General features: G+C 41.6%; 2 protein-coding genes across 9 annotated transcripts in view; both read right to left on the bottom strand.

Moving 5' to 3' along the window:
- The window catches only part of LOC108278939 (actin-binding LIM protein 3), a 62,408-nt gene extending 32,922 nt beyond the window's left edge, over positions 1–29,486 (bottom strand). The window contains exons 1-3 of one of the 5 annotated variants that reach the window (XM_053687722.1): positions 28,878–29,486; positions 15,839–15,985; positions 1,343–1,526 (exon numbers count right to left, since the gene is read on the bottom strand). In XM_053687722.1, coding sequence (XP_053543697.1) covers positions 1,343–1,526; positions 15,839–15,985; positions 28,878–28,890 — 344 coding nt within the window. In that variant the 5' untranslated portion in view covers positions 28,891–29,486. Of the gene's footprint in view, positions 1–1,342; positions 1,527–2,653; positions 2,793–15,838; positions 15,986–28,877 lie in introns of those variants that run through there. The other 4 variants (XM_053687718.1, XM_053687720.1, XM_053687721.1 and 1 more) reach the window with 4 other exon arrangements.
- A 3,709-nt stretch (positions 29,487–33,195) lies between these two features.
- Positions 33,196–43,929, bottom strand: adrb2b (adrenoceptor beta 2, surface b). Of its 4 annotated transcripts, none has more exons than XR_001815427.3 (4): positions 43,648–43,929; positions 40,370–43,091; positions 34,065–34,124; positions 33,196–33,441 (listed from the first exon to the last, which is right to left on the bottom strand). XR_001815427.3 is itself a non-coding variant. In XM_017492727.3 (2 exons), the coding sequence occupies exon 2, from the start codon at positions 43,086–43,088 to the stop codon at positions 41,910–41,912; it is 1,179 nt and encodes a 392-aa protein (XP_017348216.1). In that variant the 5' UTR covers positions 43,089–43,091; positions 43,648–43,929; the 3' UTR covers positions 39,649–41,909. The 4 variants fall into 4 exon arrangements, 1 of the variants encoding a protein (XP_017348216.1); XR_006984019.2 differs by having other exon boundaries at positions 41,831–43,091; XR_006984018.2 differs by having other exon boundaries at positions 33,196–34,124; positions 41,831–43,091.
- Between the last annotated feature and the right edge of the window lie 28,160 nt (positions 43,930–72,089).

Raw genomic sequence — 72,089 nt, 5'->3', positions numbered from 1 at the left:
TCAAATCGGACACCGTTTTCCTCTCAGTTAGCCTTTTAAAGGTGAAAGCAAATACAAGCCGTGCCTGAGGGAAATTGTACAGGGTGTGAACACGGTGCGAGAATGATGAAAAGGACTAAAGAGGTTCTTTTTCCTAAATTCCACGGAGAGCAGACATGAACGGCTTTATGATTAGTTACAGGAAAAGGACAGGAAGGTTATTGAAGCAAGTTGCAACGGATATTTAGAGATTGAAGATAAAAGATGGACAGGTGTCCGGTCTGTTGGAGACATGATGCCCAGATTTCAACAGGATAATAATACACAGTTCATAAACTGAATAGTTGGATGAGGATGAAAATGATGTAAATCATCCCGTATGATGCGGCCTTAACTGTCACTGGATCTCAAACCGATTGAACACTTTTGGGCTTTGAGGTTTGGACCATGTTCTCCAGCGCCCTCATCAGAACACCAGCTGTGGTACTGGAATATCTTGTAGAAGAATGGTGTTCATCCGTCGATTACAGTTCCAGAGGCTTGTCGAATCTAGGATGATGTGCATTGAAGCGCTTCTAGTAGCTTGTGGTGGTCAAACACTTTCCTAACACACCTATCATCTGCCTGTGTGTAGCTTATACAGTCCCCTTCGAAAGTATTGGAACAGCAAGGCCAGTGATTTTTAATCTTTGCTATACACTGAACACCTTTGGGTTTGAGAGCAAAAGCCGGAGATGAGACGATCGATCAGAATTTCAGCGCTCGTTTCCTGATATTTACATCTAGACGTGTTAAACAACTTAGAACACCTCTCTCTGCCTGTCTAAGATACTCTTTCTACACCCGATCACCTTACTGACCTCTCGCCAATGAACCTAATGAGTTGCAAAATGTTCCTCCAGCTGTTTCTTTTTTACTAACACTTACTTTTCCGGCCTTTTGTTGGCCGGCGTCCCAACATTTTTGAGACCCGTTACGGCCATCGGACTCGAACGTGATTTATTTTTTTTCTTAAAACGTTCCGTTTCCTCAGTTTAAACATTCGATATGTTTCCTACGTTCTATTGCGTATAACACACGGGGTTTATGAGATTCGCATACCGTCGCATTCCGTTTTTATTTACATTTTACACAGCGTGCCAACTGTTTTTTTTTTTTGGGTTTTTTTTGGGAATTGGGGTTGTATAATAAATATCGGGAAATAAAAGCTGAAATTCTAAACTCTCTTCTCATATTCATCTTTTGATCTCAAGCCCGGATGTCTTCAGTCTACTGCAAAAACAATGGAATTCAGAGGGGACTGTAGGTGTTTGATGAAACGTTTTACACATGATGGACAGATATCCTGTAAAGTGTCTCGTACCTGCAGATGGTGCAGACGAAGCACTTTGGGTGGTAAGCCCGGCTCAGAGCTGACACCACCTCCCCGGTAATAAATTCCCCGCAGCTGTCACATTTAGTGCCGTAAAGCCGCTGGTAGTCCTTGGTGCAGATGTACTCACCGGCCTGCTGGAAGAATCCGGAACATGCCAGGTCACAGCCGCACACTGCGGAACAGAAAATCGAGAATATAGTATTAATAGTATTAAGGTAATAAATACATTAATACTAAATTAGTCCATTTAACAGACACCTGAATGGGACACGTGACTTTGATGTCAGCCTCCTGACTTCAGGAACATAGCTGGAGTTTATAGTGATTCTTAAGTCGGTAAATATCACGTTCATGAATCTGTAAAGTGTTCATAAACATAGGTTTTTATGTATACTATCAAACCGGAGACTTTCCAAGCCAACACAAGACGGTTGTGTTTATAGGCAGTTAGGAGGTCTGATGAGCTCCAGCTAAGTCGCTAACGATCATGTCCATAAACTAAATAAACTTTCTAGTTAGCTAAGCTGCCCAATTTAGGTAAATCGCTTTAACAAACCTAAAATCTACATCAAGCGACTAGCTAAATAATAAATCGCTAGGTCACGTTCTTACCGAGGAGTTGCATAACGGTCACGTGTAGCTAGCTGACTTTGTTCGACTTAGTTTTTACGTGATCATGAAGAGACGTGTATGCCTTCCAGTTCTCTCTAGTATAAGCACGCAGGGTTTGTCTATATAGAGATGCGTACATACAGTATGTTCGGTCGATGCTAAGGCTAGTCCACCGCTTAGCATCATTTAGCGTCTGACGCCGAGTCGGAAGGCGTCAGTTTAGCCGAATAGCGCTCGCTGTCTTTCAACGCTAATCCGTAATAATAAGTAGAGAATAAAATCCGTGATAAATTCTTCAGTCAGATTATGACCAAGTAGCATCAGGTTGCTAGAGACATTACCTGTCTGTTTACACACAAGTCTCGAGTAAACACGTAAAATAAATACACACTTTTATGTGAAATGAGAGGATGATATCTTAGCGAATTATTTACATTTAGTATAAAACATTACCATCCTTACCATGATCGTCGAGTTTTAGATTATCATCTTATATTATTTATAAACCAGTGCCGGTATGTCCTGATGCATATCGTGTATCGATCAGGATCGTGATACGATTTTTTTATTTTTTATCATATCGGCCAGCGCTTCGTAAACTTTTCATGGACATCTTCTTACATACTGCGGTTTTAATTATAAAGTGTGAAAATGTCATCAGACAAAGATAAAGAATGATTAGCTAACGTCCAATTCCCATAAGTCCAGTGCGGTGGCAGTCATCACACAGTGCTGTTCCTCTATTCCCACTTCTTCCTTCTGACATCGTTCCCTGAGCCGTCTCTCCCGTCACACTGGCGAGTTGCTGCATGCACACTCCCTCAAGGCACTGTAGAACACGTCAGTGTATGTGTGTGTGTGTGTGTGTGTGTGTGTGTGGAGGTCAAGCTGCTCCCGTTTCCAGCTTTCCCACAGACTGAGCAGCGGAAAAGCATTACTGTGTAACTGACACCCTGCATTTACTGCACACAGACATGTGTACAGTAATGAAACTCTAAAAATATCTATACTGTATATAATATGAAATATCTATACCGTGTATCCGTAAGTAAAACCCTAGCAGAGATTTGGAAATGACATCATCGGTCTAAATGCATTGGGATCTTCATAAAGTCGTTCACAACTCGACTTGGTATTGAGACACCAACAGTGTAAACATATCTGACAGATAGAAGCAGATTCGCTCGCCTTTCTAGCTGTTGTGTGCGCACTGCCCCATTTAACTCCTTAGAGTTAATACTGCATTTTTGCTAGTGGTCAGACGTGGGAACTGCGAGTGGGAAGCGCTAATATTTAGAGGCCAAATTAGGGCAGGAATCACGCTGCCCCGTGCTCACTTTATAAACATTTTCAGTAAAGGAAGAAGCGCGAAAAGGACAGTTAACGACAGGGTTTTGCCAGGATTGTGATTTTTACGCCAAAGTGAGCTAGATTAAAAATACTCAGCGGCCGTCAAGATCTTGTTTTATAGCAAAAAAAAACAACACAGAATTAAATCTAATAAATTTCTTCAAACAAAGGCACAAAATAAGCACAGACACTGACTTCGTTCACACCGACAGCAGTAATCTAATTACTGACCGTATTCTGAATAAGACAGTATTCTGATGAAGGTGTTTACATGAGTCGCTTTTACAATACTCCTTTCATGTTCAGGTTTTACGTGTTATAGAACAGAGATCGATTAACGGCGCACGTCATTACGTCCCCGCGCCACGCCGTCCGACGTCCCTCCGGGATTTCACGTATTGACATAGAGTTGGTCTTCGTTATGGGACCGGTTAATTATTAGTCGTGCTATACGTGCAAATAGACGACAGCTTGAAGCCGTGGGCTGCGTCCCAAACCGCGTACTTACCTACTATATAGTATATAGAAATACATGTATTTTCCCTACTATATAGCAGGTAAGTACGCGGTTTGGGCCGCGGCCGTGCTCTCTCGTTTGCCGTCAGACAGTTGAGCGCTGCCGTGTGTGTACGTGTCCCGTCACAAAATGCGGTGAAAACTCCCACACGACGTTAACAGTGAGATTAAGGTGTGTACGTGTCTATAATGCGACTAAAACAGGAGTACTCCACACGTCTTAATCGGATTCGTGTTTACTTCGAGTATGACTTTAGCTGGATTAAGGTCATCGATAATCACTGTTTACATGCCAGTTTCTTAATCATCGTGTTAACAGGGTTAATATGGGATTTAGTGTTGTCCATGTAAACGTACCGAGTGTGTGTATGACGTACAGAACCATTTCTGTTACAAGGTGTATTATAAAGATTGAAAGAGGGAAAGGGGGAGATAATATCCATACATCAGAAATGCGTGCACACCACAGTGACCTTGTCTCCCTTCTGCGACCCTGGGTAATGATATTAGCTCTTCAGGAACACAGTTAAAACCGAGCAACACGAGCTGCTGGACTGTACGCTGGACGGCTTTATGTTGTCGAGTCTCAACTGCTTATTATGGGGTTACTCTTAAAAAAAATTCACTAGATCGTAGCCTGTAGAATAAATCGAGTGTGATCGCGTCTCGCCCGAGGCTGTGACGGTCGTTCTTAACGTCTACGGTCAGATTTATATAGAAGTAAAATATCTAAAGAGATGTGAGGAACGCTCCTACAAGATATTTTATAATGTAGTTTGTATCAATAATAATGTTTATATATTTAAGATAGTTTATAATGGGATGTACTTGGTGTTCGTTCTGACGCATGTCATTTATTTATATATTAGACGTCTGTGCTCTACATGTTGAACTCTTTCGTTACGCCACTTTTTTCTAAAAACGTCTGTGGGACACACCCTTACTCTCTATTCCAGCTTTCAGTACAGTAGTCACTCACTACACACACACACACACACACACACACACACACACACAGATACACACACACACACACTAAAATACACAAATGGCAGCCTGTGCCAGCCGAGTCACCGCAGAGAAGAGGCTTTCAACTCCCTGCGCAGACATCTGCACGCCCCACAGTTTAGCCTCGCTTTCCGGCGCCATGCATAATTCAACAGCTCGATAAATAAAGTGTGTGTGTGTGTGTGTGTGTGTCCAGGCTCTTCTGTATTGGACTGATCTGAGCCTGGGACTGCATTGGAAGTCGTGTATAAAGCGTGTGTGTGTGTGTGTGTGTGTGTGTGTGTGTGTGTGTGTGTGTGTGTGTATACACTATATGTGAGTGTGTGGAGAGTGTAGAGGTTGATTACGTATTTATCAACAGCCAACAGACACAATTAAAATTCAGCTCAGCAGGATGGACAGGCCAGCCCTCCTCTCCTCCCCGGCTTTTCTTTGTTAATGACATGCAGTACAATTACTTTTATCACTTCAGAGAGAGAGTGTGTGTGTGTGTGTGTGTGTGTGAGTGTGTGTGTGTGGGAGGATGGGTGTGTGTCAGGAGGTTTCAGCAAGGCTGATAGAGAGAAAGATAGTGTGGGTTGCTATGTCTGCCTATGTTTGTAATTGCCACTGTTAAGGCCTGTACACACACACACGCACACACACACACACACACACACACACACACACACACACACACAGTAGGTGTGATTAACATGGATGCAGATTTAATTGACGCCAAACCTCCTGATAAAAACAGGAGCAGATTTCTGTAGCACAATTAAAATGATTATAATTTCGGATCATTTCAGTTCTTAGAATCTGATTGGCCGAGCTGCGTTTGAAAGCACGTGTTGCGCTAATGCCCAAGAACCCCGTTATTATATAACGTGGACGTGAATAAATCACTGTAACACTTACTGCTTTCTGGATTATTGCTTTAAATAAGCTCTTTACCTGTACACGCTTTGCTTTCAGATATAGGACTACTTTTTCAGGCGGAAGAATTTGTGCTTATGATTCGCTAACACAGTAGCATCAAATAAAAACACCTCCATTTTCTTTTCGGTCCTGCACTGAACGTTGGGTAAAAGGATGTACAGTAAGAACATCTTTTATAAACCGTGTACACCGTTGTCTGTCTAATCCTAAAATCTTTATCGTTAAAGTGTTAAATGAGCGTTAAATAGTCACTCGTTTAGCCCGTTGTTGGGGTCTGGGGCAATTTTGGCTATTTTTGCATGGTCTATATATTTACACCGATCAGCCATAACATTAAAACCACCTGCCTAATATTGTGTAGGTCCCCAAAACAGCTCGGACCCGTCGAGACACGGACTCCACAAGATCTCTGAAGGTGTGCCGGGGCTTCTGGCACCGAGACGTCAGCGGGAGATCCTTCAAGTCCTGTAAGTTACGAGGTGGGACCCCCGTGGATCGGACTTGTTTGTCCGGGACATCCCGTAGACGCTCAATCGGATTGAGATCTGGGGAATTCGGACGCCGAGTCAACACCTTGACCGGTTCCTCAAACCGTTCCTGAACGTTTTTTCGCCCCCCTGTGTGAATCAGTGAGCCTTGGGCGCCCGTGACCCTGTCACCGGTTCACCTGTTGTCCTTCCTCGGACCACATTCGGTAGGTACTAACCACTGCATACCGGGAACAATCCTCAAGACCTGTCGTTTTGGAGATGCTCCGACCCAGACGTCTAGCCATCACAATTTAGCCCTTGTCAAAGTATTCTGTTTATCCAAACTGCTAACATTCCTAACCCACGTCTTGAGCTTTTCAATTACATTTGAGTATAATAAATACACGAGGACGTCTGTCAGCAATTCCACGTTGATTGATTTAATTTCAGCTGTTTTCAGGACGTGTTCCTGTAGAAACACAGCGCTGTTGCATCACAACGTCTACACACAAAGACAAATGGATGTCTGTCTCACTCCAGATTGGGTATGATGGACATATCCATTTGAGCGCCCATCTATCAGGTTTCCAATACTATAAAACGGTGTAAGCCTGAGAGAATTAAGTGGATGAGAGCCATTTTTCTTTTGGCTGACCATGCTAAATGCGTTCTGTGGCTTCTTTCCCATTTATAATACTTAGCGTAGTAGTGTGGTTCAGAGCAGACCGATGAAACTCACTCAAATCACTGGCTTTCACATCCTTAAAACCAGTTCAAGGACAGACATACCTCAGTATAGCTCATGTTGCATGTGTATTAGAGTAGGTGTAACACAATGCCACGGTGTATTCGCATCCAGATTTGAACAGGAAGTGGATGTCGGGTTTTTGTTGTTGTTGTTATTGCTGGAAAAGAAGTCATTTCTCATTGACAAAGAAAACAATAGATATCAATTTGCAGAACATGACTTCATTCAACTCCTGAACTTCTAAAATTCCTCAACCTCAGCTACATCACTTGAGTTCACCGTCGTTCTCAACTAGACGCCCCGTGGGACTTTCTGGAAAGCTTTCTATCTCATTTGACATTTTATTTTCCTGGAGATTTTCTTGTAATTGAATGCTAATTTAAGAACGATGAAAAAAAAAACGTGTGCGGTGAAAGGGCAAGTTAATATTTTTTAGGTTCAGCGTATACGGTCTACGTACCGCCGATTTCGCAAATCAAAAAAATGCGTGCGCACCACTGTTAACTTGTTAAGAAATGACACCGGATATTTTGGGATAGTTTTTGAGTTTTTGGGGTGGGAATTTTTGCTAAAAACCTGGCAACCCTGCGCAAGAGTTTTCACAAATCCTACGCGGAAGTATGAACCTGGTGCTCGTGCGACTTGTTTTGTTTCGTCCCCACGCGTAGTCTAAAACTTTCTGCCATGCTTTCTGAAAAAAAAACAATCCAAAACTTTACGATTCCTATTTGCATTCCTATCTGTTCAATCAGACTGTTAATCTCATATTTGGCTACATCCCTATTGTGTATATTTATACAGCTTAGATAATATTAATACCGATTCAGTGAGCGAGTTAGCGAGTAGCACAATTCAACACAGGCTAATTAAACATTCATAACAGAGTCTTTCCCAGCGCTTCAGCCCACCACTTGACATCTATATACTTAGCTCATTCAAATGAATGGTGTGTGGTTTATTTAGTACGTATTCTATACATAGTCGAGACATAAAGTGATTCGGACATGTGAAGTGTCTTGCGATGCCGCGTGCAAACGGCTGAATCGATACCCTGTTTAGAGAGACAATGAGAATACTCAGGCAGAATGCTTAACAAAACTACTACTGTGTGTCAGAGTAATGGATGATCTGCTCAAGGAGGAGAGAAGAAAGCTCTCTGAGTGCGGTCGGAAGTGATAAAAGAGCAACCTTACAGTGATGAGAGGGAGCATTCGCTCACACGCGCTCGCACAACCAAAAGCAAATCTTTGGAGTTTTTTAAAAATGTATTTTTAAATGAAACTTACAATTATAGTATTTATAAAAGGGAGTTTTCTGCATAAGGACCAGCCAAATGTCCCCACAAGGTCATACCTGTCAGATATTTCTATCCTCACGGTGACATTTGGTCCCCACCACGATATAACCCCCCCCCCCAACCCCCTCATCCCCATCACCCACACACCTAATATGCACGTTATTTTGCTTCTGTCGGCAGGAATCAAATACCATGCTGACCTTTCGACAACCAGGCGACGCGAATGCTATTGGGCGCGTGATCCACGAGGCTACAGTGATTCCTCCCCTAGCCAGACCAGTTCTCACAGGAGAGCACGACGTATCCTGTTATTCTGCTCAAAAGCTACAACAGGAACCAAAACGCAGAATCCATTAAAGGTTCTCTAGACCTGGAAAACGTAGAACTTGATAAAAATATATATATATATATGATTAAAAAGGAACAAAAATGGTTTAAGGAAATGGTTTGGAAATGATGACCTGCTTGTTTATGTTTAGACGGGGGTCTTTTTATAGACACGCCCCCAAGACGCTTTCACTCCGCCCCCATATCTGTCTGTTTAGAAAGAAAAAAAAACATGTCTGAAACCGGTAAGAGTGCAGCGCAGCCAGATAACACACTGTGCTTTAAAGAAAAAAAGAAGAAGAAAGAACCACAACAAAACCAGAAGGAATTCAAAGAAATTCAAGTTCTTATGCGATAGAGACGGTTTCTAAGATTGTGACAGGACAGTGATGTCGTGGGCTTACAGAAGACTATGCAAGTTAATTACAGCTTTTGTGTTGAGTGAGTTCGTTTAAGTGAAATGAAGATTTCAGAGATCTCCGAACATCTGTCAAGCTGTTAAGGTGTTTCTCCTACGAGAATCTTTCTCATGCAATTACGCACTTCGAAATCTTGAGGTGCCGCAAACAAAACATTCCCGTTAGTGTTAATCCAACATGCTTGAGCAAGCCTCAAAGCCTTCGGGACTGTGAGATACACGCAGCGCATTCCGAGGAAAATGATGAAAGGAAGAACGATCCTTCGCATTATCATAAGTTTCCTGCAACTACGAAAAGCTGCCATGACGACAACAATAAACAACAATAAACCCAAAATATATAACCCGTTTTAAACCACTTTTATACCACAGCATGGTCGAATTCTCAAATCAGACAGTTTCCTTTCTATATATAAATAACATCTCTATATGACATGAGTGGCAGCTTTAAACGAACGCTCTAATGTTTCTAATACGGTATTGTTTCTACAGCAACAGCTTATCACAGGAGTATATCATTTCAATTCAATAAAGAACAACCTAATATCACTGATAACACAAAGCTTTCTCGGGTGTAACAGTCAGGAAGTTTTCCACCATGTGTCTTCTCTTCAGGACAGATGATTCTGAAGACTTCGATGTTCTGTAGCGAACGTATGCTCTCAGGATAACGTGTAAGCAGAATTAACATGTGCTAGTTAGCTCAAGATAACGTGTAAGCAGAATTAACATGCGCTAGTTAGCTCAAGATAACGTGTAAGCAGAATTAACATGCGCTAGTTAGCTCAAGATAACGTGTAAGCAGAATTAACATGCGCTAGTTAGCTCAAGATAACGTGTAAGCAGAATTAACATGCGCTAGTTAGCTCAAGATAACGTGTAAGCAGAATTAACATGCGCTAGTTAGCTCAAGATAACGTGTAAGCAGAATTAACATGCGCTAGTTAGCTCAAGATAACGTGTAAGCAGAATTAACATGCGCTAGTTAGCTCAAGATAACGTGTAAGCAGAATTAACATGCGCTAGTTAGCTCAAGATAACGTGTAAGCAGAATTAACATGCGCTAGTTAGCTCAAGATAACGTGTAAGCAGAATTAACATGCGCTAGTTAGCTCAACATAACGTGTAAGTAGAACTAACGTGCTAGTTAGCTCAAGATAACGTGTAAGTAGAATTAACATGCGCTAGTTAGCTCAACATAACGTGTAAGTAGAACTAACGTGCTAGTTAGCTCAAGATAACGTGTAAGCAGAATTAACATGCGCTAGTTAGCTCAACATAACGTGTAAGTAGAACTAACGTGCTAGTTAGCTCAAGATAACGTGTAAGCAGAATTAACATGCGCTAGTTAGCTCAAGATAACGTGTAAGTAGAATTAACATGCGCTAGTGAGCTAGTAAAACTTGCAATCTATTGAAACCCCACCAGCATTCGGCTAAGTTAGCTAGCAAACTACCCTTCTTTACCCGTTATGCTGTTGATATTGGAGGTGGTGTTTACTCCAGCATAGCTCACTCGGTTAGTTTACATCACTGTTCTTCAGGTTTAGAACTTTTTCGGATATTAAGCATGAGTAATTTGTAAGCGATGTTTTTCACCAGATGGCTTATTTCCTCTAACTGGAGTCATTCATCTCGATCGCTACTTTCACTTTTACTCCAGTGAATTATTACTGGCAGTTATTTTCAGTAAGTCAGTACGTTTGGTACTCTACTGATTACTGATTGTAGACACGACATCGGACTTTGCACAAGAAGCTGGGTGAAGCCAAGGCTCGGAAACTGAGAGTACGCTTCTTGTCAATACACTTTACAGGCTTTGAGGTTTGGCTGATTTTTGAAAGGCTTTCACTAACTCAAATTGCCAGGCTGCGGATCTCAAGAGAATACAGATGGATGTTATTTGTGCAAGCGCTTTTTACATTTACTTTAATATATAAATCTGTCACGCTGATGTTCCAAACTGTCACATCTGTCATTTATTTTTGTCAAGCGCTACAAGTTCTAACAAGTTGAATATTATGGGAACAGTATGAGATTTGTTGGGTGTAATGTCTGTTAAAACAGACCTGTCAATCAAGCAAACTAGCGGCTCTGATCGGTTGGCGCTGAGTCAGGGGAAATATGCAGGGTGGGGCACACGTTTAATCCTGTCTGTAAAGTTGCATCTACAGTATATAGACGCTTTCACTTAAACAGACGTCAGTGTAGATATAACCTTGTCACATGACCAAACCGCTGCGTCCCAATTCGCCCATTATCCGTATTAAACAGTATCGTAGATTAGAATTAGCGTACCCCAAATTGTTGAAATGAGCATCCCAGAGGTACCCGGATGGTCTAATATTTACGGTAGATTTTCGAAGTGTGGATCCGTGGACACTTTTTCAGCTAATATTACCCAAAAGTCCTTGCGCGAAGGAGGGAGGGAGGGAGGGAGGGATGAGGAGCTTTGTGTCGGTTTGCTTCGCCGAAGCATCTTCAGTGTTTAAGTACAACTTAAATGTTAAGTCCTAACCAAAGTTTGTTTTTATTTTTATTGTCACGGAAACCAAAAAAAAAAACCTGTTTTGATAGAGCAAATAATAATCACCACCTGAACATGTGTCTTAGATTTCCATTTGCAGTTTTGATTTAAAACATAAAACACAAACTGGAACAAAATTAAACACGGCTAATTAAACTTTAGCTCTCAAAATCCAGGCTTTCATTGGTGTACAGGGTTGCCAGATCTCCGCAAAATTCCCACCCCAACTACTTCTGAATCTAACCAAAACAATTCTTGCATTGGAAAGCCTTTGTGCCTTAACCAGCTTAATTCCATGCCAAACCTTGCTTCAAGACTATCCCAATCTGGCGTGAAATCCGTCTGAAATCACGTGGCTTTCCGTAGCTAAACCGTGTTTTTGAATCCTGCGTTCTGCTCTAGGCTAAGTCTGTCATCTGCAGCCATGAGTTTCTTTAACCTGGATTGTAGATGTTTTCTTAAAGCAGAGAAAAAGAACGAAAGTGTGTGAGTGTACGTGTCATCATATCGACAGTGTGTTTAGGAGAAGCATGCTTAAAAAAAAATATATATATATATATATATCGAATGATATGATACGACACGCAGTATCATTACACCCCTATTACATTTCACCATCGCATTAAAACCACCTTAATTCCACTGGGAAGCTAGAACTGAGGCTGCTTTCCAGTCCACAACTTTATCCTTTGAACGCTCTGAAGCTTCTCGTCCAGCTTCGGGAACAAAGAGCAGTCACGCAGACTTTCGCTTGCTTGGAGAGAGAGATGTAATCTGACAGCTTGACTTTCAGTAACAAGCACACACACACACACACACACACATACACTCCCATACTCCGATGGACAGAGATGGCATCGTTAAGCGCTTCCTCTCTCCCTAACTTCCATCCATTACTGGATTTATTACAATACTGATATAAATCTAGTATATTACACTGCCTCTCTTATGCAGCATAAATATATCATGGACACAGAAGCAGAGTGTCCTGCTTAACTTTGTGCTCTACAGTTATCCTGAAAACCCAGAAAGAGAAGGAAAGGAAGAAAGAGAGTGAGAGAGAGAGAGAGAGAGAGAAGGAAAAGGAAACGAGACAAAGTCTAGAGAAGTCAGATCATCATGCAGTATAATAACGTATAAGCATATAAGTTATTAAAGGTGCTAAGTTATTCTAGTTATTAGCCTAGAAGTACATAATGTCAATGAGGATTATATATTTTGTTATATCGATGTTAGTTGGGTTATTTTCAGAAATTAAATCTGTACTCAGGGGGTCTGTGGACTCAATTTTAGCCTCCCTGGCTGTAAAAAGGAGAGAGAGAGCAAGAGAGAGCGCGAGAGAGAGAGGTTCATCACCTTCAACTGTCTGGGAATCAAATTGCACAGCAATGTTTCATAATTGATTTGCATGAAGCTTGACTGTAATGAAAAAATCCCAACAACCCGACAAAATTGCTGCCCCGAACTCGCAGTAGATTTACTTTAGTCATGGAAGAGAACGATGGGCAAGAGAAAAAAAATTCCCAGTCTGAAACACATTTATAAAAGCGTTATGGGATTACTCTCTCAATGGGATTTACTCATCAATTTCTTACTAAAGCTGTGTCTAAACGCACGCGTGTCGTGATGAGCGCTAATCACGTAAAAGCGCAAGCGCGGTCGTGGCACGGCTCATTTGCATTTTGTGACGCCCACAGAACTCCATAAAAGGAAAAACTCGCAGAGAACTGACCGAAAGGTGAAAGAATAGGATTCGCTTATTTTGATTTTACAGCTACGCCTATAAAAAAAAAAAATTACTCGGCAGCGTAACGACACCTGAACCGAGCGAAATCTGGACAAAAAGGAGAAACGGGTGTGAATGAAAATGAGGAGAGAACTGAAAATGGTTTGGCGGGGGAACACCAAACACAGGATGTAGTGAATTTCCGAAACGAAGTGAATCCTCCTCTGAACGTTTTAATGAATTATTTCAATCGTGTCCGACTTGATAAATAAGTCCCATTGTCAGCACCGTGACTCAATAGTACGGGGGGAAAACCCAGGAAGGAGCTGAAGTATTCCCTGATCTATTAAAGACAAAACAATAAGCATTGGGTCAGTGTTTCCTTTTCCCAGCACACGGCATGGTCTACTACCTAACAGTCTGGACAAGTTGAGCCAGGTTTATTGATCTGTCTCAGATGGATGCATTGTATAGGGGAGAGAGAGAGAGAGAGAGAGAGAGAGAGAGAGAGAGAGAGAGAGAGAGAGAGAGAGAGAGAGAACGATCAAATCTGCTCTTCAAGAATGAGACGAGATAAATGAGACGAGACAAGGTTTAATTAGTGATATCGGCCACAAGACAAGACTGGTCAGACCAGCAATCCTCATGGGTGTTTACGATGATGATCAAGTCTCATGACGTCCCCTTTTTTTTTTTTTTTTTTAGTTTTTAGATAATTGTGTGATCGTATCACACTGGATGGATCGTTCTCTTCCTGCTTCAGCTCTTCGGGTCATTCCTGCCAATGCCTCGCCCTGCAGCCTTGACGGAGAGAGAAAAAAACGAGATCCTCCCGGTCCTTTCATGGAAATAAATGCAGTATGTGAATTTATAGCTGGAGATTATGTACAAAGCTCTTAAATGCCACCGTTTGACCGCAGCTCCCAGAACTCGGGCGCGGTCCGAGGACTAAGACTAGGATCGACTTCCTTGTCCGAGCCGACAATAACGTAGCGTCTTTCCGTGACAGCCGTGCTTTTGTGCATTGCGGAGGCGCCAGACGAAGCAGACGATGATGTACGGTATGAACTCTTGACTTGAGCTGATTTAAAGGAAGGTTTCATGCGGAAATTCCAGTGAGGGTAATAAATAACGAAGCCCGGTATCAGCCAGTCAGCGTTATGCAAATGTAGTTCGTCAGTGGTCATTTCTTCGGGCTGGGAAGGTTTTTAAACCCGGAAAGGATTGTTGAACGAGGACAAAAGATCGTGCGGCTGTTAAAACAGCTGGATCGATATCTTTAAGTAATTACTCAGCTCTAATGAAAGCAGCCTGTTTTGCGAGTACAAAGAGCACAGAATAGCACAGGAGCTCGGACGAGCGATTCATCGGTCGGGTTTCCTGGATCCGTCTAATACGGTCTTTTACTATTTCCCACCAGATCGTCCGTTCGAGTCGTCGAGAATTCATTTCTTTCATTTCATTTTGCTCTCAGGGATACGACTAACCGTCCCACGAGCCTTCCTGATGACAGAATCCAATCCGAAATCATTCGTACATTTCACCAACCGACCATGCAATCAAATAAACAGTACCATGTCCGCCAAAGATGGAGCGGTTTTCCGTAAGCGTCCAACACGCTGAACTGAACACGTCACGTAATACACTGTAACGCGGTACAGCTGCCCGAGTCTCATCATTAAGGACGATACCCTCACTGGACGCTTTAATAGGAACACCTGTATATCTGTTCATTCGTGCGCCGTCATGTGTCATCAGCGCGACGCATAAAATCACGCAGATACGGGTTTCAGCTACGGTTTACATCAAACCTCAGAATGCGGGGGATAAAATGAGATCTCGGGGATATTACGGTGGCATTCCTCCTTTATCTAATCACCAAAACGTAAATGCTTGGAGTTCTCTACATGCTACTGAGGCTTTGAGTGGAACCAGGTTCTGCAGTCAGATGAGACAATACCAGAGCTTTTTGGCTGTATGTTTGATTAAAACGAAGAACTTTGATGCAGAAAAGAACTTAAATCTTTTGGAGGACCTGTGGTGCTTTATTTTTCCTCCTGGAAACAGTGATTAGGATATGGTATAAATAGGAATGGGCCGTCATGATCTTGGTGCATTTTGACATCTTGTTGTTGTTATGCTTATGAGCGACACTCAGTCTTCCAGTCCTACACCATGCTATGTGACTCATGGAGGGTTTTTTTTTTTATTTGTTTGGGAAATGAAAATCGATTTCATGCATGCCTTGGTGCAGTGATGGAGCAGTACAGACCTTCGTTATTGACATGTCACAAGCGACGGGTCCTCAGTATAATTGCATTATGGGATTGCATGCCTGGGTACTTCAGTCTTTCAGGGACTCGTGTACCGGATCGACAGCGGTCGGACGTACGCCGATCCGGACTACAGATCCTACGCGCTTTCATCTTGCTCTTCCATCGTACGGATACGAGACTTGTGCGATATAACGATATAATCGTCTCTATACAATCTTCTCTGTACAATTCTCTATCTCGTGACCTCATATTCAGGATAATTTGGTGAAGGAAGAGTAGAGCTCCATACCCTGGCAGGTGAAACACTTGACGTGAAAGTGGACGTTCTGCACGCGCACCACTTCTCCTTTGCACACATCGCCACATCGGAAGCAGGAGATGGAGTCTTGGCTATGTCCTCCACGTCCTCCACCATAGCTGGGGTGCTGGTAGGGGCCTGTGGAAAGAAGAGAAGAAAATATTTGAGAAAAATGTGAAAAATATTGATCTATCTGTTTGTCCTCCTTTGGGTCTGGCGTCTCGGAGTCAAGCACAGCTTGATGATTTCTCTGAAAACACACTTCGGCAGGAACTGAGGATTTGAATCAGGAGTGCAAGAGCAGGGAAATAATCATCTTTCCTCATTAATTCTGTTTTTTTTTTTGGTCTTTATTAAACACTCTAAGCAGAATAACACACTTCCATAAACGTGGATTCTTTTCATATAACAGCATGGTCCGTCATGCGTTATTCGTTGTAGCGTTTGCATGCATTCCGACGTCACAATCTGCAGTGCCAATAAGTAAGTAAGTAAATAAATAAATAAATAAATAAATAAACGAAACTGAGAATAAAAAGCTTAACACATCAGCCCACTCTAGGTCAAATAGCAGATACTTTCCACTAGAAGATAACTGGTTATTGGCACTGGTTTTCACACAAGTAGAACCTTCTTTAAGCTGTACCAGATGTGCTGTACCAGATGTTTGATCTTGCAACATCTGTGAGCACTATAAAGCAGCAGGGTGAGGCTGACTTTGAGAGGATAAGAAGGGAAATTATGCACCGGGGAGCAAAAGCTTAAAAATATTAACATGTTAGTGTATTTACAGCATTTTGTGTTTTCCGGTTTCGATCCTGATTTTCCAATAGTTGTCGCATAAAGTTTATTCTTTTAAGTCTTAATGAAAAATACATGGATCAAAAATATAATAATCAAGCATATTATAAATATCGGTGTACACATTTACACAAAAACATGCAATTATTAGCCACGGTCTTTAAAATGTTCATGTGGTGCGACCCTCCAGATGATACATTTCCTTAATATGCTTACGATCTTGACAGATACAGTAACATCGATAGAAAAACATGAATTATTTACGTGTTTCTATAAATAAAAGTGATGAACATACAGTACATTTATGTCCTATATCTGCACTACCTCCTAGTTCATACAGACGTTTTCTAACCAATAAAACTGATTTTATTTTAATGTACAAGTCTAGTATTCACTTGAACGTACCGTTTCAGTGATTAAACATGGCAGCCACACAACTCAGATGTGTTCTTTTTTAATTTGAATGAAAAGTTATTGAAATGATTGGTTATGCCGCATGACGGGTGGTCGCACCGCATGATGAGAACAAGTATGGTTTAAAAAGAGTTCAATATATAACAAATCAGGTCTGAAGTCTTATAGAAAATTAATCAATACATATTGATTGACAAATATTGTAAAAATCCGAGCGGGTGCGCATGCGGTATGTAAGGTGCTAGATATGTATTATGACTTATTATGCATTTTATTTTATTTTTTAAGGGAAAACAGCTGTTCACAACAAAAATATAATGGAGAAGACAGGATTTCACACACAAAATACAGGAAATGTCTCTTATTTTATTCATATCGTTGTTCCAAGTAAGCTCTCACTGTGGTGTTATGTAATGTCCGGTGATTTAACGTCCAATTTCTGTGATTAAACGCTCTCTCTTCCTTCATCTGCTTTGGCAGGAAGCCGTCCTCAGTGTCAGTTATTCTATTGTTTTCTCTACAATGCTGGCAGACCGGCACGCGCCACTCCATCTTGCCACAATACAGTACACCCGGATTAAGCTCACAACAGAAAGCATTGCACTCCAACTGGTAAACAGGAACAAGTCGAGGATTTACAAGCTCTACAAAACGAACGCAAGATGCACATTAATGAGTAATCAGTTAGAGGAACAGAGATTTTTGAAAATTACTACCAGTAAACAGCGGACTTAACCCACTCGAAGGTCATTCTATTGGAATGGGATGAAATGCGAACCAGGATTCCCATTTTGTATGATCACACACCCACCTTTCCTCATGCTTATTATCTCTGCGGGATTTTAAATCTAAAGTAATTGAGCAATTTTCTTCGACCACTCAAATTACTATGGTATTCTTTTTCAGGATTGTTCCAACAAGACACGTTGCGTGGGTTGGAGGACAAAATGTTTACAGTAAGAGGCTGCATAATCCTAGCTGAAAGGAGAATCACAGTGGCTAACAGCAGTAACGTAGGCTGGTAGGTTTGACGTTTGCTTCAGAATAAGGTGAATGTGAGGAGAAAAATGATGCTTGGCTTGACTTGAAGTCGTCCTCTTCAAGCCAGAAGCCAACAAGGCCAGGAGCAGATCAAAACATGAAGGTGGTTTGAGTATTTCAGAAACTTCGATTCAATTCCGTCTTATTTGTACATCGCTTTTAACAGTGGGCATTGTCTCAAAGCAGCTTTACAGAAACATATAAACACAAGATATGGATTTTAAGAGTGTGAATTTATCCCTACTGAGTGAGCCGGTGGTGACGGTGGTGAGGAAAAACTCCCTGAGATGATACGAGGAAGAAACCTTGAGAGGAACCGGACTCAGAAGGGAACCCGTCCTCATCTGGGTCACGACGGATAGTGTGAGAGTAAAAGAAAGTTCATTATGGTTTAATATGAAGTCTGTTTCGTTGAACTCGTCCACTGTTCACTAAAGGAGACCCGAGTGCAAAACACTCTTTAACAGTGGTGAACAAAAAAGCTTAGAACGGACAGCACGTCAAACCCTGAGGCGGATGGGCTACAACAGCAGAAGAGAACTTCAGAAATGTCTGAAAAGTCTGTTAATAACAAAGGCGGATGGACGGGTCTAGCTGATGAAAGTCTTTCGAAAGATCAAGTGGAACTGCCGACCACTTCATCAGTGAGAGCCTTTTCAGCAGATAAGTGGATGTCCTGATGTGAACCTGGCTCTCTTCTAACTAGCAGTGAAATCAGTAAATGCAGAACGGCATTCACACTCACAACCTAGCAAAAAGTGAGTAAAGGTCAAGCAAGAGTGGGCGGCATCCGAAATATCTTCACCGTCGCCTGCCAACAACCCAACAACAAAAGAACATTGTTCTGAAAATCTCACGTTTCCACACTTTGCACAAGAACACGGAACCTCTAAGAAAATAGTGGCACATAACAGCCAGGATAAAGGATTTTTACCACCATGGATGAAATGATCACCTGGATATGAGCACTAGATTAGTCTTTATTTCAAATCCAAATGGAGGAAGAATCAGGTAGAAGGTCAAACAATACAATACAGGACAAAAAAAATATAACACAAAAACAAGAGTTCCATCCAGAAAAGATGTGTTTCAGGGGGAAATACCAAGCAGAAGTCAGATGAATGTCAGAGTCCCAAAGTTCAGGCTGGAGTCGGATGGGGATGAGGAGTGCTGGCTCTCGGATCAGTGGTGGAACTGCATGTGACGGGATATTATGAAGGATAAATGTGGATTCTGCAAGGAAGTTTTTCCATGATAACAAACCCTAGTGAATGCTCGATGTTCTGGAAAAGTCTTAAAACACAAGTTCAAATCTTGACAACGGAGCAAAACTGTGCTTTCTGGCTGGGAGGGGCATACTCTCTTTCCCCCGACTGTCAATCACAGTGACATAACCCAATCATTGGCATCTGTGAGCTCATGTATGAAGAAGATGGCGGATAGCGCGTTACGTCAGCTCTGACCCGGCTCAGTTGGTAGCTGTCATATAATAGGGGAGGTTCACTGACTGGTGAGAATTGACAAGCGACCAAACTGGAGAGAAAATGGGAAAAAAATAAAGAAGAAGAAGATTTGAGAGAAAGAAATAATCAGAAACACTGGATTGCACTTAAAAGTGGATAAAAAACACAGGTCTTTGAGAAAGGAAAGGAGCTGTTAAGGATTACGGAGATCTGGTGCTCTACCGAGAGCTGCAGACGATGCACTATCGTGTGAGCGAGCGAGCTTCCTGTCAGTGGATTGTACATTAACGTTAAGACAGGCTTCGTGGAAGAGTGGGCAGCTAATTGTGGGTTTAGACCGGAGCTGACGGGTCTAGCCTATACTTTCTGCCCTACCACTTTTCCGTTAGATACCTCTAGTGAATCCACATACACAGCGCTTACTTTGCTGGAAGATGACAGCAATGTGTGCTGATAAATGTGGCGGGTATTTTGTAGTTTCATACCACAGTTCTGCTGAATTCTTTTGTCTGCCCCACATAAAGTAAAACGTCTTTAAAAATTTCTTGCTGTTTAACAAAGGAAAAAAAACAAACAACAAGATGATCTTTTGATATGGTGAAATTTTCTGTTTAGACAGATGTTGTGTAACATTTAAGGAAGGAGTCTCCAGTGTCAGCGCTTCGTAGCTGTCAGTAAGTTTTCCGACATGGGAAAGTTCACGCGTTTATGTTGTCGGTTTCTTAGTCACATGACAAGTTTTTAACGGCAAGAGAGAGAGGCGGGTAAAAAAAGAGGCTTGTGAGGGAACGACTTGTTTAAAGCTGCTGTAACATAAGCGAGAACAGGAACCGACTTGTTTCACAGACGTTCATTAACATTAAATGTAATTATAGACAGCTGTGTTCGTTAATAAAGTCAAACTGCTCTGGTATACAGGGAATAAGACACTTCAGTCTTATGGATTATTTTCTTATAACAGCATGGCCTGTCTTGTGCTATATAATTAACACCATTATTAGGAAATTAAGCTTAGGTAAGCAGCTAACACTTTAAGATTAATTGGATATACTCAGAAAGTTTATAAGAACGCCAGAGCGAACATCGTGGATGTTTAAGAACTTAAAACTTGATTTAAGAAATAAATATCGCTGTATGTTAAAGTGCAAAAAGCCAGACCATGACGCAGTGTGTGATGATGCAGTGGGTCTGTAGGCTCGTACGACATATCCGTAATTAAAACATCAAATACACAAATTCACGATAAGACGTAACGGTTCACAGATACAGTACAGCAGGGTGCAAAAGTGCAGACAAACTAATATGGAACAGTCGAGTGACAAGCAAATGATGGAACGGTGGGCGGGGATAAAAGCACGTGGAGGTCGTCACCATAGGAGCTGTAACGCAGTGGGGGAATCTGTAACAGCGGGTTTGGCTCGAGTATTTACACAGAATAGAAAACGCTAAGTGTAAATACAATGAAATCTGGTTAGTAGAAAAGTCCTACAGCTAAAACACAAGACTAGAAATAAAAAATATATATATAGTGATAGATATAGACAAAATATACGTTATTTCGTGGACATTCGTGGACAGCTAAAAGAGCAAGAGTGCCGTACAAAAAAAGTCGGAATAAAAGCACAAGTCTATCATTAGACAACTAAAAGTTGAAGCTCTGGAAGGAAGTAACTCATCCCACACTAAACACATGGGGATAATTACATGTTTGTCAGATTCTGTCTCGGGGATTTGATCCAAGATGGCGGCCAACTCCGTGGTCTCTCTGGAGCACGACAAAGGTGCTATTTAACAAATCCACATGATCAACCAACTGCTCGGGACTATAATAATCAGAGTATATATTATCATTTCTTCTGTGCAGTAGAGTTTTGGTTTCCTGTAGGGCTTGCTGTTTAGTCTGTGATTCTAGAGGAACTAGGTTTTGCTCTCTCTCTCTCTCTCTCTCTCTCTCTATATATATATATATATATATATATATATACATATATATGTTGCATCTGTTCATGGTGAGAGGAATGACAATTTAAAAAATCCTACTATAATAAAAACTCCTTGTCCTTAAAGTGCCTCTTGCATCCCATAATCCTCTTCACACAAATGCATCCCAGGTGGCTTTTAGTGTGGCTTGGCTGTGTTGCCTCTGCTTCTACCACTCTTCTGCCATCTGGGCACAGAACTAGCGCCAGGCTCCAGGGTGGCACCCTCCGGAAACCGCCTCCCTCCTTCTGTATTTACTTCGACTGCTTCCTGCATCCTGATTGGTGTTGCTAGGTAAGCCACAAACTTCCATAAAACACCATGGCAACGTCATAGACTCCCACCAATGACAAGCCGATAAACCCGACGACACACGCACAAAAACTTCAGGAATGTTGCCAGATCCTGTGAGGAGCGGCTCTGTCTTCCATCCCGCTTCTTCTTCCGATGATATACAGCTTTGCACCAGGCACTCGGAGGCACGAGCAATTTCCTATCTCTTTCCTTAAGCAAGCTATTAATAAAACAACTCCACATAGTAATGGGGCAGTAAGTTAGAGCATTACTCAGCACATGTCCTAAGCCTTGATTTAGAGTGCAGAAAGTGCACTGGTAAACTTCCTGGATGTAATACATCACTCTCCTTAAAAGAACCCACGCAGGGCTGAGAGCGGTATTAATACTGGGTTGATGTCAGTCAGATAATATAACAAATGAAAGCAACATCTGGAAATATTTTGATGCATTACCGAGGCGTGCAGGTTAGAGGTGTGTATCTGGAATTTAAAAAGTCTCAGGAGCAACAGATATAACTCTCGTAGGACAAAAGAAATATTATTAAATAAGGTTTGCTTTGTATTTGTTAGTTATGTAGTGTATTCCCAGCTGTAGTCACCATCTCTTATTCGTTACAGGACCTCAGAGAGATCTTTTCATTGCTAATGTTAAACATTCAGGCTTATTAAGCCTCAGAGAAACCATATTCACTTTTAAAAGTGTTAAAGCATCTCCGAAAACAGCCCAGATCTGAAGAATATTTACATGAACGGTTTTCAGACTTTACCGAGAGCCTCGACGCACGACATCATGACGTGACACGTCCATATTTACAGCTGTAATTACTGCGACGTAAAGTAGGTCCGTAATGACGTCTCGTAAAGCCTGTCCGGATGGTGTTCTTTAAGAGGCTGTTTTTCAGCTGATGCCGCGGATGATCCACGCACGCACAATAAATACGTTTCATTTACATCTGTTCTGTAAATCCTCCACGGCTTCCATGAGCCAATTAAATGGCTAAGACCCGAGCTAAAACCAGAGCTATGATTTTAAAAAGAAGGTTCCAACAGAAAAGCAAGCACGAGTTCTAAACATCTCCACAAATGATACCGATGAGCCTGAAAAGCCATGTGTTCTGTGCCTATACGATCAGACCAGACAGTGTTGACGCTGCGTCTTCTTCGATAAACGGATATATATTGCGATTGGGAAGTCATAGGAGCTACACGTAGACCATAACAACAGGGCTACAGACCGCTACGGTGTGAAAAACGATGGAGGCGTACAGCAGCTTTGAACCGGTGCACATTTTAACACCATCTCGAGTCTCACTCTCCACCAGCCGAGGGTAAAAATCACGTAACGCACTCTATTAGACTTCTGAGACACAGTGGAGAGACGTGTCTGCCATCACAATTTACTCAGCCTGACGTTACGGATGGTGAAATGCCACGGTCACTCAGAGGTAGAAGACGGAGACTACACACGAATGGGAACGGGGATGAGACAGGTGAACTTCTCATCCTTCGAGTTTTCTCACGTGCGTATATAGAGGGCTCGAGGGCTTCAAGTTGTGGCCTGGTGAATGCCATTCACGCCAAAAGCGAAGCTTAAATACAGTATATACAGTTTATAGCTAGTTTATTGGTGCTGTGTACAAATAAACTACCTATATATTGTATATACTGTATTAGAAGCTGCGCATTCGTCCTAAACGAACTAGCTCACTAGCCATGCGTGAAAAATGTAGCTAGCTAGTTATTTCTTTTTCAAAGTGGCAACCGGAATGCTACTATTCATTACCGGATATTCACCGCCTGAACTTCTACCGTTCCTCAGCCTCAGCTACATCACTCGAGTTCGTCATCGCTCTTAACCGGACGCCCTGCGGAACTTTCTGGAAAGATTTCTATCTAACGTTACCGAGTAAGACAAAGTTGCTATCTTTCAAAACAATGCAGTCTTTCTCAAACTTCAGTTCTAGTTAACAACAGTAGAAACCTAATAATATTTGAGCACATTTGTATTAGTTTTTGGGTTTGTTATATTCCAGAAAGATCAGAAAAGTTCGCTGGGCATGTTAGCAGAACGACGAAGCTGAGACACAGTGCTCACAGAGTCAAACTGTGGTCCTTTAAGCACCTTTGTTTTTTTTGGTGTGTTGTTTTGGGTTCATGTCATGTGCTTTAGTTTACATTGCTACGTGCTTCTGTTTCTGTTCTAGCCCTGTCTTTGCCCCGTCCTGTCATTGCTTTGTTACCTGATTGTGTTCACCTGTTTTGTGTCTCGCCCTTAGATTAGTTTATCTATTTACACCCTGCTCTTTCTTAGTCTTGTTTCAAAGTCTTATTGCGCAGTAGTCCCTTCAAGTCCAAGCCTTAGTTCTCCGTGCTCTGTGCTCCTTGCACCCTGTTTCGCATTGTACTTCCTGGTTTTGATATCCTCGCCTCTTTCCCTCGATTGCCCCGTGTTAATCCTGCCGGCCTGTGTTTTCACCCAAGACCCGTACATTGGATCTAAAAAGCAAGTCATAGTATGGAATATCGGTAATGTCTGCTCAGTGGGTTGTAGTAACCTCGATGCTTGGCTGATAATAAAATTCCCAGATTCAGCAGGTTTGTTCCCTCATCTCCTGATCTGAATGCTCTGGCATACAGCCAGCCCTGATGCTGTGTTTAAGCCCCTGCACTGCTTACACACATACACATACACATGCAAATGTGAGTAGCATTACATGCTAGTATACTGTAGGTAAACTGCGTACATACAGTATACTAGCATGTAATGCTACTCATGTTTGCATCAATAATAATATAACATTTAGCTGTTGTATTAATATAGTAAGCATTATTACAGTATACGTACAGTTGCAATCAAAATGATTCAATCCCCAGTGCAAATCAGGTGTATTGTCAAAATGTACAGACTTTCAGATGTTTGCGATGAACAAATCAAACAAAAGCAATTGAAATAGTTCGACACGATGAATGCTTCAAGCGGTTTCCCCAAATTCAACTGAAAATGAAACTTATAATGACTTCTCCGGTTTCAAAACGATTCAACCCCTTCATGGCGAGCATCTTTAGCACTTAGTAAAGCAGGCTTTTGCTGTTATGACCTGCTGTAAACGAGATGCAGAGCTTCTGGCAGTGTTCCTGAGGAATCTTCTCCCGTTCCTCATGAGCGATGGCCTCCAGGTCAGTAATATTCTTGGGTTTGCGTGCTGCGACCGTCTTCTTCAAATCCCACCAGAGATTTTCTATGGGGTTCAATTCAGGTGATTGTGATGACCCTTTAGAATCTTCCAGGACTTCTTCTGCAACCAAGCCTTGGTGGAATTTGAGGTATGCTTGGGATCATTGGAAGGTCCAACGACGCCCAAGCTTCATCTTCCTCACAGACGGCGTGAGGTTTTCTCCTAGGATTTCCTGATACTTCAATGAATCAATCTCGCCTTCCACACGCCGCAGGTCTCCAGTGCCAGAGGATGCAAAGCAGCCGCAGAGCATCGCCGAGCCTCCACCATGCTCGACTGTGGACAGAGTGTTCTATCTTCATTCTTCTTCCTCCAGACGTACCGCTGATCCATCGCGCTGAAAAGTTCCAGAACAAAACTCCAAAACTTCTGTGGATTATTTATATGATTCTGAGCGACTTTTCTTCTGCTTTTGGGTCAGTAGTGGTGAACGTCTCAGAGTTCTGGCATGGAAACCTTCTGCGTTTAGTACGCGCTTTACTGTGCTCACTGAAACCTCAGTGTCTGTTGCCACCAAGCCTTGCTGCAGGACTTTTGCAGTCACTCCTGCCTTTTCACAAGCTGCCTTCTCACAAATCTAGTTGCAGCCGTCGATAGCTTCCTTTTTCTGCCCCGTCCAGGTATTTCATATATTTTCTACCCCTAACCAGTTCAGGTATTTCATGTGTTCCAGCTCAAGCACACCTGCTGCAACTAATGAAGCCCTTGATGCCTGAGACAACACCTGTTTGGCATATTTGTGCTGTTGTGAGGGATTCTATTCAGGGGGGTGAATAATTTTGAGACTGGAGAAGTCATTATAAGTTGCATTTTCAGTTGAATTTGGGGAAACCACTTGCAGCATTCGTTGTGTCGAACTATTCCAATTGCTTTTGTTTGATGTGTTCATCGCAAACAGCTGTAAATTTTGACAATAAACCTGATTTGCAATGGGGGTTGAATTTAATTCTGATTGCAACTGTATATCCTAGTATACACATTTATATGCACACCCCCTGCAAGGTTCCAGTTGTCAGCAGGTTCTGCAGCTTAATGAAAGAATGCCAGGCATTACAGGTATTATACTCTCTCCATTGACGTTCACGGAGCTGCAGCATGTGCCTGTATTTCTCTGTGACCTCAGCACTTAACTGAAATCACGACTATAATCCCATTCGTGGCTTAAAGCACAAGAGCATTCCAGGTTATTAGTTTCAGGTTCTCAACGATATTTAGAGAGGATAAAAATTCCAGACATATGTCTGTTAGGTAATGTTGAAAATCCCAGAATATCAGCAGTTTCTAAAATACTCAAACCAGCCCGCCTGCTGCAAACAACCACGCCACCGTCAAGTCATTCTGATGGTTGATGTGAATGTTACCTGAAAGCACTGATTTTATGGATTGTGCGGCTGCCACATGATTGGTTCAGATGATGTTCACACCAAACAACAGAATCTTACCTAGATTAGTTATTCCAAACTGTATTTCAAATAGACTGTTTATTGTGATAGCCACTAATCTGACCAGTATGTTTGAAGATCATTAAAAGAAAATGCTCACGGAAGAGTATGCCTTCCAGCTGTGCCTGCAGAACATCTGTTTTTAGGACTTCTGAGAAATTCTGTGCAGTCTGAACAGGAAAGGAACAAGACGGAGAACGTCTTCAAATTTGTCTTCAGAACTAACCGCGACAGATGTGTTCGATCCTGAAGCAGCGTGCCGATCGACCTCGACATCCTGTCTACTGAACAAGCAGAGAGGGAAACTCTGGACTGAACTAGTAACTAGTACTGATCTGACATGGTGTGGTCACGAGTTAGCAGGCTTGTATGACGGTGAGTTTTCCCCTACTCACGATTGACCATTTTTAAAATAATGCGATAAAGGATTGAATCATCCAGAACTGAGCGTGAGCGTTCCGACCATTTCCCACTATGCTTAAAGAGACTAGGAGAGGCGTAATAATATTACCAGCTGTGAAATAGTTACCTACTGGTCCACTAGTAACTAGTTAATCACATAATTAGAGGTTAACCAGATTGAGATAGCGCTCTACACAAACTACGAACACGCTCAGCCTACAAACTGCTGCCTGGAATATCAGTATCCCACTCACGTCTGGTACACATGAGGAATTTTTAGACCCAAGAGTTTTGAACATACTGGAACCTTATCTGATGCAACAACAGATAAGTGTTGTTAGAATGGATTATATGCACCATAGCATCTTAGATGCTTCTTAACAGAGCCCCAGTTCCATCATGTTTGTCTATTGAAGGCATCTATTAACTAAATGAGGTGTTTGATTAACACTAGAACAGAGCTCTGCAGAAAGTTAGGAACGCAAAGTTCTATAAGGTACCGGCGTGGTCTTCAATCGCTAACTAAGCTACGACCGAACACTGGAAGTGATCTTAACTTCTTTGGTTCTTACGCATCTTTCATACATAACATCTTATCTGCCATATTATAAACTTACTGCTCTTTAATAAGAACAGCTGTGCGCCTGCCCATTCGAATGCAGTCATCCGATCAGCCAATCACGTGGCAGCGACACAACGCATACAATCATTGCGGATACAGGTCAGAAATTTCAGTTCGTGTTCGCGTCAAATATTAGAATGGGGGAAAATGTGATCTCGGCGACTTTTCCTGTCGCTCGTGGTGTGGATATTTCAGAAAATCCCTTGGGATTTTTCCTACACAACAGCCTCGACACGGAATGGTGCGAACAACAAAAAACATCCAGTTCTCTGGGCAGAAACGCCTTGCTGATGAGAGAGATCCGAGCAGAATGAGCACTCTTTACAACCGTGGCGAGCAGAAAAGCATTTCAGAATTCATAACACGCCGGATTTTGAGATGGATGGACTACACCGGGTTCCACTCCTGAGGCTACAGTTGGCACCAAAACTATTAAAAATAACCACTTCGACCTGATCCGCGTCGCTGTGGATCTGAAGTCGATAATAATCCCGGACGCAAGGTAGGAAGACGAGGCAGTTTTCTCTTTATAGTCCGCACACGCGAGCTTTTTTTGCAATCATCACACTGACCTAGCACATGTGACTGAGCACCTATAAAGTTTTTCTACAGTAATTAAACGACACTCGCAGAACAGAACTGACACACTTAATACCAATCTCAGAGCTGTAAACACGGTTCGGATACATAATCTGTCTCGGGTCAATCGACGTCATGTTCACGGCACAAAATATATCAAAAGGATCTAAACAAATAACACGGGCAAGGCAAAATCAGCCACAGTGCTCAGTCCAGGGTTAAATGAATAACTACCCCGCTGGCTAAACACCTCCAGTGGTCAAATAACAACTAGACCGTCATCTGCGTTATTAAATAAACACCTTCAGCACTGAATGAGCTGATCTTATCCCGTACACACCAGGAACAGTACACGGCTACTAAAACGACAGAAATGAACGCAGTGAATATCGACGGACTGATCATCAGCGAACGAAAGTCATGTCTTTAAACTGAAGCGCAAACAGTTTAATAATGTGGCCTCATCTTCCGTGAATGAAGCACGATCCGTAGAATTAACCTGAAGAAAGTTGTGCAAATCGAATGGAAATGTTTCGTTTCGTATCGTCAGATATCGAATGGGAATCGTATCGATCACACCCCGATTAAATAGTCAGGACTGAACACCGAGTAACACTGTAAATGAAAACTGAACATGTCAGTTATACACTAATTAGCATTTTTGATTGTGAAGATGAAGCTGTCAGAATAGTGCACTACCTATTATTATTATTATTATTATTATTATTATTATTATTATTATTATTATTCCTACCGTTCGTGCTCATGGTGAAAAGTGTTCCTTCATCCAGCACTAGTCCAGCATGGTGTATTATTTAATGAAGAGAAAGCGAAGAGAGGAAACTACACCTCACTACACCTCACTACACCTCACTACACGCGGGTTCCTCTGATGCTCCTCTCAGTCCCGGGAGCAGCCGGTAGTTCACGTGCACGGACAGACTCGGACAGACTCGGACCGACTCGGACTCCTGAGCAGGATGCGGATGGGTGTTTCCGGTTCCCTTCGCGCACAAACCGATTTAGCAGGAGATTAGATTGGAGCACAGCCAGCTCGGTGGTGTTGTGCAGCGGTTCTCCGTCAGAGTCAGACTCAGAGCTCGCAGCATCTCTCCTACACGGAGTTCCGAGATCCTCTACTTCTTTACTGCCGTCCACACCGTCCCGCGGTGGTGATGATGATGATGATGATGATGAAGAGGAGGAGGAGGAGGATGGTGGTGGTGAAGATGGTTATGATAGTGACACACTCCTGAGCTCCTACATTTACACTGCAGAGCTTTAAGCAGCTACACTTCCCTGTGTTTAGACGTGTGTGAAGATGAACAAAGAATGTTCTGAGCTTCACCTGCCCTACAGAACACCAAGCCTCAGCATCACTAGTTAACAACTTCCACCCTCTGGACCTTTCCGGTATTACACGTTCATTCACACCACTAACCTTAAATATAAATGTGTGTGTATATATATATATATATATATATATATATATATATATATATATATATATATATATATATATATATATATTATGTGTTAGAAGTTAGGATGTTTCATTATATATATATATATATATATATATATATATATATATATATATATATATATATATATATATATATATAAAGTAAAACATCCTAACTTCTAACACATAATGTATTCAATATTGAATTCAGCTGATAGTGAACTGGTTAACACTGTACGCGTTAAGAGATACAATAAATTCACAAACACGCAACGGCCACTTTATTAGGAACACGTGCACACCTGTTTATTCATGCAATTATCCAATCAGACAGACAATCATCCCTGCTGGAACGAAACAAACAAAACAAAAACAAAACGAACAAGACAACTGAAACCTTCATAGAATTTGTAATGGTTATAATGGTATTGGTTTTAATGGAAACTCTAATGGTCCCTGTGGGTCTCTACTGGTAATTTGTTGACTTATATTGGTGACATGTTATGTCAGGTGTAGTGGTCGCTCAGTGGTTAAGATGTTGGACTGATTGTAAGGTCGTGAGTTCAAATACCAGTACTGCCAAGCTGCCACTGTTGGGCCCTTGAGCGAGGCCCTTAACCTTCAACTGCTCAGTCGTATAAATGAGATAAATGTAAGTCGCTCTGGATAAGGGCGTATGCTGTAAAGGTAAATGTAGTGGATACCATTAGGACGTGATGGTATTTGTAGTGGAAACCAGTAGTATTTCTGTAATGGTTTCTATTGGGATTTTTTTTTGCAAAATCATGCAGATACAGGTTTCAGGTAACGTTCATATCAAACAGAAGAAGCTTTGAGCATGGTGTGGTTGTTGGTGCCAGATGGTGTGGTTTGAATATTTCAGAAATGGCTGATCTCCTGGAATTTTCACACACAGTCTTTAGATTTTGCAGTCTGAGGCCACGGTGGACACAAGTTCACCAAAACCGGACAGGACTTGAAGAAGACCAGGTGATGTTTTTCTAGTCTTCACCAGTCCAGTTTCACGTTCTCGGCTGACAGAAGAGGAGCCTGAGCTGATCTTCTGCTGCAGTAGTCCATCCACCTCATGGTTGAAGGTGTTGTGTGATGTTCTGAGATGCTTTTCTGCTCAACACCGTTGCATAGAGTGCTTATTTGAGTCACCGTAGCCTTCCTGTCAGCTCGAACCTGCTCTAATCAACAAGGCGTCTCCCGCGGAGCTGCTTCTCGGTGGATGTTTTGAATTCAACCCTGTAGGTTCTGATTTAGTGTCTAAAGTATTGAATTAGCAAAAACAAGCTTCAATTTACACAAAGTCTTAAATCAACATCTACAGCATAGAATCAACACGTGGTAAATGACATGTACTGCTGAATTAACACATACGACGTTAATTTAGCTGGCATCAAATATCGAATTAAGATTGAGTTTACAGTATACAGTATTTATACGTATACAGTAAGTTTCATATATATGCGATTATTTTAGCCTAGTTCATTTTTTTTTCCGATAATTTTGTGTTCTGGTATCCGTAACGTGTTTACTTGAGTCAAACTTAGACATGTTATGCATGATGATTTAAAAGAGAATTTGGAGAAATGGCTTTGATAAACAAAATGATATATAAATATTTGAGAATTTCTGTCCTAAATCTAGATCATGTCTCTGTATTACACACACGTTTCTTCTTTATTCTTTATATACAGCAGGGTGTGGATTTTACTGGTACTAAAGCTGACATCTTGTGGTGATTTTGTCGACATGCGAATGCAGTCTGCATTTTCCACTTCAGGAAGGAAGCATTAACACCTGAACAGTACTGGATAAACACTTCGACTGGGAAATACAATACGATACAACACACGTACAGTGCTCTGCACAAATACAGGGTTTTGAATTCACGCCTAATGCTTATAAAGTGCGGCTGAAACCTAACGAGCCATGAAGGAATAAAGCGAACACTTTAGGTGTTAATTCTACGACGCTGTGTAGATGTCCAGGAATGTAGGAACGGCGTTTGAATGTGTAACACTTCCGATGTGCTGTTCTGAACAAAACTGCTCCTGTGTTACACGCTGAATAGTGTAGGTAATAGTAAGAGAAATTTTGTTTTCATGTGGGAACATGTCCATAGGGGCACATAAATATCAGCCATTTAACAATCTTCATAAAGTCCTTATTTACTGCGCTACACATTTCGTATTCTGATAAATTACTAATTACCACATTTGAGTGACCAACAATTTTTTTTTTAATTTTTTTTTTTTGACAGATGTAAGCTGATGTTCCATCAATTTTTCTTGCCATTCTTGATGCAGCGTGCTAACTGCCCCGTTTAGCTCCATAGAGTTATTATTGCACCTGGTGGTCAAGAATAGGAACTGCAACAAGTGATGATAAATAGAGACCCATTGGGGCACGAATCACGCTGCTCCATACTCACTTAATGGACATTTTCAGTGGAGGAGGAGCAGCAGACAGGACAGTTAATGGCGGGGTTGCCGATGTTATAGTTTTTATGCCAAATAAGGCTCATTTAAAAAAATATTCCGGCTGTACATTTAAGACGAATAAAGGTAAAGAAACACGCCTGTGCACCACGGAGACCTTGTTTCTGACACAAATGCTGATAAGCCTTTTCCACTGCCTGAATTTTTAAAGCTAGTTTCAGGTCTTTTGTGTGGATTTTAAGATTGTAGTTAGACTGGAAATTGTGCCGAAACCTGGCAACCCTGGTTAATGATATTAGCTCTTCAGGAAACACACCTGATCAGTCCCTCTAGAATTTTTTTTATTTATTTTTTTTAATTCACTAGATAGTAGCTTACAAAATAAGTCAAGTGTGATAACATCTCGACTACACTGTGTTTGTTTGTGACTGAATCTTGAATCTTCAATCCAGTGGATTTCTAAAGTGTCTCTTCCATGAAATATCCACATGATGTCAGTGTTGTTCCAAAAATCGAGTCACTGCTTCGATCTTTAATTTGAATTTGGCAGGTCTAAAAAGATTTAATTAGGGTTACAAATCAGGATTTTGGAGCTCTAAGCAAAACAAATTTAAACATTACACTTTAAATACACTTTTAAAAAATCGACTGTAGACACTTTAATTTCCCTCAGATGTGATCAAACAGCAAAGCCAGTTTCATTATTAGCTTTACACTGAGGCTACTAGGCTACTAGGCTAAGTCATGTAAGCTAATGACCACCAGTTAGCATCATTCATCAGTGTTTTGAGCGCTGAAGTAGTCTACGTCAAACAGACTTGCTTTTGTGCATGGTATTTAAAAACAAAACCCCACAGTATAGGTGTTTTAACCTGGAAACATTTTTTTTATGGAGAAATCACAAAAGGTAGCCCAGAGCTAATATTTCACAGATGTATATGATTATGACATGCAGGTTTTATGATGCTAATTGGTGTCATAGACATCTACTGAATGTTAGCAAAGCAAAAGTGCAAAACTAAGTCAAATTTGTACACCAAGCAGTTTATTGGATAATTTAATACATTTAAAGGGAAAATCTGTTCATTCATTTGTTGATGATGAGGTGAAAGTAGAGTAAATGGATATTTTAATTGAAATTAAATTAGCTCTCCTGCTAGTGTTGGATGTTTTTTATTTATTATTATTATTATTATTATTCTTTTGTTAAACATTTTTAAAAAAAATAATTACAGGTTTGTACAAAAGGCGATTTTCCCCTTCGCTTCATTCTTCTATTCATCAGAGTTTCCCATCGATTCGCTAAAAGCATCCTGCCATCTTACAGGCAATTGTCCAATCTGTCACGATGTTGTTTTTGTCCTGATCAGCTCCATTCAGCCTAACATCGCCGCTGTCTTTTCCTTTCATACATGTAAAAGGAAAGAATATGAAAAGCATTTATTATGCAGCTCATACCACTCTCAAAGCAGAGATCACCAACACCATGTGTAGCTTAGCGCTAGTTTACGATGGTATTTATTAGCTTCATTAGCTAAACGTTTACGCTAATCACTAAATCACAATCCAGTTAGGAAGCCAGTGCCACCAAAACCAAGCTAGCTTTAGCTAAGGTATGACTTTGATTTCTTTTAACTGCTTGCTTGAACAATTTAAGGGGTATAGGCTATGTGAGGGGGAAAAAAGTTCCCTTTTTTTGGACTCATTTCTCTAGCCACTCATCAATCAGAATATGGATTACACATCGCTTTAACACCACAGGCAGGCAATGTTTTATTTGAATTTTGTTTTAAAAAACCCCTAATAATAGTAATAAAAATCAATACCTCTGAGCAATTTGTCACTAATCACAGTGCACTTTGGCATCGATGCCAGTTTTTCAATGCATGATAAAGGACAGAAGAAGAAAGGGATGAATGAATGCACCGTGAATCGCTGGATATTTATCGAATAGATGGTTGAGTAGGAGAAACGTATTACAGCAGTAATGATGTATTATAGCTGAAACGTTGAACGTATGGATTACCTGTCTATTGAAAGATCTCGGCACGTCAGCCTTGGTACGTCAATACATCTCGCAGATGACCTGCCAAAAACGATGAGCGTTACTGATATGGGAACATTCCTGGGTTTTTTTCCCTCATAATAACCCATTTCAGTCTTAACAGCCACGTTCTGAAGAACAGGCTCTAATGGACGAAACGAAAAGTGCTATCATTTTCAATAAGTGCTCCAAGTGGACTGGAAGTACACGGGGACAGGTACTGAAGTGTCCGAGTTGTCCGCTAAATCATTTAAGCTGCTCGTCGTTTTCTTCACAGTTCATCGAAAACCTTTTGGACGCACTTCCGTGATTTACTCAGGAATAAAAGTATAACAGGAAGCCCTGCAGCAAGGTGACATCTAACAGTCTGGACCTTGGATTTTCCCATAATGCATTCCTGAAACATATAACCCAGTTGGCAAATATATATGTGTCGACCATTTTCAGGGATTTAGATCCTAGCTGAAGCTTCTCTATCGTGCAGCAATGTCAGCAATGTCATCATCATGTATAATTTGTACGAGCTGTAATGAGCTGTATGGATGTTTGGAGATGAAAGAAGTTCTTTATGGTTCTTCAGAGCAGTGTACTGGTTCTTCGAGGTATCGTGAACCCTGTAAGGTTCTTTGTGGGACTGGAAAATGTTATCCTGGTATCATTCTTAAGAACCTTACTCTGGTTCCTTAAAGCACTAACTGAGAGTTTTTAGAGAACTTATGATAACATGGTTCCTTAGGACATCGCACTGCTGTGACGAACCGTTTCCGGGTTCGTTAAAGCAGCAGTAAACAGATGATTCTCTAAAGAACATCAGAGTAAAAGTTTTATTTGTGCAACTTAAAAGGGTTCTCCTATGGCATCAGGCTGAAAACCCGTTTGTGGTTCTGACTGGAACGTTTTGTTCTCAAGACTGTAGAACCGTTGGTAAAATTCAGCGTGAGCCGAGTCGCGTTCTTCCTTCCCGATTTAAAACCAACAGACGAACGTACGGAAAATGAACAGAGTGACAAGTCTGACACGGGAAAGAGAAATGCTGGCTCTTACCGTGAGCTTCGTGAGGGAGGAGTCACAAGTTAAAACAAAAGGTCAAGAGGTCAAGCATGAGCGAATATTTGAATAATAGTTTAACAGCAACCAACATAACAAAAATGAGTAACAGGCCAGACGGTAGGTACCTGGTTCTTGTTCACTTTAGACAGGTAACTATGTAAGCAGTGCACACACACACACACACACACACACACACACACACACGGGCTAGGGAGTCTCGGAAGCTTCCTGCTGAGTTATTTTGATCTGTTTGGATTCTGGACGCTGTAAACTCTACCATGTCTGTTATTATTTTCTATAAGATTCGGTCTGAGGGGAAATATGCGCGCATCGTTTACTGGAAATTGTGTTTTATACGCAGATAAACCTTCAACTTTTACGCTTCCATCCTGATAAGATAAGAATTTATAAACTGTATAAAATCATCCTCCTTTTTGTTTGAATCATTACTCACACTGTAGTAAGGAGTACAGCACATGCTTGTGTTCATCCCATGCTGCAGCGTCGGATGCCTAGACTTTGGCAGTCGGTGCTTTGCGTACCAGAAGTTGTTCAGACACACGCAAGAGTTTGTTTAAAGAAGCGTGACGCCGTACACAGGACGGAGGACGGAGCAGAGCTCTGACGTGTTCATTCACGTACGCTGCAGTTTTGCCAGAATAATAATAATTGAAAAAAACAATCCAGCATTCCAGTATTGTAAACAAACCCGGTCCAGAAAGCCGCAGCGAGACTGTTACTGGGGTTACGGAAGCGGGGACGCTTTAATTTCTCTTCACTGGCTTCCAATCGGCTATAGAATTTATTTTAAGAACCTTCTATCTGTTTTTAAATCTCCAAATGGATTGGACAAGCCTATTTATCGAGTTTTGTTGACCGTTCCTTGGCCAAGACTAAAATAAAGAGGCGATTGTGCTTGTAAAGTTGCCCTGAAATTGCCTGTTCGCATCAGAAATGCTTCAACATTGCATGATTTTAAATCTACATTATAAACGCAGCTGGTCTCTCTTTTTAAAAAATTTTTTTAGAGCGTACATCCCGAATTTTAGTTGTATATTTTGACCTGGGGGAAAAAAAGGACAAGTGGACGACACTTTCCTAAGTAAAGTGCAGAGTCCAGGTCGATAGATGAGGTAAAACAGAATTATATCGAGAAGTTTACCTCATTACCTGCCGTGTCTAGCACACTGGCGATCACTTGGACTTTCTTTCTCAAGTCTGGTCTGGGCAAAAAAATAAAAACAACCTGTGGACGCCTACAGTCTGACATTTCTCTACACCGAACTGGAGCCAGATTAGCAGCGATATCAGTGTACGTCGCCCCGTGTCCGATAAATCGATTCGGAACGGAATGCCACACTATTTATTAAAAACAAAGGTTCCAGTTAGAACCAGAAAGGGTTTTTCAGCCTGATGCCATAGGAGAACCTTTCTAAGTTGAAGAAAGAACCTTTTACTCTCAAGTTCTTTAGATCCCCATCTATTTCTTGGTGCTTTAAAGAACCCAGAAATGGTTCTTCATAGCAGTGCCACCAGGAACCAAAAACAACAACCCTTAATCAGTGCTCTTAGGAAGCAAAGTAAGGTTTTTAAGAATGATGCCAGGAGAACCTTTTCCAGTCCCACAAAGAACCTCACTCTAGGGTTCACTTTAACCTGTTAAGAGATGATCCCTTGAAGAATGAACGAACCTATAACGAACCAATAAGAGCTTCTTTAATCTCCAAAGAACCATATTGCTCAACTCAGGAACCCTGTACGTTGAAAATGGTTCTTGACAAGAAGAAGGTTCTTTGCAGAACCTATGGTAAAGTACGATTAAAGAACCTACAGCACCTACAGTATGCGTCTCACGCGACACCATCTTTCACGATGACTTTTAACTAATTTCCCCTAGTCTCGCATGTTCGAATCCTCAGATCTCCACCTCCGCGTGTTTGTTTTGGAACGTGGGAAATGGAAAATGAGAAGAAGCTGAGCTTTCAGGATTTTTAATTCTCGTTTCTTTAAAAAATATCTATGTTTTAAAGCTCCGCCTCTTTCGTAGTGGAACGTCTAGCAGTACAATACCAGTTACAGAGTTCTTAAGAGAACTGGAATCATTTTCCTAAAGGAGAGCACGAACAGACGATCTAACGTTGCGTAAACGTTTGCGTAAAGTTCTTGTTAACAATTTTACACCGATACCTCAAACTAATTCTTGACGTCCTGTATGTGACAAACTTCACATGATGAACGTTCAAGTGTTTGATTATCTCCTACTATTACAGCAAATAATACCTTATTGTAATTACACACTCATCTGAATGGGCATTGATGCAGGTTACGAGCGCAGCGTGTTAAGCCATGGTCAAATGAATTTATAAAATGGGTGACGTTTGAGGAATAACCTGTTCTTGTGTCTCTGTGACATTTCCCTGTACAGAGAACAGGGCAGAGTGTTCTGTTACTAGAAACTCACCTGTACAGGAAATCTAAGGGTTGCTGTGAATAAATATTTTATGCAAAGCATTTTGATGTTTTTTTTTTCATCTTACCGCAGCCATGGTTCACTACTGAGCTCTCTGGCTGTGAATATGTTTTTCATGTTCTTCCTGGTTCTCTGGTTTTCTTCCTCTTTCCAAAATAATACCAGTCTAGACAACCATGGCTAGATTAAATCTTCCCCAGATTTGAATGTGTATGTGCATGGTGCCCTGTCATGGACTAACATCTCATCTAGGGTAGATTCCCACTCTTCTCATGCCCGGTGTTCCTGGGATTGGGATCTGCTGTGAGCCTGACCACGATAAAGTGCGTACTGAAGACTAATGAATGAATGTATATTCGTTCAGTCTTTCCGTAGTCGAAGTAATTAGTAAGTAAATGTTTCAGAGAGGGCAGTGACCGTGTATAGATATCACAAAACCTTGAAGCTGGGGTTCCCAAACTAGCGTTCACAACCTCATGTACGGGTCACTCGACTAGTGAGAGGAACTCACAATATATTCTTTTATTTTTATTCATAATAATATATTTTACAGATTAATGTTAGAAATATATATCGTATATATATGACCTATGTAGACGGATTTCGTGTGCTACTACTTTTTGGAGCAAACAATATTTTTTGATATCCTGACGTGCTGCGCTAGCTTAGCTTAGCATTTTTTATTTTATTTTTTTTACATCTGTCTATCCTCGCTAGATCTTCGACAGCCTTGAGAAACAGAATGGATGTACACTATATGGCCAACTCGAGCGTCCAGCACAGAGCCCTGACCTCAACCCTTTTAGGATGAACTGGAACTGGAGTCTCCTCACATCAACATCAGCTCCTGACCTCAACCTCACTAACGCTCTTTTAGTCGAACGAGCACGAATCCCCACGGCCACGCCCCAAAATCTAGTGGAACACCTTCCCAGAAGAGTGGAGCGCATTATAACAGCAAAACACACGAGGAATAAATCTGTTATGGGATGTTCAACAAGGACATACAGTATGAATGTGATGATCAGGTGTCCACATACTTCTGGCCAGAGTGTCCCAAAAGTCTCCATCCTTGGAGGAAATTGTCACTTTTTAGCAAAATGGCTTCCAAGTGGACGTCCGCGAAAACCCACTGACGAAGGCATGACCGACGTGGTGCTGGTGTGCATACACTCTTAAAAATAAAGTTTCCCATTAGAACTAATTCGCACAAAGAACTGTTTACTCTCGAGTTCTTTAGAAAACCGTCTATTTGCTGTTTCTTTAAAAACCCAGAACCCACAGCTTCTTCACAGCAGTGTCATGTGCCAAGGAACCATGTTATCATAAGTTCTCAAAAAAAAAAAAAAAACCTTTTAAGTTAATGCTTTCAGAAACCAAAGTAGAAATGTAACCAAAGAATGATACCAGGAGAACCTTCTCCAGCCCCACAAAGAACCTTATATGGTTCACTTTAACCTGTTAAGCAATGATACCTCGAGGAACCAATACGCTGCAGTGAAGAACCAATAACGAACTTCTTTAAACTCCGACGAACCATACAGAACCCTTTAAAATGAACAATGCTTCTTGACAAGAAGGAGGTGCTTTGCAGAACCTACGGTGCTGTGAAGAACCATTAAAGAACCTATATTTTAAATCCGGAATAAGAAACTGCCGGGTGGTCACGGCTTGGTGTCGCAAAACATTTATCACGTCCGTTTGACGTCGTTCGCCCAAGATGTTTGGGAACTCCTCCGTTAGGGAAGTCAGCAGATCAGATTTAATCTGAGAACCTCTGTGAACTTCTGCGCTGTATCCTGCCTGTCTTATAAGAAATATAATATACTGTATATAGGGAAAGGAAAGGTTTAGGCTCGGCGTTAAGGTTTGTTCTGCCTGCATTATCAGACTTCAAAATCCTCCAACTGCATCGAATATATCCAAACAGATCCAGGAATTTTATAACCTATATTTACTTCGTAGCCAACTGGAAGATTATTCTGACCGTCCACAGTACATATGTTCATTCTGCTGGTCTTTATTATAATTTTTAATTTTTTAAAAAAAAAATCTCCTCAGACTCCATTGATAAACCTACGGTTTTCCCAAATTACCACATTTCTCCCATTTGGGAAATCTCCACATGGCGTCCATCGAAAATAGGATATATTTCGGCAAAAATGGACTTATAGTGGAAATTGTATTTTTTAGCATCTGGATGTCCATATACTATTCATATTATATTGATTTCATATCTTACACCTTCATCCTCTAGCCTCTTTTCTTTATATGGCCTCTTGGTATTATAGTGAATCCTAAGTATGAATGCTCCGACATTTGTAAACAATTAAGCAAATCAATAAATCCACCTTAAAACCCTGAATACAATGGATGAGCACGAACACCTACAGTACTTTAAAGAAGTGACCACTAGATGGTGGACAGAGTACTCCATCTACAGCGACTACTCCACAGTCTGATTTACAAACAACCACGTTTTAATTCTTCACATTTTACATTCGGCAAGTGGCTCGACATACAAAAACAAACAAACAAACAAACAAACAACACGGAACACACAATCAGATAGCATTTCGCAGTGCAGTGGAAATAAGTATGATTTTGTCAATTAAGAGCATTTTTAGGTGGAATGATATGTAATATAATGTCTATAACACAAATTCACATACAGTATATACATCTCTTATGTACTCTATATACACTGTGCGAGCCATCTTAATGCTTGAAATGCTTAGGTTATACCAGGGGTTCATAAATACAGTACCTTTTATTGTGCTTTATGCTGTATAACCTCGTCAAGCCGACAAAAGCTGAACGTCGCATCGCGTTCAAACAACTCAACCAGATGACTCATAAATACTTGCACATTCAATCTGACAACCTGCAGCACACACACACACACACACGCGCACACGCGCACACGCACACGCGCGCCTACAGGAAGGAAGCTCTGGTCATGTCAAAAAACAACATCGCTGGTCTTGGACAATCATTGTATAACAATATGTTTGACAGAAGGACCAGCACACCTTCCTGTACAAAAAGAACCAGATTCTATCGGGTTACGCTAAATTCCCCTCACGAATTCTGTAAACACAAAGACCAAAGTGACACTTGGAACCGTATCAGGAGATTATTTTTTTCTTCTTTTTTTTTTTCTGACTGTCCTTTTGGACAGTTTGCTCAAGAATCTCTGTAAACATTGCACACCGACGCACACACACGAACGCAGGCTTTAGTAGAAATGGTACGCTTTGTTGTGCATGGTTTGAAAGGATTAATGCAATACAAGAGCCTTGGGCTGAGCCTTCTCGCGTGAAGTGCACTCGCGCATTCAAACACAAATGATCCGGTTAATTACTACGGAAAATAATCGCTGCACCGTATCGCGTCACCGACATCGTCCTCGTCCGTCCACGTCCATCAATACAAACGTGATCGGTTCGACACGTCACATACTCGGCTGTTGTTTATTGCTGAATGGGATCGAGCTGAAATGCTAACAGGGGAAGGTTGAAGTACACAGACTGGACACTCTTTTTTTCTTTCTTCCTTTTCATAAGCGCAGCTGGTTATAGCACACGGAGCCAGCAACCTCCACCTGTTGCTCCTCGTCAGGAGCTCAGATTTCCTCGGCGTTCAGACAAGGGATTGCAGAGATAAAAAAAAAACAAAAAAAAAACGACAAAAAAAAAAACAAGTCCCTGGTTTTAAAACAAGCACTTTAGCTTTTCAATGGAATGCAATAAGATAATATTTAAAATATATATATACAAATAAAAAAAATAACAGTGCTGGTCTCAGATCAGCTACACTCATTTAACGATGTAGTGCCTATGCCTAGGATCTAAACCAAAACCAGACTTCTAATGTAAGAACATGATACACGATAATCTGATTCCAGAGCTCCTCTCTCTCTCTCTCTCTCTCTCTCTCTCTCTCTCTCTCTCTCTCTCTCTCTCTCTCTCTCTCTCTCTCTCTCTCTGTCGCTCTCTCTCTTTTTTTTTGGAAGTGGTTATGGCGAAGACATGTGCCAGAGTGTCATGAGGTAGCTTACGTATATGTCGGATAATATAACCACATTCCAAATGTCAAGATTTGCCCTATCTTGTACCTAAATATTTTATATCACGGAGATGGTTTGGGTTCTAATATAACTAGAACGAGACATTTAGCGCAAAGGCCGTGTCATGCCGTATGTATAATATTCCATTTGTTCACTCACCAAACGTTTTATATTTAAACGCACGGGAAAATGGAGGCAAAGAACGTTAAGAAGTTGTATTTCTCTATGCAATAAATAGCTAAATCATGGAAGTCAGGGTTCTGTTGCAATTCCCGTTCGTGTTGGAGGAACTGGCAGCCAAAGAGCAAGTACCCAGCTCTACTGTTCCGCAGTCTGTGTAAGACGTCTGCTTCGAGGTGTGGTCGCCGTAGCTATATCCCGTTTTGTTTGTTGAAGGCGGACACTGAGGCCTCCTCTTGCACAAGATCTCTTGGAAGGCGCATCTGAACTCGGGACTCCTGCAGTAGATCAGGGGGTTGAAGGCTGAGTTGGAGTAACCGATCCAGTTCAGTATTTTATACAGCCAGTCGATGGCATCCATGTCCATCTCCACCGTGGCCACGTTGAGGACGAAGAACGGCAGCCAGCAGAGCGTGAAGATGCCCATGATGATCCCCAGCGTCTTCAAGGCTTTGTGGTCTTTGAGGCCGAACCTGGTCCTGCGGTTCCGCACCTCGTTCCCGTCCTGGCCGCACAAGTTTTGGGTCCGAATATGACCTTCCGTGCGATAGATGTTTCGAAGCTGCCGCCGAGCTTCCAGGTAGACTCGGCTGTAGACGAATATCATGATCACGAGCGGGATGTAGAAGGAGATGATGGACGAGGTCCATGCGTAGCTTCTGTTGATGTTGAATTCACAGCAGAAGGGATCATTCAGGCAGCACTGCGCCGCCGGATTGTTCAACACCCACCATTTCATATGCATGGGCAGAAAGGATATCAGGGCGGCCACCGCCCAAACAGCCAGGACCACCCAACAGGCCCGGCGCTTGGTCAGCAGTGATTGGTAACGCAGTGGCCACATGATCGCCAGGTAGCGGTCCAGGGCTATGACGCACAAAGTCTCGATGCTCGCCGTTACGCACAGCACATCCGTCGACAGCCAGAATTCGCAGAAGACGTTCCCAAAGTGCCACTTCTCAAGGAAGATATCACAGGCGCCAAAGGGCACAACAAGAAGCCCCATGATCAGGTCGGCACACGCCAGGGAGCTGATGAAGCAATTAGTGACGGTCTGTAGACGCTGGAAGCGTGCGATTGCGGTAATAACCAGCACGTTTCCGAAGACGATAGCCAGGACCAAGATTCCTATCACGATGCCCAGGATCACCATCCCCGCATCTCTGTATACTTGATCATCCCGAGTAGTGTTCTGAAAATCCGAAGTGTTGCATTGACTAACGTTTAGTGCCTCCATGATCTACAGTATGAAATATACAAAGAGAATCAATGTCAAATAATGCAAAGGCAAGGCGGGTTTATTTACGTAGCACGTTTAAGGCATTTTTATTTTCAATTCAAGCTTAAGATTGAAGATAAATGATCATGAACGAACTGAAAGAAATGGAAGGTGAGGACCAAAGCGCTAAAGGCAGAGTGCTTTTTATTTATTTATTTATTTATTTATTTATTTATTTATTTTGCATTTTATAAAGTAAAGGAAAGCAGAAATGTTTTCAGTCTGCATTTGACTGGGGAAAAAAAAAGTTCGAACATATCTGATATCGACTGCAGCTTTGCTTTATTTCCACAAGAGTATGTCCGATAATCAATATTTCTCTGATCATTATAATTTCTCTGAACAAATATAACCTTAGGAAAATGTCAATAAAAATCCAGATGAATTGGGTGAAATAGTCATGTTTAAGGGAAGCAAAGCTTGCAAACCATCACAGCCAAATATCCGAGCAAACTCATAATAATCTGTTTGCACAAATTCATGAGCGTAAGGACCAGAATCTTACGTCTGTTCTCACCTAAAGAGGTCTTCGCGGTCGTCCAGTCAAACTCCTGTTAATTCTCGAACCCATGAAATAGTTTGTTTGAAATCCTAATAGATATTCCTTTCAGAGAGCGTTTGTTTTGTCCTCAAGACAAACTGTTCAACATTTGGGTGTTTAATGGCTCGTCCGTCCTTCCTCTTTCTACTTTCCTTTTCTGTCGTCCTTCCTCCCCTCTCTCTCTCTCTCTCTCTCTCTCTCTCTTTCAGAGCGCTCACGGCATTTGAGCGCATGAGGTCTCGATGACTGAATGTGCCTCTGACACACAGTGAGAGCCTTCTAGCAGCCGGTGACCTCACACCTCAACCAGCCAACCAGAAGCTGCATCTCTTCTAACGCTCCAGAGAACTGCGTGTGTAAAGAGTTATAGTACTTCTCTTCCTAACTGAAATGAAGGAAGGGATTAATCTAGTGCGCGTTGTCTATATGAGGGGTTCTCGATCTTGTCGCAGCCAGACAATGCGTTAAAGGTTAAAAAAATAGATAAATAAATAAATAAACAACACAGTTTTACTATTTTGTTGTAGTGTAGACAATTAGGCAGTTAGAGCATTGGTTCCCAGTAAAATATCAGAAAAACACAATGCATACTGGGATATTCAATGTTTTAGGCCGGGAGAGACAACGGTAAACATTCTCTTAAAATTATGGTTGGTTTTTGTGCCCTTTTATTTGTTTTTGTGACTATTTTAGGATTTTTTTTTTACCGAACACAGACCCTGTTTGAGGTTAAGGGTACGCTAGTAAACATCTCAGTTCGGTAAAGAAGAGTAAAGGGATTCATTTCTTTTCATATGAGCTAACTCTGCGGTAGAATGCGGGTCAAATCAGCGCGAGATAGCTGAGGGAAGCGGTGACTCAGTGGACTCGGCTGAGCAGCTACAGATCGGGAGGTTCTGAGCGGGAATTACACGATAAGAAAAATATTGTTTACATTTTACTTGTACGCTCTCGCTCCAGCGCTTTCCGCAGCGACGCTTCAGTCAGAACCTGTTCCGAGTGAAATAAAAGAATGGGCGTATGATGGCTTACGACCGTTGTTTAACTAGAAACACAGTGTGGGTGTTAATTAACGTTAGATAAATTAACGTGTGAATTAATTTTTTTTTTTAAACGTTTTTCATAGCATCCTTCTACTCTGTAGTGTGTTTCGTTGCTTGCGGATTTCATCTTCGAGAACCCGGCTGTCTAACGTCATGTCTTCCTGTAGACAGGTGTGGTTTAGTGTATGTGATGAATTCTGGACAGGAAGTTAGGCCTGTCGGGAAAATGTTTATGTTGGAACAGAAAATGTTATTGTTATTGTTATTAACTGGTTAATCCGCCCATCCATCCCTTTTCCATTCCTTTTCCGCGTGGGGAGCCTGTTCCAGGGAACTCGGGGAACGACTGCACACACGCTCGTGCCAATCAGCCTACAGCACATGTCTCTGGACTGGAGAGGAAACCAGAGTACTCGGAGGAAACCCCAGAGGCACGGTTAGAACATGCAAACTCCACACACAGGGCAGAGGCAGGATTTGACCCCCTACGACCTTGGAGGTGTGAGGCAAACCACTAAGCCACCGTGTCCCCATTAACTTGTTAAACACTTTTTAAAGTCTTTTTTTTTTCCACTCTGGATCAAAGCAGAGGGATTTTGAAAAGAATGTTTTGGCTCTTGTTCCCTGTAACGCTTCTAATCCCTGGTTGTTGAAGTCAAGCTCTGGTTTTGTCCTTGAGCAACACCTTTAACCTTCACCTCCTCAGATGTGTCCTGCCTCGAGTATAGGTCGCTTTGAATAAAAGCGTCAGCCAAATGTAGAGGATTATAATTGTAGAATTAACGATAATACAGCCGTGCTGAAAATAAAACCATCACAGAACTTCTAATGAGTTCCACTACACATACCATTACAAACCATCAGCTGTTATCCATTAAAACCATTACCATTATTAGTCCTTAATGGTACCTACTGGACATAACATGCCACCAATAGAAGGCAAGAAATTATAAGTAGAGACCGACCGGGACCATTACAGTCTCCATTAACCAACCAATACAATTCCCACTATAAGCATTAAAACCATTACAAATTCTATGAGGGTTTCTATTGTTGTTTTTTTTGTGGGTTTTTTTTTTTTTGAGCAGGGAGTACTTTACCATATATATGATTTACCATTATTTACTATCTTTTTTTTATTTATTACAGTGCAGTACAGAATTATTTTGTAAACATAATCCAACTATGTAAATATTAGACTCATTGTTTAAATGTGTACAATAATATTTACTGGAGCCGTAGAGCTTTGTATTCCAGAACTTTCCACCAAAAGGACTTGTTACGTCGTAGGAGTTATTGAGGTTGTATTCAAGTGAGCTGTTAATCGGACGGACAGATACGGTGCTAGAGGCTTTTTTCTTGAACCCCTTCCAAACAGCTTGTGGTGATGTCGGTGACTTCAGATCGGAGACTTTCTGACCCCAAGACACAATTAACATCTGCAGTTCTCCGGCTGTGATCCTTGGAGAGTTTTTATCCACTCGACCGTTCAAGTCATGGTTGAACAATCTCCTGTTCCTATTCACCCAGGTGTACTAAAACGATATCAAAAGGTTAAACAATAAAGACAGTTTTTCACAGCCTTCTTTGCTCGTATATACCAAGGGTGCCAATATTATGTACAAGACCTCAATAATACATATAATCACTTTGCTAATAGTGGGTTGTGATTTCCACTGGAAACCAAAAGATATCATGGACCTCCCTGAGAACGATTATTCCAATCTAAGATGACTTCTTATAAGAAAAAGCTTCAGAATACAAGATTTTACTTCGATTACAAATTCCACCCCTCTTTTTTTCTCTCTCTCTCTTAAGGTCCTGTTCTTTTTCTCGTTCTACTTGTCTGGTTTACGTCCAGGAAGGCATAGTTTTCTGGAAAGGTAACACATTATTGCGCAAGTCAAGCACTTAATCAACTGCATCAAAAGTCAGGTTCTCTCCTTCTCTGGGTGCTCACTGCGTCTTCCTACCTCGGAAATGGAAACGCATCTAAATCGTTCTTGAGTTCTTGAGAAACCTGTGTGCTAATGAGCTTACTCTTGCTTATTTATTGCATTTTACTAAGAAAGATGACTGTGCAGCGTTCTGAGTGAGGAAGTGGTTAAGTCATGCTGGTGGTATCGATCAAGAGATACTTGACCTACTTAAAGACAAACTTGAAGACGTATGCATGCACAGATCTCCACACGTGTAAAGTAAACGCACAGAGACTCTGCCTCTCGGAGGACGGGTGGAATGTTAGGGCCGGTATCCACTCGCTTACTGGTCTTCCCACAGGATGCCCGGCATACGGCTTCATCACTGCCATGCGTGCCGTCCTTCACCCCGTGTCAGTGCCCAGGCGGCTCTAAAATGTCTGCCTGAACTTTCCGGAGGAAATGAAAGACACAAAACGCTGTCGGCTCAACCTTAACCTTCATGTTTCGTTCACTACTTCTTGTATAAAACGTCGGCATGGACTGACGTCGCTGGAGCTGCTTAATAATTCGGAATAAAATAAGCTCCTCTGTCCAGGAGCCGTCTGGAAAACTTCCTGACACCGGAGACTCCTTCCCTTCACGTCTTCAACGAGCTTCGACATATCGACAGCACGGCTGTTACTATGGAAACAATGTATAATAATGAGAGCGTTATTATAAACCTGCGATTCGTCGTTACATCATAGCCGCGTTGTTATAGATAATCAATCGACACTTTCTGACCAATCAGATTCGAAAAACAAAGAGAACGGAAGTATTAAATACTATAATATAAAACCTTTAAGTTACCAAAGTGAGATTTTTGTTGATCTCTTGATTTTTTAAAAAATTTATTTATTTTTTTAACAGTACAATTTGAAATATATTTTGAAATACCTAATACCTAACCTAGGTGTGTGTGTGTGTGTGTGTGTGTGTGTGTGTGTGTGTGTGTGTGTGTGTTTATAGCATGTTTATATATCTTGATGAAGACCAAATGTCCACACAAGGATAGGAAAATCTGCCAGTTGGGACTTTGTAGCGACATTTCGCTAGTCTCCACCGGCAAAACTGCTTTTTTACAAAATATTTTATTTTAAAAAATAAAGCGAGAGCGTAAGATTTAGATGCGGCTAGCTAAGAATGACCGAGCAACAGTCACCTTGCTTTATATTTACAGTCAGTGTTATTCCTGGGTCGGTGAAACGTTTTATAATGTTAATAAAGATATATATGTCCAGACATGTCAGGTGTCCCAGCACCGCCAAGCTGCTACTGTTGGGCTCTTGACCAAGGCCCTTAATTCTCTCCGTTCCACGGCTGACCCAAACTTCGCTCTGACCCCAACTTCCTAACAAGCCGGGATATGCGAAAGGAAAGACTTTCCCTGTGCTGTAATGTTTATGATGTTTAAGTTTTCTTCTTGTTTATCAGTTCCACTCCATGATTCGTGCTGTTTCAGCTCAGCGGAGAAAACATAACGCCGTGTAACTCAGCATGACCTGCATCAATGCATAATCGTGCTAAAGTGTGACAGCTAACACGAGCTGGATTATATTCTATATTATATTCAAATAAGTTTGATAAACTTAGCTGAGATGATGGATTGATTTGCATACGTAAATGCTGATAAAATCAAATAAACACTGTACGTTAGTGTCAAGTTAAGCTCCTGTCTCGACATGGACCATTCCGGTATTCTGTGGTCTTCTAATTTTCACTTCCTATTCAAATGAGGTTGTTTGGTGGAGACAGAGAATCCTTTTATTCCTCCTGCCTTTTGGGGAACAGGTAGATGGAAATAAAAACAGGGAAATGAATTGCTCTTTGCCGGGCCTGTAACCTAATCCTAGTGTGAATGTTTGAATATCAAATATATATCGGATATATTGCGGAACAGTTGAAGGCCTTGCTCTACTCTCTGCAGCTTTTAATTGAAACTATTAAATGAATGAAGCCGAAAGGTTTGCTTTTGGTTACCGAGGTTTAGATTGAGGTGTTTCGTATAGCGCTAATGAGCATCGCTAATGATGAGATCCTCACAAGGGTAGTAACGCGAACCTTGGCGGCACTCCCGTGACTTCACTCTGTAATATTAGTTAGTAGTTTGTTTAGGCTAACTAAAGATGCCAACGGTTTTATATCGTGTCTGTAAAAACACTCGCGTTACAGAACCCGTACGAGACGTTGTCTGGGACAGCACGCCCGTACCTCGACACTCTCCTCAAGGTTTACGTTCCCTCGCGCCGTCTGCACTCGATTAATGACCGACGTTTAGTAGTGCCTACTCAGCGACGCACGGACCTTCAATGTGGCGGTCCCTCAGAATCCGCAGAACCCGTCACTATCTCCAAAAAACATCTAAAGACCCACCTCTTCCGTGAACGCCTAACTAACCCCTAACCTGCCGCGCTCTTTACTCCTCTAGAACCCAGTTATAAATCTTACATGGTACAGTCGCACTACTCGTATTGTTCTCCGCTTGATATATCGCTGTGCTCGTACAGAATTTCCTCATCCGTCAGTCGATTTTTTTTTTTTGGGGGGGGATAAAAGCGTCTGCTGAACGAGTAATTGTAAATGTAGAACACATGAGCAGAGTGTATAAGTAAGTTCATCATATTGTGTAAGTTCTTTTTCCATTGCAGTGAGTTCGGATTAATCCTAGAATTATTATTGGTTTATCGACTAGACCACTGCGTGCTGTAAATGCACTCCACTGCTGTGCTTCACGTAGACTTATTGTACTAAAGTAAGTTAAGTGGGTTGAGTTAACCTTAAGCTTTTTAATTTAGCTAGTTAAGTTAGCTAGCTAGTTTCATTTTGTGAATTAGCTAGTGTGAACTCGCTAGATCGTTAAGTTTTGTTGTTGTTGTTGGTTTGTTTTCTGGAATGGTGTTTAGTTGTTTTCGCAAATCTTACAATTAGGAGCTGCACTCTAACCCGGCGGTTTATGAGTGCATGACACACGGCAGGGGCCGAGTGCCGGATACCTTTTGTTTCCATCGATCAAAGGCCGATCGGATAAAACATATACGGTCCCCGATGAGAGACTGGAGCTTGCCGTGACGTAGAGGAAGACAGGAGTGAAATACCGACGGGAGAAGCTGGACTCGATCGCACTGTGGATGGGAGAGATTTATAGGATAGGAAGGAAAAGGCAGCGAGCGAGGCCATTTCCTTTCAGGCAGCTTTAATTCCATGACACAGGTTTGGGTCTGTCACATGAAGACCCGGATTCATTAGTGATAGAATGTTTAGAACAATTATGAATGTGTGAATGGTGAAACATTCAGAGCTTTGATTGCGTGTGCTTCCTGTTCCTGTTGTTGTTGTTATACTCATCCTCTGTGACTGCGTCTCTGTACGTTCCGCACCAATCAGTCGTCTAATAGAGTTTTACGAGGTGGTAATGTAGAGTTCTTTCATTCATTCATCTTCATTTAGGACTAAGCGTTTTCTTCTGGTCAAGGTCACGTCGGATCCAGAGTTTATCCCGGGAATACCGGGTGTCGGGAGTGTCGGGAATACACCGTGCAGCTGATTAAGCCACAGGTAGTTAGTGTGTGTGTGTGTGTGTGTTTGTTTTGCTAATGCCTTGAAGTTATTTTGTACTTCAGCACCAGTCAGTCAAGTTTAACAAGATGCAGATATTTGAATTTTAGAATATTTTTGTTTTTCCAAAAATACCTGCAGTTCTCTTTGAGTCCAGGCTCCACTGAGTCCAGGTGATAGTTTACACCTTTTAACATGGAAAAACTCTACAATGACCCTCTATCCATGCTATCCCAAATATCCTGGAACCTGTTTTGTTTTCTCCGGACGCTAATAACGTCTGTTATTATATAATCCTGTTTAGCACGATGGTATTATTATCGGATCTGGACTTCACCATCCACGTGGGATCACACGCGACGTTCTTTCCAAATAAAGTAAACAAGCTTTTACTGTCCCGCTCAAGTCCAATGTATTCTACAGTGAATCGAGCACATTTGTCTATTCGATGTCGCTCCCTCAACAACACATCACATCGTGCTTCTACTGTAATGACACCATTTGTTAGTGTGTCTTTGATGACCGTGTTCTGATTGACAAAGAGTTGTCTTTTTACAAAGTCTCCATACGTAGTGGAAATGAACATACGGCTTCTTCTTTGCACGATAGAGCTTTAACCGGCGTTTCTGGACTCAGACGATGAGTCCTGGAGGTGTTCCTGAGCCCATGCAGTGATTTCCATTACAGAATCAGGCCTGTTTTTAATGCCGTGCCACCTGAGGGCCCGAAGATCTCGGGCGTGCAGTATCGATTTTCACGCTTATCCCTTTGCACAGAGATTTCTCCAGATTCTCGGAATCTTTTGATGATATTATTCACGGTAGATGATGAGATATTCTCAGTCCTCGCTATTTTTACGCTGAGAAACATTATTCTGAAATTGCTCCGCGGATTGGTGAACCTCTGCCCATCTTTACTTCTGAAAGACTCCGCCTCTCTGAGATCCTCTTTTTTTTTTTTTTTATCCCCAATCACCTTACTGACCAGTTCACAAGTAACCTCCAGCTGTTTCTTTTTTTTTTACTAACACTTACTTTTCCAGTCTTTTGTTGCCCCCGTCCCAACTTTTTTGAGACGTGTTGCGGCCATCGGATTCAAAATGACCTCATTTTTTCCGTAAAACGGTCCGTTTCCTCAGTTTAAACATTCGATATGTTTCCTACGTTCTATTGTGAGTAACACACGGGGTTTATGAGATTTGCATACCGTCGCGTTCTGTTTTCATCGACCTTTTACACAGCGTCCCAACTTTTTTGGAATTGGGGTTGTATGTATGTATGTCCTGGAACATCTGAAAAAGAAAGAAAGAGTCGTTCTCATATGAGGCGATTGCTAATCGTGCAGAACGTGAGGACACTCTCAGTCCAAGCTCTCGCACCACGGAGGTGAGCTAACGACGGAGCTCCAGTGCTATGAATGTCTGCTTTTATGTTTCACTAACCAAAGCAAACCTTTCCTCATCGGCATTAAAGTAGAAACAGGAAGTAACATGATTCAGGAAGTTGAACCAATCATCTCACAGGGCTGAGGTAGGATAGCTTCCACACCTGTTGTGGACCGCATCAGGGTTCGGTTGAAGCACACCCAAGACCAGGAATCGGTTCTCTGGATCCGGACTGCTCCCAGGCTCGAGTGTGAAAATGACTTCATAAAGAAACATGTTTGTGTTGTTTTGCTAATCACGAGTCATGCCGTTGTGCCGAGCTGCATGTGTGTGCAGATAGATGCTGAAAAACATGGCAGTAATTCACATCCAGAGCTGACCACAGATAGAAAAGAAGTCCCTATTTGGTCTCGTCTTTGTTGGCGATTCCATCTTTGCGTTTTCTCTGGAAGTTTCCTTGGTAATGTTTTCTCCGACTGTACGAAAAACAGTGTGTGGACGTTGTTTAGGAACTTTCCGCTCTTTGTTCTGTTTCTCACTCTTGTAATGTTCCCTAAAAGGCTCTTTCTCCAAACTCATAAAACTGAACACTTTAAAGGGTGCCTGAGGAGGATACAGTAGTTCTGAGGACCTGCTGCACGTCGGCGTATCAATGGAGTCTCGACCAGCGAAACAGATACAGATACAGCATGTCCTATATTTTATAGCTGTAATTGCAATCTAACTTTGTTTGTTTGTTTGTTTGTTTGTTTGTTTTTCCGACCACCGCGTAACCCCTTGCTTTGAGAAGATCTCCGAGCATCTCCCTGCACGAGACCGGCACCTTCCGGACCCAAACGCAAACTATAAATCACTTCCTCCCAACACTACATAATTAAGAATTTATACACCTAGGCATGAGTGCAATTGGCTTGGACTTGATGACAAAATAAACACCATAAATAAGAAATGATCATTTTCAGGCCAAGAGGCAGACATTTCTCTCCGGGGTCTTTATCGGGAGAGAAAATTCAATTTCTGTAGGAACAAATCAGCTCATTTAAATGCAGAGGTGTCTGAAATTGGTTGGGGTTGTGTTTATTGGTCTATCGTCATTTTAGGTATTATAATCTTAGAATTATATTTATGGGTTTTGCACAGTATATTAAACAAACAAACAAACAAACAAAAACAATGGTTCTAGTTTTATGGAGAGGTGATATCTGGAAAAAAAAAAAAAAAAAAAAAAAAAAACCTTAAGAGTGTGCGGTATTGAAAAACTTTTCTTTTTGAGAGCGTAAGAGCGGAAAACATGCCTGGACTTAAACAGATCTTACTTACTAAACATCATAATTCCTGGGTATGATTTTCCAACATTAGCAATTCGATCCAGTTGGTACATTCATGGCATTTGGCAGACGCCCTCATACAGAGCGGCGTCCATTTATCTCATTTTATACAACTGAGCATATGAGCGTTAAGAGCCTTGCTCAAGGGCCCAGTAGTGGCATTGTAACTGGGATTTGAACTCACGACCTTCTGATCCACTGAGCTATCACTGACCCAGCACTTTATCCTGGTCCGGGTCGGGGTGTATCTGAACAACTATCCCGGGAATACATATCGGATGTGATGCCAATTCGTCATATGGTTTAAATGGGACAGAAATAGACACTATTATCCTCAAAAGGGTGCGTTTGAGGTAACTAACAATGAACAGATGATAAGCCTGTTCAGTACCGAGCAAGTAATGAAGATGAAGTGGAATCTTTTGCATGTGATTTTGGTGTTGTACTGTACGTCTCGTGTGTCTATCTATCTGCACACACACAAACGGGATCATGAGTCTATAATATACCCCTGCCTCTAGACCAGCCCAGAATCGGATCTGGGTGTGGACTGGTGTATTCAGATCGAGTGTGAAGACACAGAAAATCAGCTGATCTGACTGACAGTTTATACGACAGATCTTGGAACACAACACACCACTATAGTAAAAAACGAAATGCTTCCCAACATCGGATAAAGTACACGGCGACATGGCGTCGTTCTCGGTTAGCAGTGGAACTCTTGTGTGTATGAGTAAGGTACAGACTATGTTGAGTTGCACTGATTGTTGTCCCTATTATGGGATTTGGAGCGTGAGGACCGGACGTAGAGGAACCATGATAAAGAGGTCAAGCTGAGGTAGAGCGCCACTCCTCCATGCTTGTCTTCCGCTATTGAGCGGGGGTCATAGGACACGCAGATTGTCGTAATGACCGAAGGAACACACCCTGCATCGCTGGCCAAGAACCTCCTGCAACCTCACTCTGAATAGAAAATAGCTGAGCGTTGCACTGGTTAGTTCCATTTCTGCAAAAAAAAAAAAAATAAATAAAAATGCATTGCACTGCCACACAAATATTAATATGTAGATATACTAGAAAAATGAAATAGTTGACGTGGCAAGGACACACAGGAAAGAAATCACTCCATCGCGCCAATCCGTATTCACTGACCTTCGAGTAACATCATCCAAGCCTTAAGAAGATCTCCTGTAGTTTCTCCTAGAGAACACTGACATCGTATGGAAAGATTAAAAACGAGACTTTACTCTCCAGTCTCTCGGGCTTTTCTCCCGATGCAAACGACCCCAGAAGTCTCACACAGACACACACGTACAGTGAAGATCTTAACAAAACACGCGTCGTCCTCAGATCCTCCAAAGTCAAAGTCTAAAGGACTAATGTCAAGTTCATTCAAATATTTAGTAACAAGTTCACGTAACCAAAATCTCCAAATAATGCGTCACATTTACATTTATTCATTTATTCATTTATTCATTTATTCATTTAGCGGACGCTTTTACCCAAAGCGGCTTACAAATGAGAAAATACAAAAATATGAAGCAGAGAACAATACAAGTAGTGCTGCCATACGAGATCCATTCATTCAGTTCCAGAAGAAGCAAAGTGCGCAGAGTAGAGGTGTAAGTGCCAGAGGAATTTATTTATTTATTTATTTATTTATTTATTTATTTGTATGAGTTGGTTAGGTGTTCATGGGAGAGGCGGGTCTTTAGCTGTTTTTTGAAGATGGTGAGAGATTCTGAGGTCCGGATTGAGGTCGGAAGTTCATTCCACTACTGAGGAGCAGTTAGCGTGAAGGTTCTGGAAAGGGACCTTGAGCCACGCTGAGTAGGAACTAGTAAGAGTCGGTCGTTGATCGATCGGCAGATTGCGTGAGGGAACGTAAGCCTTCAGGAGAGAGCTGAGTTGGACAGAGGTTCACCAATCTGCGAAAAGCTGCGTCTCAAATTTGCGGAACAGTTTCAGAATAATGTTCCTCGACGTAAGATAGCGAAGACTGTGAATATCTCATCATCTGCAGTACATATCATCACCCACGTTTTTTGGAATTGCGGTTGTAATGAGCTAAACCATACTAGCTGAAACGTCCCAGCCAATAACAATAACAACCAATAAAAATGGTTTATTCCACGGTCTGTGGTTTGAGCCTAGTTTAGATGCCAATTCAAGAAAATGTCTGGTTGGGGGGAAAAAAAAGGAGAGAGTAGACGAAAGGAGAGAAACAGAGTACGCACAGAGTACGTCCGCTTATCTTAATTAAAGCGACAATAAGCTGCGCGAGTTGGAGCAAATCATCGTACATCAATCTTACTCTGAAATGTGTTTCTGGCGTCCTTTAAAACCTCTCATGTAGATTAAATGCATATTAAAATAGCTCTCTCTTCATTAGGATTTCATTTATCTCCACTGCACTATTTACACTAATGCATAACCGAGGTACTCTCCGTGTCTCGTCGGCTTCGGAGGAGGAAACCGTCGCCTCATCACTTATGCGTTAAGCTTAAGGTGAAGGCTGAAGAAGCTTGGCATTAGCGTGAAGAAAAATCCTTAAACCGCGTTTGAAAAATCTGCGTGTCACGGAGTTACAAGAGCACAGATGGATCTCACGAACATTATATTTAAACCACAGTGCAGTTAAATTCTCAAAGATTCATTTTCTGTAACAGCAGCTCTGATAGTAGTGCCTTCTGTAGCATAAACGAGGTTTTATATGGACGTTTAGATGAATCGTCGAAGCTTTCTGTTAGGACGCGTTCACGCGGCGTCTATGGAAGGAGTCTCCAGTGTCGGTGTCTGTGTGTTCGGGACAGAAAAGGGATGCTGGTGATGGAACGAAGGGTTTTAGGCGCTTTAACGTAAACGAGGACAGGCACTGACTCGCCTTACAGACGTTCAAGAACATTAAACACAACTTTAAACGGTTCAAAAGTGTGACGTGAGGTCGGTTGATGAATGAAAAGGTTGGAGTCGTTGGAACGGTTTGGCCGTATCACTCGACCCTGCCGTGGATCATTATCGTATTGTCGTGTTACATTCCAGTCCGTCGTGTGTTATTCATTACGTATTGTAAAGAAAGAATTCAAACTAAGGAAAGGGTAACATAAAGCAGACATGCAGCTCTGTTGCAGGAAAATCCCGGCCATCGAAACGACAACGAAAATAACATATGAAAGCAGTATGAACGCTCGGAATAGCGTTTATATCTGCGTCGCCCACGATAATGACGAGGAGCTTTAAAAAAAAAAAACGCTGCCACGACCAGCGCTGCTTCTGTGCCTTTGGGGTGAGTGGTGCAAAACTCAGTATACGTCAACCAACATGCATACCTGAGCAATTATATTATATGCGAGACGAAATAATAATAATAAAACAACAAGCCTTTTAGGAGTTGAAGATAATTTGGATCAGAACCGTACCGCAAAACACTGGCATAGCAAAATCACCAATTTTGGAGGGAAAAAACCCTGAAAGAATGAAAGTACATACCAACTGGCATCAGTGAAGCTGAGTATGGAAAAAATACCGCGACTGTGACGAGAGGAAACCGAAAAAGACAAGTGTTTGACTGAAGGAGAGACAGAAGCAGACTGACATGGCATCTCAGACTGGAATTGTTGGAAAAGAAAGATATAAAAGAGTAATAGAGCCAGGGTTTGTTATTAATGCTGTTAAAGTATGCGAAGCAATCACGCAGATGAGGACGGGTTCCCTTCTGAGTCCGGTTCCTCTCAAGGTTTCTTCCTCGTATCATCTCAGGGAGTTTTTCCTCACCGCCGTCACCACCGTCTCGCCCAATAGGGATAAATTCACACGCTTAAAATCTCCATCCTGTGTTTATATGTTTCTGTAAAGCTGCTCTGAGGCAACGTCCACTGTTAAAAGCGCCCTACGAATCAAACTGAATCGAATCGAATCGAATCGAATCATATGACCTTCTGGACTGTATCTGCTATATACACTGAAGCAGGTCCAAGAGTCTGAGATCAAAGTGAAAACCTGAACTTTTTTTTTTTTCCCGTTTAAAGCCGGAAAGAAACAGTTTTAGCTTTTGAGTTTTCAAAAAACGTAGAAAGGGAAACGTTTCACATATTTAAGATTCATCTACGCTACCGACGTCTTCGCTCCTTTCACACGTTGCTTGTCGATGTCACAAAAAGCAACAAAAATGAAAAATACCATATCAAACTTCTTACCGATTTTCTATCCGTTAACCGACGGACAGATACGTGCGATACGTGTCATATACTCTACTGCACCGCTAAACAAATCTTCCAGTGACATTTTTGTCATTTTACAATCAGTTGTTTTTTTTTTCTAAACGCACGATTATGCAAACTCTTTAGTCTGTGATTGAAAAAGAAAAAAAAACGTTGACGTTTATGATTCACGTTCCTTGGCACGCCTGCGGAATTTGGACTATTTCAGAATTTGGACTATTAACCTTTGCTCAGCAAATAAAGATCTCAGCAGTAAACATTTATCTCTAACCAGATTTAGTTTTGTTTTTCATAGACTCGTGCTCTTTCCACCTGCGAGTATTTAATTCACTCGAGTGCAGAATTTGACTCTGCACACCCTGATAGTTTAGTAGTCGGTGTAGACGTTTCTTGCCTGGTTTAGATCTTACATATTCGACAGACTGAAACATACATTTCGTATAAATGGAGATTTTTTGGGACGACGAGCCTATAAAAGGATAATGCAGTCCTATATCGTATAAAGTATAAACCTCGTGTCATACAAGGTTCTGTTGAAGGTCATCCGTAAATATGACATTAGCGTTGGCGTTTACGCTGATGACGTTCTCATGACGGCGTAACGGAAGATATAAACGCTTCGATGAATAGAAATGTTCTTCTGACAGAACGGAAATACAGATGTTAGGCAGACGTAAGCCTTCTAAATCGCTAAGTTTATTATTTAAAAGCTCCAACCTCAAACTCGTCAGAAATTGACAGCTGAATATTGTAAAAAAGGATCAGGCAACGTTTTAGTTTGGGCACGTCCGTGCTCTCTGTAGCCTCAGATTCCTGTTCTTGGCTGACGCGAGTGGAACCTGACGAGGTCTTCAGCGGTTTCAAGCTCCTCCGCATCAACGTGTGATGTCTTGAGATGCTTCTCTGCTCGCCGTGGTTGTAAAAAGTGATGACTTGCGTTACCGTAACGTTCCCGTCAGCCCAAACTGGTCTCTCCGTTCTCCTCTGACCCTCACTCATCAACAGAAGTTCCTGCACTGGAACTGGATGGGTTTATTTGTTTGTTTGTTTTCACAGCATTCTGCGTGAACCGAATGGGGAAGATCAGCACTTTCTGAAATATTCAAACCAGCCCATCTGGCACCAACATCCATGCCATGTCACTGAGATTGTTCTCATGTCCTTGCATGATTATATACACTGTGCTGCTGAACACACGATTGGCTGTTTGAATTATTTCATGAAGGAGCAGCTGTACAGATGTTCCTATTAAAATGCACAGTGAGTGCCTGAGAGAGTAATTGTATACGCACCTGTTTTAGCTAGTCGTATGTTGTTCCTATATACCGCACGGTGCCGTCATCTCCCCGGGGCAGCAGTGCAATCGCATTGGTTACACTGGGGTCTCGTCACCATTTTGTTCCCACAGTACTCATAAAACAATGGACTATTTCCCCCACGGGCTCACCCTGATTGCTTTAAATAGTCCGGATCAAAATTTCCAGACACTATATAAACAGATGATTTAAAAAAAAAGTCGTCTGCTGTTTGTTCTGGGGGTGGTGGGACTTCCTTCAGGTCAATGCCAAGACGTAGAAGAACACAAGACTAAATATTCCATCATTCTGAAGCTGGATGGTGAACACTGAAGAACAAAAACATGCGTCATCGTGACGAGTCCCCGGTGGTGGGACGGTGGCGGTTCGTCTCCGCAGAGCGATGAGAGGTGCGATACGAGTCTGCTTCGTAAGTCCAGGTTAGGAAGCTGTTTTAGACCTGTCAATCAGAGGGACATTAAACAGTCTGAAACAAAAAATGGAGGGTTACGGTAACTCAGATAACCGATGTGTACAACCGCGGTGAGCAGAGAAGCATCTCGGGACATGTCGAACCTTGAGGTGAAAGCAGAAGACCACATATATCAGATTTCACTCCTGTCAGTAAGAATCTGAGGCTATAGTGGGTACAGACTCACTCACACTGGACAGATTGGAAGAATATGGTCTGGTCTGATAAATCTCGATTTCTGTTGCAGATGATCGGGTCAGAATTTGGCATCAACATCATGAATCCATGGTCTCGACCTGCCTGGTGTGAACAGTCCAGGATGATGGTGGTGGTGGTGGTGGTGGTGGTGGTGTGGTGTAATGGTGTGGGGACTGTTTTCCTGGCGCACATTGGGCCTCTTAATACCAATCGAGAACCGTTGAAGCCCTGAGCATCGTTGTCGATCACATGCATCACTATGACAATGTGCCATGTAACAAAGTCGTGTCCAACCGGTTCCACGGACATGGAGGAGTTCAGGGTCCGTTCACGGCCTCCCTCCCGAGCAGATCTGAATCCAGTAGACGGTCTTTGGGATGTTGTAACACGTCTTTGGGATTCTCAGCAGGTCAAACCTGCAGCGATGGCGTGATGTAATCATATCAACACGGAGCAGAGTCTCAAAGCATTAAGCGTTCCCAACACCGTGCGTGTTCCACGCTATGAAAAAAACACGGAGGATGTTCTGAAAGCAATCGCGAGTCCTAACCAGTATTAATATGGATTACAGAAACTGCTTTCAGGTGATTTTGAGACGAATAAACGAATGAAAAAGGTGTTACAAATGACTGATATTAAGGATTTTACGCCTTTGCTGCTTCCCCTACATCATTTATGTGCAAATTTTGCTAACAACCCAAGTGCGGGTACGATATTTGGGGTATTTATTTGGGTGTAATGTAAAAATGAAGAAGCACCAGTGAAGGATCAGCAAGACGGCGAGCACAAGACGAGGTTTTATACTCCATAAGAAAGAACGATCGCGCTTGCACCGGTCTTTTATACAAATCAACCAGTGTCCACTGGAGGCCATGTCGCAAGCACACTTACAATTTCTTCACCAGCAGGGTTTAAACGGCGACAATCAATGGCTTCATGAGGTGTGTATCGATCTCCCGAGGCCCGTTCTCTCTAAGCAACACAGACTAGCACATCTTGTACTACGCTCAGATTGTTTGTGTTCCTCCTTCTCATAGGCGTATGCATAAGATTTGAACCTTTTGCATAAAAATTCATCCTGGATATTTTTATATCTCATGTCAAGTTCGGCAAAAAAAAACAAAACACAAAACAAAACCCAACGACAAAATAAAGAGTCTATTGTACGAGAAATACTGCATCTTTAGTGATCTGACGCATGATCTTACGAGGGAAGACTCGGGTCTTGTGTTGCTCTTATCTTAAAACGTGTCATGCGTGTAGAAGCAAATCACAAGGGATGATGAACTGCATCACTGTGGAAGAAGTGCAGATTTTTGACTGTTTTGTGTTTGTGTGCATAGAATATTGAAGATTTTCACCGTATCCATGATGCCTGAGCACGTGTGACTGAACACAAGTATGTTACGATTGCTAGATGTAATGAGAGGTGATGAATGAAGAACGATTATTCATTAAAATCATATGATTTATTTATTTATTTATTTAAAAGGACCGGATTCATGTAAATAAGTTCAGGAACGCAAGCCCTGTAGATCTGAGAGGTGCCAGATCCACAGAAGAAGTACTGACCCAGACATATTTATTGATTTAGAGCAAATTGCGTACTGCCTCTTTTATTAACAGCTGTGTGGTTAACCTGATGTCGACCCCTGCGACCGAGGCTTTCAAAGAAGTTCAAGAGTGCAACATGTACGTTCCTCACAGCCAGCAGTGTTTCATTACTCAGACTTGTTATGACAAGCAACAGCTCCCTGGACTTTGTAGTTCCAATGTGAGGTTGATTCCAAAGCTATTCGCTAGGTCAGTCCATACAGAGGGCAAACTCTGCCCCCTATAGGTGGACGATAGTAAATACGTTGATAGGATGTTGCATCATTATAAATATTTCCTGAACACAACACCCCAATCCCCACCCAAGACCCCCCCCCCCCAAACGCCCCCCCCCCGCGAGACTATGAGTAGAAGTTCTTAAAACACACACACACACACACACACACACGTAGCGTATGTAGCGTATGTTTCCATGGAACCCTCTCTGCATGCTCTTATCACTTTCTACATTTAGCTCTAATAAAGTGCGGTGATGGTCCTCATGTGACCCGAGCCGGTTTCGCATTAGTACAATCTGTTACATAAATGCAGCGCTGCACCCTGGCGGACTTTCAGTGACCTTTCAGAGCTATGTAAACTGATCTTGGGTGCTGGAAAAAAAAATGAAAAAGACTGACAGAACACATACTAATGCTTTATCGTGAGGTCTGAGGTCTGTAAGGGCACCAAAGACACCAAACAGCTGGAAATAGTGTGACTACAACGTATTTCTCTGCAATGGTATGAGGTGTCTATAGAATCCTTTAAGGCCTTGACCGACTTAAACGGTACTCGTGTACGTCAAAGCCGGCTCATCCATAAGTCCATAAAATCCTTCTTCTCAGCTTCATACGTTTTAAATTCCATCGAAATGATTAATAATGACCTCTTTTGAGTGATCAACAAATTAAACAAATGTCGTTATTTGACAGATGTTTAGCGCACTCACTGCTCCATTTAGCTCCATTGAGTTATTATTGCGCCTAGTGGTCAAAAATGGGAACTGCAGCAAGCGATAACAAATAGAGGTCCATTGGGGTGCGAATCACGCTGCCCCGTGTTCACTTTATGAACATTTTCAGTCGAGGAGGAGCAGCGGACAGGACAGGTAATGACAGGGTTGCCAGGTTGTTTTTTTGTTTTGTTTTTTACACAAAATTGTGCTAGTTTAAAAATACTCCAGCTGCCAAGATGTTGTTTTATAGTCAATAATCGGAATTAAGTCTAAGAAATTTCTACAAACTAAGGCAACGTGGAAGTGCAGACAGCGTGTCTAGGATTTATGGAACCATTTCTATTGTAAAATACATCGTACAGCTTGAAGGATGAAAAAGGAGATTACAGCGTGGATAATATCCGTTCATCAGAAATGTGTGTGCACCACGGTGACCTTGTTTCCTCAAATAAAGGAGGCTAGTTTGGGGTTAGCCCCACATTTGGGGCTAGTTTCAGGTCTAATGTGTGTGTTGTTGTTTTTTTTAGATTTAGTTGGGCTGGAAATTCTGCTTTAAGATTTGTAATTCTAACTAAAAATATGATTAAGTAAGAGAACAAGCATGTCATTTAAGTAACACGCGAGTAGGGTGTAAATATGCTAAGATAATACTTAAGTACAATAATGAAGGTGATTACTCGAGTCCTTTCCACCCGTGTTTGCAGTAATCACACGGTGGATGGAGATGAGATTAAAGCATGCTGTAGAAAGTATTCCTCGTACGCTGACGAGCTGGTCCCGCCTTGTCGTCTGCGCCAGAACCTGGGCTTATTTGAAACCCCATTATTCAGAAGTCCAGCTGGCGAAGACAAGCACGAGGCAGAATGGAAGATGTTTTACATACCAGTCTGTTAAGCACACATCGGAACACCGAGTACGACGTGGTATCCTCGAGTGGCTCGATATTAATGACGTACAGAACTTCAGTGACGTTAAATATTGTAATGCGTGGTGTTCTTGGCAGCCATGTGAATACAACTTAATACAATATAACTGATATGAAAGTGAGTGTGGGAAGGATTATGAAAAACACACACACACACACACACACACACACACCACAGATACAACACACAGGGCACCGTTCTCTGGCAAAGCCTGACTGTGTACTGGGGGATTCTATTCCACTTTCTTTTTCACTTCCTCTCTCGTTGACAGTATAAAGACGAGCAATCTGAGCACGTGCTGTCAGCAAGTTTGGTGTATTTTGTGTATCATTTCTTGGTATTCGTAAGATGACATCGGACTACTGATTGGAAGGTCATGAAGTCAAGTCCCAGCACAGCCCTGGGATTAACCCTCATCTGCTCAGTTGTAAAAATGAGATCAATGTAAGTCACGCTGGATAATGGCGTCAAATTCAGAAAATGTACATAAAATCTCCAATGCAGCTGCCTATCTGCATTTAAGTGTGTGTGTAAGTGTGTGTGTGTGTGTGTGTGTGGATGATCATCTGATAACAGAATTCAGGAACCTAGAAACCCAGAAGAACATCGCTAGTCACACGTACAGTGGTTAGTGGTGAGACTGACACTCATCACACCCAGATCATGGTGCCTCTGCATGTGTAAAACGTTTCCTCTCGCTGGCTAAACCGTGCAGGCTGTGAGCATGACTCGCAGCATTGTCCCTCTGCACAACTTACTCACAAACCCCACAATTACTATAATCAAGTAACGACCACATATTGCTCGGTGATTTTCCTGTGTGCCGTCAGTGACGTGTCATTACACAAACGAGTCATTGTTTTATGTAAAAAAAAAAAAAAAAAAGAAAAGAAAAAAACCCTTACTCACAGATACGTAGCACTCAGGATTCCACCGATGCTGGCTAATAATGAATAAAAGCTGGCAGATTCAGTTAGCGTGATCGCATTTGCATAAATAAATTGATTTATTATTAATAACTACAGCAGGTTTTGAGTGAATTAAGGAATCAGAAACAGCTTGCTGCATGGCCTTGATGGACTGTTTTATAATTCTTTCTTTTGTATTATTGATTGTTGTAACTGGTGATATTTTTAACTCATGCCGTGGGAAAAAAAACGACAAAGCCGCACGAGAGGAATTCCCCCCCACACACACACTTTCACGCAGGAACGGGCAAGTCGACAGATGCTATGAAGCTCAAATTAACGCCTTTTTTTTTCTTTTTCTTTTTTTTTTTTTTTACTTGTAATTGCATAAATTTAGATTTTGTCTAAATCTATTATTTATATTAAAAAGTAAACTGATTGTCCATGAGTAAAAAAAATAAAAGAGAGGCTAAAACAGCATGCTTGAAATGTAAAAAATTAAAATAAAAAATAAAATCTGCCATAATTTCTTAACAAAAACGAACGAGGAGAAAAAAAAAAACAAAAAAACCCTAGTTAAAAAAATAAGTGTGGACGCGACACGCGAAAGGGTTGAACATGAACATGTGACCTTTCTTACTCGCTCGAGGTCGCGGTGGTTTAAGATAAGTTAAAATACTTTAGTAAATGGAACCAACTAAATTTGTTTGAAAATAGCACTGAGAGGTGCAAATAAAAATGATAGCATAGTGGGTCTAGACCACACCCACTTCATGTTTAGATCCAAATACAGATACAGACACATAAAAAAATATATTTAGAGTACTGAACAAACACAGATAGCGGCATTTTGTTACGCACCAAATGCTGAGTCTACGATCTAATCTTTTTGTTTAGTTTTGCTTTGTTTAGGTTCAGTTTGTTTAGTTTTGTTCTGTTCTGTTTCATTTCATTTTGCTTTGTTTTGGCTTGTTCTATTTTGTTTAGTTTGCTTTGTTTTGGTTTGGGTTTGTTTTGTTTAGTTTGCTTTGGTTTGGTTTGTCTGGGGTTTGTTTTGTTTTGGCCTGTTTGGTTTGCTTTAGTTTGGTAGGTCACACTACAGCCAATCAGAGTCGGAGAGAAAAGCTGCAACGGTGAGAGCTCTAGTAGTGGATCGAGGTCGGTTGGTTCTGTGATTACGTTGTCAGTCTTCAATTGATGCAGCACAAACCCGTAATTACTGCGGAAAAGTGTTGTAATTGTCAAGCTTATCAGTCAGTTGCCAGCAAGGGCTTCGCTGATGGAAACCGAAAGTCATTTTATTCATGTGCAACACGTTCAGCCAAAAATTCAATCATTTGATTAAACACTAAGCTGCGCAGACCCTCTGTAACTTCCTGTGGCTTACGTTATCACAGCAAATGGCTGCTGTTAGCAGATAATGGTTTGGCACCGGGGTTTCGGGCGAGCCAGACGCCCTGACATAGAGGTTTAAACCTTTATTATGGCTGCTGCAGTGTTTCAGTTAATACACTTGAGTGTTTCAGTGACTTCACAGCTTCCAGTTTATAATCACTGGCCTTAAAACAAGTGCTAATATGAATAAAATGAGGGTGAGGCAAACATAAGCCTTAGGGGTTTTTTGGTTTGTTTAGTTTTTTTTTTTTTGCATTGTTTATTGCAAACTGGTGTCACACAAGTGGCATTAAAGCAGTAGGAGGAGATTTTGAGAATATGTGCTCAATATCAAAAATAAAATCAAAAATAATAATGTTAACGACTTTGACTCACCCTCACAGTTACAGCCTGCTCCGACTCACATTGGCAAATATTTACTTCCACCGGCATGCCTAATCTCCTTTGGACCCTTTATCCATTATAAATCATTTTTGTATGGTAAGTGAGAAAGAGACTGGCACAAACATGTTTTAATCTGTGTTTTATAGCACAAATGAATGACTACATTTGAGAAACATTCTCGTTAGCCGAAAAACTACATCATATTAAAGACATAGTAGCTTGTCCATAGTTAATCTTCCTTATTACACATCCTTATTCATAAATACGTACACTTAGCTGTTTAGTTGTGTTAGTCTAGACGTTGTGCATTTTAACTTCAACCATAGAGTTATTATTGCACCTAGTGGTCACAAATGTGAACTGCAACAAGCGCTAATAAAACGAGGCCAGGACAGATAATGCCAGGGCTGCCAAGGTCGCAATTTTTTTTCTTCTATAGACTGGAATATTTAAAAAAATACTCAGCGAGATCTTGTTTCATATCAAATAATCGGAATTAAATCTAATAAATTTCCACAAACAGTGTGTCTATGGTGTACGGAATCCTTTCTATTGGAAGATTCTGTATATCGCAAAAATCGGGAGAGGGAAAGCGGGATTATAGACCGGATAAGGTCCGTACATATATGAAATATGAAATATGTGTTTCAGGGTTCACTATCACTAGGTAGAAGCCTAGGGCATAACTCAGTCATGGTGGACTCAGTCATTAACGTCACCCTGTCCTAACAAAATCACGTACAGTCACGAGCCAATACGATTCAGAGATTTATACTGATGTGATGTTTCACATGCTCTAATAACTTTTCTGACAAGTGTTTCCATCATTTCATGTATTTAATGTTTGACTGTAGCAAAAAAATTTAAAAAAAAAAAAAAAAAGAAGTAGACAGGCCGACTGAAAAGACATTCCTTACACATGGTACCTAGCCCTGATTTCCAGGCCATGTCATTTGCACAGATGGCACTGCCAGTTTGCTCTCAGCCTTTCCATTAGGAGAAAGCTAGAGGAAACATCAAACATTACCCAGACGTTATACCCGAGCGTGACAGATGTGTCCCGCTTTCACGCAAGTGTTGTCTTACCGTTCCAGCTGGATGGGGACAATTCAGTTCAATCCATTCAGAGCGTGAATCGTTTCCAGTTGTCACTACGACTCACGATTCATGACGGGATTTCACCTTTTAAATTATACCTGCTTATACCTCGTTATACGATATAATTCAAATTATTTACAAAGTTTATATTTAATGCGCTCTTTCTAATATGCTATCGTTTCTCATTCTTTTAAAAAAAAAAAATTATTTAACAAGGAATAATAACTGAACGACGCTAATTGTTAATGTAACATGTATGGAAGGAGTCTCCAGCGTCAGCTTTTTTTACGTAACGGTAACGTGAAGTTTTCCGCCACGAGCGACTCTTCACGACGGGGGTGGGGGGGTTACGCCTCGCGGTAGCTAAAAAGTGAAAATAAAATAAAAGCGTTTACAGCTGCTATAACATAAGTGAGAACAGGAACTAACTTGTCTTGCAGAAAAGAACGAACGTGGTTCATAAATGCGTTAAGAAATTGTTATTCCTGGGAAGTTGCCGCTGTATAAGAAAATGAAAACCCTTCGGCGTTGTGCTGTAATTGGAAAACAATCCATTTCGTTCCGAGAGCATGCATCGGGCCGCATCACAACGCCCTGTCGTTGATTATTTTCCTATAACAGCATGCCATGTCATGTTTTATCCCTCACTTTATCCCTTACCGACTCTTATCCAGGTTTTTAAAACACGCACTTAGAGCAGGTTTCTTTAGAAAGCGTCAAATTTCCATGGAATTACAATAAATAATCAGCTATAATTAGGTTTCATTGTCACGTATTAATAACTCACATTGTAATTCAGCAACACGACTTTCACAGAAACATCAAGCTGAACTTGTGACAATAATATCCTGTTTGCGCGGCTTAATATGTGAAATGAAGAAACAAAGGAAGGAAGTAATCAAGGAACTGCTGCAAAAGCACAGCAGCCTTCCCAGGACTTCCACCCGAGTGCGAGGAAGCCGTAACGGGGCATTGTTGGTGTTCTGAAGTCTCGGGGTTGAGTGATATAGTTACCCCTGGAAACAGAGCTCATATCGGTTACCCTGTACAATTAGGAAGCATGCGTATATATATATATATATATAGGTATATGCTTACGACGGTATGATTTAATACGTGATATAGCCGTGAAACGTGTTTATTTAGTGTTTATGTCAGCAGCGCTTAGGAAACAGATCGACAGAGTAATCTCAGGCTTAACTACATCATCAAACCGGGAACAGGTGGAGACCCACAAGCTCCAGGAAACATAATGAATAGTAATTATCAACACTTCCACAATGCAGTAAGATGAAACCCAGGAACTGCATTCACTGACACCTGCTCATTCATGCCGTTCTCCAATCCGTTGCATTAACGCGTGTGTATACAGGCCAAGAGCTTGTTCGTGTCAAAAATCAGAATGGGGAAAGTATCGGAAGTGATCTCGGGGACATTGAGCATGGCGTGGTTGTCGGCACACACGACAGGTGCTAGAGTTTACACAGAATCGTGCGAAAAAAAGAAAGAAACGAAAATATTCTTGTTGACGAAATAGGCACTCTGTACAACCGTGCTGAGCTGGAAAGCATCTCAACAACATCTACAGCATCCAAAGACCATATCAGGTTCCTCTCCTGTCAGCCAGGAACAGGAATCTGAGCCTACAGGGGGCACGGGATCACCCAAACTGCGCATTAGAAAAAGATCAGATGAACGTTTTGTGTGCGAACACCGGAAACCCCCACGCAGATATACGACACGAACCTTAGCCGAAGGATCTGTATCAGCATGATTTTAGGAATGCAGGGTGAATGAGCTGTAAGTGAGCAGGGTCACATGATCACCCAGACCACAAACACCACGGCCTGGCAGGAAAGGAAGAAGATTCCAGAAGGATTCTGTGAGGAGCTTTTTTGCTTCCGTAAACCCTGAGAAACTCACCGGCGTCCAAACACACGCCGCGGAACGACAGGGACTTTTCCAGCGGCGTCTTAAACAACAGACGTGCTTACCGCACAGGCCCTTAGGTGATTGTGCACCTTTCCCAAACGATTGACTTTTCTCTGTCGCCTGCGTGCGAACCGTCCAAATCAGCTTATCCTGGAGGTGTAATTCTCAACCGAAAGCCTCGCGTCGTGCTCTTTTTCTTTTCGCATTTCCCCCTCTTTCAACCCTTAAAGAATTCAACTCGGGCATATTCACCTGCACGTGGAACGCGTAATAAAATGGTTTTAATCTCACGTCGAGGAATTTTTATAGGGAGCGCATAAAAATCGATGTAATTATTTCCATCCAGGCGCTCTGTATTACAGACACGTGCGAAAACACACCGTGGTTAAAATAACGAACGATCACCGGAACATTTCTCAGCGGCCGGCACGGGACTGTAAAACGTGATATTAATTATTAATAATGAAATCCTCGTGGGAGAATTCACTTGAGCGAGCAGATTACGAGCAGAGCGTGCAAATCGATTGCTGGAAAAATCCGCGATAACACCGAAAACCTGATAAACACGCACCAGACAGGTGTTATCGAGCCGGTCGGGTTCCTGTACGCAAATAAACACCACGTGACAGTAATGATAATTTCACACTGCGATGTACGACCGAGCGCTAAAGAAAACAACTTCTTTTAACAAGAACCGCTAGCAGGAGTATTCTCCCGTGTCGTTCCGCTTTATTACGCATAACCTTAATTACGGACTCTGATGTTGTGAAGTTTTTGTATTTTGCGGATTTCTTGCGTGAATACTGAAGTCTGGTGAAAAATTTCACGTGAACAACTCCATTGGAAATATATTTAGTGAAGAAAACGTCAACGTCAGTACGTATTTCCCCCCCGCTGTATTCCTCCGTAGGAGCAGATGGAGAAGTGATTGGCAGATAAGAATGCTTTGGATTGAATAAATAGCTCTTTTCTGCACAGAAAAGAGCTCGGGACGCATTAGCATACGCATCAGCTTGAAACAAAGCCGTTGAAAGCAGCAGATTGAACCCTGTATTTAGCCTTTCAGAGAGAAAGTGACCAACGCTTCTGGTAGAGCTTTTAATTGGGAGCGACACGTCACGCCTCGGCTGTTCTAGTTTCAAAGACTGACCAAAGCTTTATTTCATTTCATCTTATTCCATTAAAAAAAAAAAAAAAAAAATCTTCAACCGTTAGACATTTAGTGAGATTTTACAGGTTTACAAAAAAAAAAAATCGTAAAATGACGTAAATCTCAGCTTTCCGGTTCTTTCTAGAGTTTAAAACATATCTTGTTTTTATTTATTTCTTTTATTAAACATGTTTTTTTTTTTTTTTTCCCCCGTTGTATTTGCAAGGAAGCTCTCTATTTGCCATCAAGCCCCTGCGGCACAGTGCTACCCTTCGAGCTTTTACAGGAAACGATCAACAAAGGGTTAAACATTCGCTCAGCATGTTCTGAAAGCAAAAGGGCCCTTTTAAATATCCGACCAGATATTTACTCTGCCATGGAAATTCAGCTTTGGGAGGCCAAGCACGCACTCACGCACACACACACACACACACACACACACACACAGCACTGTCGCACAGCAAGCCAAATATAACCCTGTGTTATCAGTGCACTCAGTCACAAGCCTGATGTAGAGAATCCTGCAGCTGGATGACAGCATGATACTTTACAGCCATTCAGACTGAACGGCCTTGGAATCGGAGGGATACAGATACACGCAGGTGTAGTGCTTCGTATAGATCAGGAGTGTCAAATATACGTAAAGCACGTGGGCCGAGACCGGCCCGATAAAGTTCTGATAGAATCCGTGATCTAAATGAAAAATCGTCTGATTGGATTAAAAGGTTCTAAACAAGTAGAACTTGAGTCCAATGTCGATACGTCTAGGCCTTCTTGCGAATAATTAGTTTTTTGCAGAAATACCCTTAAAGTGTACGTCAAACAGGAAGGAAGCTATCGAAGAAAAACTATTTCAGGGATTTGACCTTGCTGTGACCTTGACCCTATTTGGATCGGTTCTTAAATCGAATCGGATCGAATCTGCGGGTTACAATGATAATTCCGTTTAAATCCTGTAAACGTTCAAACACTCGTTCTTGAGATATCGCGCTCGGACAAATGCGTGGACGGACATCATGAAAATCACCGCTAGGTGGTAGAGGGATTGAAAAAATCAAAAAAAGAGCTCTGTTATTCCACTAGGGGGCGAAATATAGCAGCTACTGACAAAATGTGTAATTCTTCGTTAGAAAGCTAAAAAAAAAAAAAATATCCCAGTTAAGTCCGTTTCAGTTCCTGCTTGTAACACGACAAAATGTGGAAAATTTCAAGAGAGGGTGAATATCGATTCAAAACACTTTGTGCTATGAATCACAATTTGGAAAATGAATTTTCTTGCAAATGATGACATGAAATTCATGTTTGTTTGTTTTTCACGCGATACACCAATCCATTGGTAAATGGAGATAAATTTGCCCTATCGTTGGGAGATCGCAAGTTTCAATCCCAAACATTTATTTTATATCCCTATTATTTTTCATGTCGACACGCAAGTGTTTAGGTGCCTTCATTTCCAAATATGGCTGTTCATGAATTCTTCTGAGCCATAAAAGAGCAATAAACCCGTTCTCACAGTGCATTATAGCACGTGTTTCATTCATCACGCCATTTTTCATTCTTGTATTCATGATTCCATCTGTAAAGCCATGGCGCCATTCCACAGAAGTGTGCTCACATGTAATGAAAAACTAGTTGCCAGAGCCACCTTTTTTTTTTTTTTTTTTTTTTTTTTTTTTTTAAACTACTCGGACACCTCTGAGTATGTCAAATGTACGATTTTGAAATCTTTTCAAATGCTTCTCTTCAAATTCCTCATTTTTTCTCCTACGCGGCAAAAACGACACCTTAGAGTATAAAAACGTCTTCAATATACTCAAAAATGTGGAATATTTCCTATAATAGGATTACAGTAAACTGAATATATGATTATTAAACCGGTTTCTAGCCGTTTTTCATGCTTGAGATGGTCTGCCAATAGACTGAGAACACTTAAAGCATGAGATGTGTTTAAATGCATCTAAAAACAGGATGATTTAAAAAAATAATAATAAATAAAGTTCTTGCTTCTCACAAATAGATAAAGACTTTAAGCCCTTCAGAAACATCCTGGAGCTGTGTGAGAGGAAGACGTAGGATGATTAGTGACCCTGAGCGCCTCTTCCGCGCACAGCTGGAAGTCTTTACAATCAGGACATGAAAGCGAGAGCGCAAAGAGAACAAGAGACTCAAGGAGGATGGAAACAGAAGCTAAATGTAGATGGCAATTCACCGTTCTGGTGCAAGCGAGCTCCACCACCCACTGACTCCGCTGAAAGCCAGTGATGATTTCACTCAGTTCTGGTGTTGAGATCCGTAACAACAACACAGGCGAATGGTCGTAACCCTGCCCTGCCAGCAGGTGATCTGCTGTTGGAATAGATGTGGCAAGAGGCGAAGAGGTCTTTGAAGCAACTGTTGGTTCTAATTTTAGCACTCTCCATTTACTGGGAATGTTTCTGTAGTTGTGATGTACGGACATTATCCATAATCCTCCTTTCCCTCTCTCAATCTTCACAATATACTGTATCTTAGAATAGAAATGATTCTGTACATCATAGATATTCTGTACACTGTCAGTACTTACACTTTACCTTAGTTTGATGAAATTTGTTGGATTTAATTCCTGATTATTTGCCTGATTT

The sequence above is a fragment of the Ictalurus punctatus genome, chromosome 18 (genome assembly GCF_001660625.3).
Source record: "Ictalurus punctatus breed USDA103 chromosome 18, Coco_2.0, whole genome shotgun sequence".
Taxonomy (NCBI): Eukaryota; Metazoa; Chordata; class Actinopteri; order Siluriformes; family Ictaluridae; genus Ictalurus; species Ictalurus punctatus.
The sequence above is the reverse complement of the archived record's forward strand: the minus strand, read 5'-3'. Positions and strand labels throughout refer to the sequence as shown.

Bases quoted from the DNA above. Each gene is read 5' to 3' on its own strand.
- adrb2b (XM_017492727.3), bottom strand. From the start codon at position 43,088: ATGGAGGCACTAAACGTTAGTCAATGCAACACTTCGGATTTTCAGAAC.